The sequence below is a fragment of the Urtica dioica genome, chromosome 6 (genome assembly GCF_054948205.1).
Source record: "Urtica dioica subsp. dioica isolate 48M chromosome 6, U.dioica_male_clone48M_v1_H2, whole genome shotgun sequence".
Taxonomy (NCBI): Eukaryota; Viridiplantae; Streptophyta; class Magnoliopsida; order Rosales; family Urticaceae; genus Urtica; species Urtica dioica.
The window spans coordinates 29836552-29908640 of record NC_142761.1 but is presented as its reverse complement, the minus strand read 5'-3'; the positions used below and the strand labels follow the sequence as shown (position 1 = coordinate 29908640).

At 38.6% G+C, this 72089-nt stretch overlaps 4 protein-coding genes and 2 pseudogenes across 4 annotated transcripts in view; all 6 read right to left on the bottom strand.

The window, feature by feature from the left end:
• Positions 1-3254: 3254 nt before the first annotated feature.
• On the bottom strand, positions 3255-4826 carry LOC149393601 (cytochrome P450 78A5 pseudogene; annotated as a pseudogene).
• A 7136-nt stretch (positions 4827-11962) lies between these two features.
• Positions 11963-13942, bottom strand: LOC149393600 (uncharacterized). Its single transcript, XM_089618088.1, has 3 exons — positions 13803-13942; positions 13013-13264; positions 11963-12004 (listed from the first exon to the last, which is right to left on the bottom strand). Exons 1-3 carry the CDS (start codon positions 13878-13880, stop codon positions 11963-11965), a joined length of 372 nt encoding a protein of 123 aa, XP_089474214.1. The 5' UTR covers positions 13881-13942.
• A 7658-nt stretch (positions 13943-21600) lies between these two features.
• LOC149393599 (cytochrome P450 78A5-like) lies at positions 21601-27173 on the bottom strand (the record flags this gene model as incomplete). Its single annotated transcript, XM_089618087.1, has 2 exons — positions 21601-23101; positions 27136-27173. Coding segments are annotated over 2 exons (1539 nt in total), but the record flags the coding sequence as incomplete, so codon positions are not given.
• Positions 27174-34999: 7826 nt separating this feature from the next.
• LOC149393598 (cytochrome P450 78A5-like) lies at positions 35000-40569 on the bottom strand (the record flags this gene model as incomplete). The annotated part of the gene is made up of 2 exons (XM_089618086.1): positions 35000-36500; positions 40532-40569. Coding segments are annotated over 2 exons (1539 nt in total), but the record flags the coding sequence as incomplete, so codon positions are not given.
• Positions 40570-48425: 7856 nt separating this feature from the next.
• Positions 48426-49997, bottom strand: LOC149393597 (cytochrome P450 78A5 pseudogene; annotated as a pseudogene).
• Positions 49998-69096: 19099 nt separating this feature from the next.
• LOC149393596 (uncharacterized) overlaps positions 69097-72089 on the bottom strand; it is a 4430-nt gene continuing 1437 nt past the window's right edge. Inside the window, exon 2 of the mRNA XM_089618085.1 lies at positions 69097-70074. Coding sequence (XP_089474211.1) covers positions 69097-70074 — 978 coding nt within the window. The remainder of the gene's footprint in view (positions 70075-72089) is intronic.

Here is a 72089-nt window from a genome sequence, read left to right as displayed (position 1 = left end):
TGAAACTTCTGGAAATGGTATTTGTTTTTAGTGAAAAGTAGTATTAGATCAAACTTAATTTAAGTTATATCATTTTTTTATATCGAAATTTTTAATTATCCGGTACATTGTATTGTTGCACAACTTGCAACGACACTTGAAATTATACTCTATAAACTTGGTTGGGCAAGGCATATCCATTTTCCATTGAGAAATTTACTACTAAAAAAATAGGGTTCATTCCTTGTTTGTTTCTTTATTTGAAAACTATTTTTGACTTTTTTTAACTTGAACAGTTTTTTGAAAAAACTGAATTGACTGTTTGTTTGATGATTCTCAGAATACAACTCAAAAAGTTTTCAAACTGTTTTCTGTTTTAATGAAGAAAATCAGAAAATAGTTTTTAGGTGTTTTCTAATTTTTTCACTCAACTTTTTTAACTTTTTTTTTTCTTTTTTTTAATATATCATCTTGACATCTTCTTCTCTCCTCTCAACATCATTTCATTTTCCTCACGTTTGATTATCGAATTTGTTTTCGTTCCCTGTAAAACTTAAGTTTTACAATTATGGCAAACTTTAAACAATCGGAACTCCATTTTACAAACTATTAATTGGTCGTGATCCTCTCGTCGAGCACATGAGTTTTTACTAATTTTAGTCAACATTAGGTATCAAAATTTGATATTTGTTGTATTGACTACAAAGAGAAACGGTGTTTTTCGATGAACTTGTGAACAATCATTATTACTAAAGGTACGACCATTATATTTGCAGCAAAGACTTTCAATTAGTATATATCTCGACGCCTAATTCTTATGTGAATTATTATACTATAATTATAAAAAACTGAAAAAAAAAACTGAAATCATTACCAAACAGTTATTTGGAAACAACTGCAAAAAAATTTTAAACTACAAATATATGAAAACAAAAAAATTTTGAGTGAACTACCAAACATGCCCTAAAAAGGTGTACATAGCGTCCTATTTTGGTCGCTGTCAAAACAAGTGGTATTAAAACTTTTAGATGGCAATTTTAAAAAATCGCAGTCTATTCATATACTAAAATACCTATAGGATCTAAGTCAAAAAAGTCTAGACGGCATTTTTTAGAGAGCTTTGGAATTTAGTTGATGGTTCAGGGTTGAAAAAGGTATACGCAAACGTAGATCTCGGTAATATTCTTGAGAGTGTGAGCGAACTCTCTTTTTTACGACTCGTTATTATGAGATATATTTGAAATACACAAAAAAATTTGAATAATTTATAACTAATAAAAAGTTATATATATATATATATATATATATATATATATATATATTATCGTAGTTCCTAAGCTAATTTTTTACAAATTTAGAAAGGTTGGAGACGTTTTGCAGTGGGAGATGCTTAATTTAAGCATTCTACTTATGTTATTGTGTTGTATGAATGCATACCAAGTTTCCACCCAAACATACTTTGTTAAATAAAAAATTGATGAATATGATTTTCCCAACTTTATTGTGCACCTTCAAATCAGTCAAGGTAAGCAATTCAATCGAAACATACAAACAAAGTTAATAAAAACAAAACAAAAACAATCAAACACAATGAACACAATAATGTTAAGGTGGAAATGCTCAAGAAAAAAAGTGAAATATTACGGGACCATAGAGAACTTAAGACACTTTCCACTTATCAATGAAATACTTAAGCAAAGCTGTAATATCCATTAAAAAGGGGTTAAGAATAATCACCATCAATAAAAAGTGGCATATAAGATGAACAATCTTACCAATTGGTTAAATACACAAATTAGGTATCTAAAGAGAAAATCGGATTATGAAGGAATTCAATCACCTTTATCACCCTTATTAAGGAAGCAACGACACACAAAACAGCCTCTCCAAATTTGAGCGAAAATACCGTTACATTCAAGTTCTATGCTAGATATCGAAAATCTAAATTTTTCCCTATTTCTTTCTCTCAATCCTCAATTCTCTTTGTCTCTGCTTGTAAAATTCTGATTAGTCACAAAGACAAGATGTCGCATACAATGTGTTCGACAACTTGCTTGAACACAGATAATGGATAAACAACAAACAGTGCAATAAAGAAAAGACACACAATATGGTTACCCAGTTCGGTGCAACATCATCTACGTCTGGGAGCATTTTGTCAGTGGAAAGGATTTCACTATATAATAGTCTATAATACAAGCAAGGTCTTATATGATTACAACACAAAATCAAAGCCCTAGAAACTATTACCACTAGTGAATACCTAGACCAGGGACTCCCCCTGAATTTGAGATCCTTCTCAATTCCACTCTTTGAGAAAATACATTCAGTCTTGCCAGAATTACTCGCAAGAATATTGTCAGTGTATCTAAGGTTTCTTTACCCACACTCGCAAGAATATTGCATAATAAAGTCACGAGCAAGGCAATCTGGAAAAACCTAAAACTTGCCAGGATTACAGTCTGCGCACAAGAGGAATGACGTCTCAGCAGAAGCTGGAGCATGAAGACCGACATATTTCCTTACATCTTGCACTAAAAAATAAACCCAACATATAACGTAACAACAATCTCCCCCTTGGCTATTTTTTAGGCAAGCACGTCCAGAGCAGCTCTCAACCAAACGTCATGACCAGAAAAAAAAAATGTCAAAATAAATGACCCTCATGACGCCTCTCCCTCTGATTGCCTCAAAAACATACAAAAGGCAAGGATCAACCAAGACAGAGGGAGGAAACAGCAAACACTCTGATCGTATATGAGAGAACTAAAGCAAACAGCCGATATAACAACAAACAACAAGGTCTGAACTTAGTCTTGAACAAACATACCAGAGATGTAGCAGAGGTTGAATACAAATAATAGTAGGGGTGTTTCAACCGGAACATATAACATCAACAAACAATAAAACACAATAGTTCGAAAGTTATAGACCATAGAGAAAGAAGATTAGTGGGCAGCAGTTGGGAGAAGTCATCATCACTCTCATTATCGAAGCCGTCGGAGCCATTATATGTTTGTGTATTTTGATATATGCATTTTAGAAGTTAGATGATAAAAAAGCAATCAAAATAAGATTAAAAGAAGAAAACAAAAAGCATTTCCATTGATATGCGTATTAAGGGGACATATATAGGCTTATATTAATACCCACGAAGAGGTAATTTGATAGTCCAGAAGCCAAGAAAGCAAGCAAGCAAGCTAAGTAGGTAAAGGACAAGATAAGCCCGTTTAAAATTTAAATAAGAGGAGACGAGAGGAAAAGACAGTAAGTAATTAAGCGGTGGTGGTGGGGATGGCCTTGCAGAGGAGAGGGGTGTTCATCTCCATGGAGAGGTTGAGGACTTCGGTGAGATCGACGGGGTGGGTGTCGGAGGGGAGCCAGTGGAAGTTCTGGAGGAGCTGGGCGAGCCAGAGATGGGCGGAGGCGAGGCCCAATGCCTTGCCGGGGCAGACACGCCTGCCGGCACCGAAGGGAGCGAGCCTGAGGTCGGAGCCGAGGATGGGGACGTCCTCGTCGAGGAAGCGCTCTGGGCGGTACTGCTCGGGCTGGGCCCACACAGCGGGGTCGTGGGTGATGGACCACATGTTGACCATGGCGGTGGTGCCCTTGGGGACGAGGGCGTCGCCGATGTGGACGTCGTGGATGGCGAGGCGGGCCCACGAGAGCAGCGGGCCCGGGGGGTGGACTCTGAGGGTCTCCTTGACGACGGCCTGGAGGTAGGGCATTCTGGGGATGTCGGAGTCGGTGACGGGGCGGTCTCCGGCGACTGACTTGATCTCGGCCTGCACTTTGGATTGGATGTCGGGGTGGAGGACCATCCTGGCCAGGACCCACTCCAGCAGGATGGCCACGGTGTCGGTCCCACGGAAGATCATTTCCCACAGAACTGCTATCATGTCGGACTCGCTGAGCTTGGTGTTGTCGGTCTTCTCGAGATCGAGGAGGACGTCCACGAAGTCCCCGACCCTGTCGTCGCCGACCTGGTTGTCGCGGTGCTCCTTGATGATGTTGCCGACGAAAGAGTTGACTTTGCCGACGAGGGTCTTGCATCGGCGCCTCACTCCCTGGAGGTCGAGGCGCGCGAGGAGTGGGAAGTGGTCGCTCCAGTTGAAGATGCCCAGGAGCTCGTAGCCCTCGGCGACCATGGCCTCGAGCTCGGCAGCCTCGTCGTCTCTCGCGCCCGAGAAGTCGTATGTGCGCCCGAACACGGTCATCATCACGTTGTTAAGGGAGCCGAAGTGGAGGATGTTCTTCACTTGGACATGGCCTTGGTTGAGCATGGACCCCGTGATCTGCTCCGCCATCTTCATCCCCGTTCTCTGCCGGAACCCTCCGAAGTCCGCGATCTTCTTCGGGCTGAAAAGGTGGGTGGCCGAGATCCTCCTCAGGCTGCGCCAGTAGTCTCCGTACGGAGCGAACCCCATGGCTCGGTGGAACAGAAGCTCGTAAGCTGACTCCTTCACAGGCCTGTCCGCGAATGCCGAGCTCCCCAGAATCTCTTTTGCCGTCTCGGGCTGGCTCGATATCACGAACCGGGTCAGACCCACCGAGAACGCCATCAGCGGCTTCGCTCCCAGCCTCTCAGCCAGCGAGGCAAGGGCTCTGTGGGGCGTCGCCTGAGTGAACACCGAGAGCAGCCCCGTCACGGGCCATCCGTGCGGGCCCCGTATCTTGGACTTTGCCTTCAGAAGGGCCCACGCAAGCCCCCCCGGTGCCAGCCACAGGCCCAGAGCAGCCACCGACAGGAACGCCGCGGCCAGCGCCACAAACGACGACGACGACCATGCCGTTTGAACAATGTGAGGGAGGAGAAGAAGGTCGTAGTTGATGTCCGACGTGGACATGGCTCTTGCTGCTGGGTTTTAGGGTTGCGAAGAGATGAGTGAATAAGTCGAGAAGAGTGTGTGTTGAGATCACTCCACTGCGCTCTTTATATACTGCTCGCTCGCTCATGCATGCCTTTCTTTCAACTAACCCTAGACTCAAAAACATGCACGCCCTCTATTGTTACTAATTAACCGTGGTCATATTTCATTTATTGCCTTTATTACTTCACATAAATTATGATCGTTTCGTTTTCTTTACTTTTCTATTTCTTTCTTTGCAGATCTATATAGATGGTAATTACTTTCTCTCGGGAATGATCATAATCTTAATACATTATAGTATGTTGTAAATGGGTGCAAATACGGTTCAATGCTCCGAATTACACCATTAAAGCCTTCTATTATTTCATAATAATACCATGCTTTATAGGAAAACTAGGTGTCACTCCTTCGATTTATGCATACTGACTCGTGTCTCATTTTACTTCTGCAATCAGTGAATGATTGCCAAATTATTGCTTATTCGTTTTCTTTTTTCTTCTTCTTTCTTTGTGAATCCAGTCAACTTACGTCGTTGGCTATTTCTTGTGTTCGTTTCCTCTTGTGATATGGTATTAGTTGATAAATTTCATTAAGTGGGCTTAATAAGCCATTAAATATCAAGATTAGACCTTAATGTTTAAAAATATCTAAATATGGACTTTTGTACCGAAAATGGACAAAAATGCCCCTGTGACTATATCAGCTCTTTTGAACGAGCCTTTCCCTCTCACTCTCACTTTATCACTCGCTCAAACTCTTTCCAATCCACTCAAATCCTCTCTACTTAAGCGGGTTTCAAAAGAATCATGGGTAAGATTACTAACTTAATCATTTTTACAAAGTTTATGATTGTATATGATAGAATGTAGCAAAAAAAAATCGATCAGATCTGAAAACAAAGTCCAAAATCTGGGTTTAACTTGTTTGTACGATGGTATACGATGATATACGATGAAATTTAAATTTTTGTACGATGAAATTTAGAATAAAAATTGCGTTCTGTACGATGGTATACGATGTTGTACGATGTTGTACGATTCTATACGATTCTGTACGATGTTGTACGATACTGTACGATGCCGTACGATGCCTCTCTGTAAGATGATGTACGATGATGTACGATGGTGTACGATGGTATACGATGTTGTACGATGATGTACGATATAAAAGCTTATTTTGCATAGTTTGACTGTTTTTTGCAGTTTTTGTCATGATTAACGGCACTTGGGAGAAGGAAGGACACCAATGGGTTTTCACCAATGCAGAATTTCGTGCATTCGTAATTCCGAAAGAGGTAACGTACACGGAGTTAGTAGATTTCTTATACGAGAAGTTCGAGTTAGACAGATTCGCGTTTGACTTAAAACTCGAAGTCCCATACGAAGTCGGTACAATTCCAGTAGGTCCTGCCGTATTGAAGGACAATGGTGATGTTTCGCATTTTATGAAGCACAAATATCGTAATAGATTTCCACTCTGTGTAAGTTTGGTACCGAAACAGATCGAGGTCATTGCACCTATTGCGTATCGAGAACTATGTAAAGGGAAAGATGTGGAAGTTGGAATGGTGTCTCGCAATGAACCGAAGAAGAAACGGAATACTCTTGTTATCGAGGATCGACAAAAAGATCCTATAATTGAAAACAAAGACGGTGGCTGTGACGATGACTTGTTTAACGAGTACAAGGGTGCCGGAAACAGTGACGAAGTATACAGGCGTGATAGAGATTGTAATCACAACAGTGACGAATATGATGGACACAATGGTGATGAATACGAAGATGGCGAAGGTGATGAAAACGAAGGTGGCGAAGGTGATGAAAACGAAGGTTGCGATGGTGATGAAGAGAATAGTGATGGATATGACGGAGATAACAATGGTAGAGGTGAAGAATTTGAAGAATTTGCCAATCCCGAAGAATATGAAGAATTTGTGGAAACGTTTACGGTACCAACGGGTCATTGTGAACCATCGGGTCAATGTCAGCGTGAGCCTCCGATGATCGGATCACCTATCGTTCCTTATTCATGGAAAGCACCCGAGTTCAGCGCCGATGATGTTGTGAAGGAAAACCCGAGTCATTATCCAAGTCATTCTTCTACAGGTAATTTAAGTGGATTCAAATGAGATTCAAGTATAATATGAAACCACATATTGTTTAACTAACCTTTGAAAGTAACAGGTAGCTCAGAAGAAATATATATTGGGCAGCAATTTGAAAACAAGCATGAACTGAAGAAACATATCCACTTGTACGCGTTGAAACATAATTTCGAATTTAGAGTGAAATCTTCTTCGAAAAAGAGATGGTATGTTCTATGCAAAAACGAGAGATGCACATGGAGGTTGAGGGGTGTCGTGCAGTGGTCTGAGATGTGGGAGATTACGTCGTACGAGGGTAAACACTCATGTGGGCGTGTTGTTCGAACAGAGGGCCATCGAGGAGCGGCACCATGGGTCATCGGTCACGTATTTAAAGACAAGTACTCAATTAACTCTATGGCGGAGTATTCGGCGCATAACGTCAGGGAAGAAGTGAAGACAAGATGGGGTGTGAACGTATCGTATTTGAAAGCTTGGAGATCCAGGGAGAAAGCTATTGGGTACGTGCGGGGTACGCCGGAACAATCGTACCAGAAGTTACCGACATGTTGAAGCAAAAGAATCCTGGGACGTTAACAGACTTTGTGCGAGATGGTGATAAATTCAAGTATGCTTTCTTTTCCATTGGGGCGTGTCGTAGAGGCTTCAAAGCATGTCGGCCGGTCATAGCATTGGACGGTACATTTCTGAAGACAAAATACGGGGGACAGTTGCTTTGCGCAATTGCAATGGATGCGAATTCACAATTATATCCACTTGCATTCGGAGTTGTAGATAGCGAGTGTCATGCTTCTTGGATTTGGTTTTTGAGAAGATTGCGAGAAGCTATCGGTGAAGACGTACCTAATTTGGCGTTCATATCCGATCGCCACGTTAGCATCATACATGGTGTCGAGGTTGTGTTTCCTGGTATCCCTCACGGAGCATGTTACCATCATTTACAACTGAATGTCCAACACAAGTTCAAGACAGACCATTGTCGCTTTGAACTTTACGATGCGGCTTACGCCTTCAGTAAAACAGCATTCGAAGCTAATTTTAGACAGTTGAGACGTAAGGATGTCGAGATGGCAAAGTATCTTGAAGAAGTTGGTGTCGATCGGTGGGCCAGAGCTTTCTTTCCTGGAAAACGGTAAGAGTCTAGAACTTCTTTTGTACTGAATTTTTTATGTCGTTGATTATATAAATCAAGTATGTTTTATATAGGTACGACCTAATGACGAGCAACAACGCAGAAAGCTTCAACAACAAAACAAGGAATGCGAGGACGTTTCCCATTACGACGTTGCTCGAGTTTATTCGATTCACACTCCAAACTTGGTTTTTTGAACGAGAAGAGATAGCGAACAAGTTGAACACAAAATTGACACCAACGTGGCAAAATGATCTCGCATAGCTAAATAATAAGGCACAGTTCGTCAATGCGTACGGACTTGGTCTATATGAATGTCATGTCAAAGACGTAAGAGGTGATTTCGATGTAGACCTTATGGCGAAGACGTGCACTTGCGGACTACCACAACAATTGAATATCCCGTGCGAGCATTCTATCGCAGCAGCCCAACATCGAAGCGTGGACGTGTACTCGTTATGCAGTGACTTTTATTTGAAGGAGACGTGGATTGAGATGTACAAGGAAGCCATATATCCGGTTGGCAATGAAGATCAATGGGATGTCCCGGATGAGATAAAAAACATGAAAGTTTCGGAACCCGTTGAAAAGAAGCAAGCCGGTCGACCGAAGAAAAGTAAACAAGGAAGAAGAAGAATTAATCGATACCCATCTCAAGGCGAAAAGATTGTCGTGCAGCGAAAATGCGGGAAATGTGGTGGTAGGGGACATAACAGAAAAACATGCACTTGGAGGGATTAAAACTTTAGACTTTGTGTGTTATTTATATTTTTAAGTTTAAAACTTTAACGTTTATTTGAGTTACCTTTTTATCTTGTTTAATGGAGTGTCATCCGTCTCATGGACCTTTTTATACGGGACAATTAGGCTAGTAGCTCAATAGACCACTATCCTTTTAAAAATTGGCAAAGTTTCATTTTATTAAAAAAATAGCTCACCAGTTCGAAGTAACTGAATTTAACTATTTTAGTTAATTTAATTTAATTCAGCTTAGTGAGCTATTTTTCTTTTTTAATAAAAGGAAACTTTTGCTAGAATCTAAAAAAAAACTAGAATATTGATTATTTGTAACAAACTATCCTAATCTAGAATGAACAAGTTAGTTACACAATATCCTAATCCTACATGAAGCTATGATGGAAAAGCAAGCTTGTCAGTGGCGTCAAGATGCAACTTTAGTTCTTTATAAATGTCTCGAGTTCTAAACCCTTTGTGAATGTGTGAATTTTTGATGTTTTTTTTTTGTGAATCTCTTTAATTGAATTACATGTTTATAAGGTACAATAAAAAACACAATAGTCAACAAACCATCTCGATAATATGTTTATAAGGTACTATTACATAGAAAACCAAAAAGATAAAAAATAAACATCCGAAAATACAAAATCACGGGATAAGGTAGTTGTAGAATAAGTCCACGCACCATTTCTTCCTGAACGTTCTCATATTCTCACTTTGAAGAGTGTCAAATGATTCGTTCAGTACTACGTGCTCGACATACTTCAATGCGAACATCCCGCAATCACCGCTACAACACAAGAATAAGTAAAAGAAATTGTCACAAATAGTTGAAACATAACTTGAAAAAAAGAACAAACTTCTAAAATAACTTGTCAATTAAAACTTGTAAAAAAAAAAAAAAAACTTCTAAAATAACTTGTCAATAAAAACATGATTGTTTAGAGAAAGTTGTCAAAAAAAAGTTCAAATAACTAGTAAAATAACTTGTCAATTAAAACTTGTAAAAAAAAAAAAAAAACTTCTAAACTAACTTGTCAATAAAAACATGATTGTTTAGAGAAAGTTGTCAAAAAAAAGTTCAAATAACTAGTAAAATAACTTGTCAATTAAAACTTGTAAAAAAAAAAAAAAAAACTTCTAAAATAACTTGTCAATAAAAACATGATTGTTTAGAGAAAGTTGTCAAAAAAAGTTCAAATAACTAGTAAAATAACTTGTCAATTAAAACTTGTAAAAAAAAAAAAAAAACTTCTAAAATAACTTGTCAATAAAAACATGATTGTTTAGAGAAAGTTGTCAAAAAAAAGTTCAAATAACTTGTCAATAAAAAGATAATTGTTTACCTGTAAGCACATTGTGGGACCTTGTCATCGACGATCCACGTCGGCACAGTGAACTTAATTTCACCATGTTCACTTTCCCGGTAAGAGTGGGGATGGTTCTTGAAGAAACCACCTATGGCCACAACCCTAGCAAATGCTCGACTCCAAGTCTGAATAATAAACATTTTAACAATGTTAAGTAACCCTTATAATTTAATTAATTGTTGCTCTAAGGTAATAATTGTGAATAACATAACATTTTACGTACCTCCATCAGCTCAGTGAAGTCCTGTTGATGTCTCGACGACTGCATGAGATCCTTTTGGCAGTCAAAGACGGTAATGGTCCAGGCCTCGATGTCGATCCGAAATGTGAACCAATGAAGGTTCTGGAAGTTCACGACGAACAGGATCTCTCGAGCACCATCCCAAGGCAAAATATCGGCGTCCCTATACCCAGTCATCGGGCTAATAGTTGCCCTCATGTCCCAGTCCACGGGTTCGGGCTTTGCTCCCAGTTCGATGGCCTTGTTGATGTTCGCTTCTTCCGTTCTGAATCGGCCGTACACGTGCTGGACCCACCGACAATCCATGATTCGGACGTCTTGCCGATAACCGTCGAGACCTCGTTGGCGAGCCCGAACCATGTGAATCATAGCATCAATATGCTGAGACATTACAAACATATAGCGTTATTTTAAATTGATTGGAAAAAGTGAAATTATATAATAACGTACCGAATCATGTAGCCATTTGGTTTCTGTCAATATCGTGTTGAAGAAACTCGTGTCTGCGTCGCACGTCTTCAGTCGAACAGACTCCATGAATTTGCCGTCCCACTTTTTTATCCGCAACCACTTAACGAAATTATCAAACTCTTTTTGCTTCGCGTCCTTCAACGGCTTGAACTTGGGGATCGGCTTTTCCAAATACTTGGGCCTCGTCGGATCAGTGAATTCGAACCAACGCGACGTCTTCTGTCGCACTTGCCGATCTGGACGTGCAGGAGTAAGCTGTGCCTTCTGTCTTTTCCTTAGAGGAGTTGTGAGCGGGCGTAGCTTATCCGAAATGTCTTCTCTACGAGGACTCGACGAAGACGTCGACAACCTGGGAGAAGTCACCGGCCTGATCTCCGATCGCTTCGACGACTCGCGATGCGTTGAAGATGGCTTCTTCGACTTCTTCGATGACTCGCGATGCGTAGAAGACGGCTCTGACTTCTTCGATGACTCGCGATGCGTAGAAGACGGCTCTGCCTCATGCGATGGAGACGCCGGCTTTTGACTAGCCGCCGGAGGAGGAGGAGGAGGAGGAGGAGGGGTCCGGCGTTTACGACCATCATCTTGGGTCGTGGGAATTTCACCCCCAGGCAAGCCCGTTGCGTCCTCGAACAAAATGTTCAGCCTCCTCCACATAGAAAGCTGAAAGTCAAAGTAATAAAATATGTCACAAAATTTAAACTTGTCAAAAAAATTTAAACTCAACTCTAAATTTTAAACTTAACTCTAAAACGTTAAATTATATTTAAACTTAACTCTAAAACGTTAAATTATATTTAAACGTAACTCTAAAACGTTAAATTAAATTTAAACTCAACTTTAAAACGTTAAATTAAATTTAAACTCTACTTTAAAACGTTAAATTATATTTAAACTTAACTCTAAAACGTTAAATTAAATTTAAACTCAACTTTAAAACGTTAAATTAAATTTGAACTCTAACCTGTCTAACACTCATGCGCTCAACTCTACGGCCGGTTGTGGCAAGAGAACGTAAGACTATCCCGTGTGACTGAATCATTCGTTTTTGGGATGCTAGCAGTTGTTCTTGAGATGCTCGCAGTTGTTCTTGGGAAGCTCGCATTTCTCCCCACATTTCCCGTGTTATGACAAAGGCCTCGGGAATGTCGGCGCGAGAGGTCGCTGTAGGCCTCGATCCCATTGCGGGAGTGGTCGGACTAGCAAGACGAACACGTGGAGTGTCTGACACGTGTTCGTCGTCGGAGTCTCCGACGATGGCATCTTCTGCAACAGTCGCGACTCGATCTATTTCTTCTTCGATGTCTCGCGGCTCTGTCGCATCTTCGCCCTCGACGTCTATGGGATACAGACATTTGCTCGTCTGTGTCTCGAGGAGAGTGAACATTTCTTTCTCTGGTGCCCTTGGTCTCAGCATTTGAAGAACACCCACCTACAATACATTAATAAACGTTACCAATATTCCAAAATAATGTAAAATACATTAATAAACGATAAATAATAAAAAGTTACCGTTTTTTTATTCAAGACCGCCTCGATGTCTTTGCCCATTATGAGCACATTACTAGACCACGAGTGCATCCGGGGCACACGAATCCCCTGGTTCGACCCGAACCTCATCCCGATCTCTGGGATAGCCTCGTACGCCCAGTAATGAAGGGTATGGAGATTACCCGTCAATGTATACTTGGCCTCTTTCTGTGCCACATCTGGCTTGTCCTTCAACTTCTTTTGCAGCGTTTCGTGATAACGCCGTAGGTTCACCGACAAGCTGGAATACGTCTCTGCCCAACTCAAATTTCCCCAAGGCATCTTGAAGAAGAATGGGAGGTCTTGAACGATGTATAGAAATTTCTGCCACCTTTCTTCGATGGCTTTGTTGGCCGGCTGCCCCAGAAGATACCCGTAGACGAATACGAGCAGCCCGAGCTTGAACGCAGCGTCAGGGCTTCGACATATGGTGAACGCGTTGATCAACGCGCTCAACTTGCTTCCGGCAACGCCGTTCAAGTGATCCGTGATCAATCCATCGTTCTTTCGCTCGTCTTGTTCGGCTTTGGTCGGACCGTCTTCATAAGTCATCCCCGAGAGGCGTCCAAATCGTACCCGTTTGCCTCCGATACCAAAATGTATCTCGCCGCGTACCGTCGCCTCGATCTTCTTCTGAAGGAGAGTATGTACGAGCACCGGTGAGAAACCAAGCTCGCTCTCCGTAAAAAATTGCTCGAACGGAGTCCCGAGGATTCTTTCTTTTATCCCGAGCTCATCGAATCTACTCCGTACAAGCTTCAAGATCCCCGTCCCACCGTACGTGATACGCCCCGGGAATGAGACGTTGTACATGTAGTTCAAATTGTCCTAAAAAAACAACAAAATTAGGTCAGAAATTAAAAACATCGTACAGCATCGTACAGTATCGTATATCATCGTAAAACAAGAAATTAAATTTTTTAAAAACATCATCGTATAGCATCGTATAGCATTGTACAACATCGTAAGACAAAAATTTATTTTTTTTAAAAACCATCGTATAGCATCGTATATCATCGTACAACATCGTAAAACAAAATAATTAATTTTTTTAAAAACCATCGTACATAATCGTACAGAATCGTACAGCATCGTACGACACTTTTTTTTTAAAAACATAAACCCATCGTACACCATCGTATCGCATCGTACAGACCTATGCATTTCATCGTACGACATCGTACAGCATCGTACGACATCGTACGATGCATGAATATCATCGTACACTGCCCCCAATTTTTAACCCTAACTTTCTAAATCCGATCAAAAACAGCTCAAATAACCACAAATCAGATAAATCCTAAGTCCTAATACCTATTCTGACTATTTTTATGAGATTTAACAAGAAATTAGTTGAAAAACTCACCTTTTTCGACGTTTTGAGATGTCGGGATTTCTGAGCATCACCGCCGCCGGATCTCGAAGAATTTCCATCGTACGCCATCGTTATCTATCGTACCGACTCGTACAAGATCGTCTGCCGTCGTACCGACTCGTACACAATCGTAGAGGTTTTTTTTTTTAGTGAGCGAGAGAGAGATGAGTTGTTTTCGGGGGGAATGAGACTGAGTTGAGATTCAAATAGGTTATAAGGGCATTTTTGTCCGATTATGGTACAAAAGTCCATTTTGGGATATTTTTCAATATTATGGTCTAAATGAGATATTTAATGGGTTTTTAAGCCCACTTAATGAAATTTCTCTATTAGTTTGTGCCAAGTACTACCGTATATACTTTCTCTCGGGGAGGATTATAATCTTAATAGTATATCTAGTAAATGAGCATATACTGGTGCAAATGCAATTCAATGCTCCGAATATCACCAGTCAAGGTTTCTTTTATTTCAAAATATATACCATTGCTTTATAAGAAAACTTGGTGTCACCTCTTTTTACACATCATCTTTTTATCATTTTACTCTTGCAATTAATGTAATGATTGCCAATGATTTCTTTTCCGTAATTTTTTTTCCCTTCTTCTACTAATTTAATTTGTTCAGTATACGTTGTGTTCTTTTGTGCTTCTTTCCTTTTTATTGTAACTTATTCTGGAAATGGTATTTGTTTTTAGTGAAAGTAGTAGTAGATCTAAATTAATGTAAGTTATATCATTTTTTTTATATCGAAATTTTTAATTATCCGGTACATTGTATTTTTGCTTAACTTCCAACGACACTTGAAATTATATTCTGTACAAACTTGGTTGGGCAAGGCATATCCATTTTCCATTGAGAAATTAATCGCTACTAAAAAATTGTGGTTTTGACGCTCTAATAAAACGCATTAAAAAAAGTGTATAGCGGTGCGTTTTGATCGCTGTCTATTCATCCGCTAAGATACCTGTAGGATCCACGTAAAAGAAAAAAAGTTTAGACGGCGTTTTTTTAGAGAGGTATATATAGAGTTTAGTTGATGGTTCAGGATTCAAAAAAGTATACGCAACGTAGGATCTCGTTAGGATCCCTGAGAGCATGAGCGAACTATCTTTTTTACCACTCGTGATTATAAGATATATTACAAATACACAAAAATTGAAATGAAAAGAGTTTTATTTTCCATATTGTTGATATTATCTTTTTTTATTTCATTTTCTAGTGTACTATTTGTGTTTGTGTTTAGATTTTTTTTTTCTTTATGAAATTCTTTTTTAGAAGAGGATGATCGCACGCAATGTAGAGTCAATGTGTCTGACAACTTGCTCTAACACAGATAATGAATAATGAAATAAGCAGTGCGTAAAAGTAAAAGCACACAATATGGTTATCCAGTTCGGTGCAACGTCATCTACATCTGGGGGCTCTCAGCCAGGGGAAAGGATTTAACTATCAAGTAGTCAATAGTACAAACAAAGCCTTATATGAACACACTACAAGAAATATGACATTTAGCTACGAAACTATTAGCGACGATTAAGTCTTCGCTAATATATCGTCGTTAATCATGCTTTTAACGACGATAAGATCGTCGCTAAAATAGTATGAAAATTTGGTGCTAAAAATTCCAAAGTTTGGCGGCAAAGACATTTAGCGACGATTATATTGTCGCTAATTATTTTCTGTCGTCGCTAAGTTCGCGGGAAACTATTTAGCGACGATATTATCGTCGCTATATTGTTATCATTTCAATTAGCGATGCTAAGTTCGAGGATTATAATCTTAATAGTATATCTAGTAAATGAGCATATACTTGTGCAAATGCGATTCAATGCTCCGAATCTCACCAGCCATGCGTTTTATAAGAAAAAGGAAACTTGATAAACCAAGCATTGTGTGACACACCATTTGAAAATAAAGCCATGTTTTGGTACTCTTAAGAAAACCAAGCATTTTTAGTGATGAAAAGTCATAAATACCCTGCTGCTTATTATTCCTTCATCAGAGTTAAATGCCAAGGGAAATCAGGTTAACAAATTAGAAATAAAAAGAGGGAGCAAAACCCACAAACCCCACGCACGGCAAACCCTCACGCACTAATGGGCAAGTTTCGATCCCTAATTCGATGATATTTTGTAAGAGATTTGTTTGATTTCCTGAAAAAAAAAATGAGTTTGGGTTCGTCATGTGGGATCCAGCAAAAAGTTCGAATTTGTTGTCTGTAATTTCGAACTTTATAGCTGTTATTTCGATTGCATTTCGAAGCATACGATGCCCACGCCCTAATTCCTTTAAACTCAAATTTGTTGGGCCTTCTATGTAGTTAACCAGTTGAGAGAAGAAAAATGGGTAAGTTTCGATCCCTAATTCGATAATATTTTGTAAGAGAGTTGTTTGATTTCCTGAAAAAAAAAAAAGAGTATGGGTTCGTCATGTTGGGTTCAGGAAAAAGTTCGAATTTGAAGTCTGTAATTTCGAACTTTATAGGTGTTATTTCGATTGCATTTCGAACTTTTTAACTTGTACAGACTTGACTTCTAATGTATACTTTTTAACTTCTTAACAGGTTCAAACGTTAATATATGTTGTTTATTTGATGGTACTTGGGAAGCACTGTGGCAGCCCCCGAGACGGCAACCACCGTGGCAGCCCCTGAGACGGCAACCACCGTGGCAGCCCCCTAGACGGCAACCACCGTGGCAGCCCCCAAAACGGCAAGCACTGTGGCAGCCCCTGACGACGACGACGACGACTTCGTCAACCCTCTGCCGAAAAAGACCCTCCGGCGAAAGAATTTGTCCGCGTGTATGGTAAGTTCATATTGATTTCAAACTGTTTTGCCTATATTTCATGGTTTATTTAAACAATTTTCAAAAGTTGTTTGTGCTTTTTAATTATTCTATGTTGGATTGTGTAGTTTCGAAGAGAAGGAGCAAGCGGCCCATAAAGCATGATGATTACACTCTGTTGAACATAGTCAAACTGAAAAGCCTGAAAAATGGGTGATGAAATTTACTTTGGTAGTGTTGGAGACTAGTTTTTTGGAGGAAAATTGGGTTTGTAATGTTTACTGATAATTACTTTGGTAGTTTTGGAGACTAGTTTTTTGGATGAAATTTGAGTTTGTAATGTTTACTGATTATTACTTTGGTAGTTTTGGAGACTAGTTTTTTGGATGAAATTTGGGTTTGTAATGTTTACTGAAATCTTTGAAATCCATTACAAAAAATAACTTAAAATGTCTGAAATCCATTTAAAAAAATAACTTAAAATGTCTGAAATCCATTTAAAAAAATAACTTAAAATATCTGAAATCCAACACATGAATAACCTGAAATGTCTGAAATTCAACACATGAATAACCTGAAATGTCTGAAATTCAACACATGAATAACCTGAAATGTCTGAAATTCAACACATGAATAACCTGAAATGTCTGAAATCAAACACATAAACTAACTGAAAACTCTGAAATTCATTACAAAAAATAACTGAAATATCTGAAATTCAACACATGAATAACTTGAAATGTCTGAAATCCAACACATGAATAACCTGAAATGTCTAAAATCAAACACATAAACTAACTGAAATGTCTGAAATCAAACACATAAACTAACTAAAATGTTTGAAATCAAACACATAAACTAATTGAAATGTCTTAAATCCATTACAAAAAATAACTGAAATGTCTGAAATCCAACATATGAATAACTGAAAACTCTGAAATCCATTACATAAAATAACTGAAATCTCTGAAATCCATTACATAAAATAACTTAAATGCCTGTTATTCAACACATGAATAACTGAAATGTCTGAAATCCAACACATGAATAACTGAAATGTCTGAAATCCAACACATGAATAACTGAAAACTCTGAAATCCAATACATAAAATAACTGTAAACTCTAAAATCCATTAGCGTCCGATGCCAAAATGAGAAGAGGCATTGATCTTCCAGCCCAAAAATACGCATCTTCAAGTTTCAAATCGTATAACGACTCATCGACACAAAAAACTTCGTACATAGCGATTGATAGCTCCGCCCGAGATATGTCTTTCGCGAGTGCACGCAGTTCGAATCGCGATTCATTAGTATATTCCCATTTTGTACCTTTGTTCACCCAAGTACCATCAAATAAACAACATATATTAACGTTTGAACATGTTAATAAGTTAAAAAGTATACATTATAAGTCAAATCTGTACAAGTTAAAAAGTTCGAAATGCAATTGAAATAACCGCTATAAAGTTCGAAATTACAGATAACAAATTCGAACTTTTTCCTGAACCCAACATGACGAACCCAAACTCCTTTTTTTTTTTTTTTTTTCAGGAAATCAAACAACTCTCTTACAAAATATCATCGAATTAGGGATCGAAACTTACCCATTTTTCTTCTCTCAACTGACTAAATAGAAGGCCCAACAAATTTGAGTTTAAAGGAATTAGGGCGTGGGCATCGTAAGCTTCGAAATACAATCGAAATAACAGCTATAAAGTTCGAAATTACAGACAACAAACTCGAACTTTTTCTTGGATCCCACATGACGAACCCAAACTCCTTTTTTTAGGAAATCAAACAAATCTCTGACAAAATATCATCGAATTAGGGATCGAAACTTACCCATTCGTGCGTGGGGGTTTGCCGTGCGTGGGGTTTTCCGTGCGTGGGGGTTTGCCGTGCGTGGGGTTTGTGGGTTTTGCTCCCTCTTTTTATTTCGAATTTGTTAACCTGATTTCACTTGACATTTAACTCTGATGAAGGAAGAATAAGCAACAGTACTGTATTTATGACTTTTCATCACTAAAAATGCTTGATTTTCCTAAGAGTACCAAAACATAACTTTATTTTCAAATGGTGTGTCACACAATGCTTGGTTTATCAAGTTTTCCTAAGAAAACTTGGTGTCACCTCTTTTTACACCACATCTTTTTTCTCATTTTACTGCTGCAGTTAATGTAATGATTGCCGATGATTTCTTTTCCGTAATTGTTTTTCCCTTCTTCTACTAATTTAATTTGTTCAGTATACGTTGGGTTCTTTTGTGCTTCTTTCCTTTTTATTGAAACTTCTGGAAATGGTATTTGTTTTTAGTCAAAAGTAGTATTAGATCAAACTTAATTTAAAGTTATATCATTTTTTTATATCGAAATTTTTAATTATCCGGTACATTGTATTGTTGCACAACTTGCAACGACACTTGAAATTATACCCTATAAACTTGGTTGGGCAAGGCATATCCATTTTCCATTGAGAAATTCACTACTAAAAAAATAGGGTTCATTCCCTGTTTGTTTCTTCATTTGAAAACTGTTTTTGACTTTTCTAACTTGAACAGTTTTTTGAAAAAACTGAATTGACTATTTGTTTGATGATTTTCAGAATACAACTCAAAAAGTTATCAAACTGTTTTCTGTTTTAATGAAGAAAATCAGAATACAGTTTTTAGGTGTTTTCTAATTTTTTCACCCAACTTTTTTAACTTTTTTTTTCTTTTTTTTAATATATCATCTTGACATTTTCTTCTCTCCTCTCAACATCATTTCATTTTCCTCACTTTTGATTATCGAATTTGGTTTCGTTCCCTGTAAAACTTAAGTTTTACAATTATGGCTAACTTTAAACAATCGGAACTTCATTTTACAAACTATTAATTGTTCGTGATCCTCTCGTCGAGCACATGAGTTTTTACTAATTTTAGTCAACATTATGTATCAAAATTTGATATTTGTTGTATTGACTACAAAGAGAAACGGTGTTTTCGATGAACTTGTGAACAATCATTATTACAAAAAGTACGACCATTATTTTTGCAGCAAAGACTTTCAATTAGTATATATCTCGACGCCTAATTCTTATGTGAATTATTACACTATAATTATAAAAAAAAACTGGAAAAAAAAAACTGAAATCCTTACCAAACAGTTATTTGAAAACAACTGGAAAAAAATTTTAAACTACAAATATATGAAAACAAAAAAAGTTTGAGTGAACTACCAAACAGTCCCTAAAAAAGTGTACATAGCGGCGTATTTTGGTCGCTGTCAAAACAAGTGGTATTAAAACTTTTAGATGGCAATTTTAAAAAATCGCTGTCTATTCATACACTAAAATACCTATAGGATCTTAGTCAAAAAAGTCTAGACGGCATTTTTTAGAGAGCTTTGGAGTTTAGTTGATGGTTCAGGGTTCAAAAAGGTATACGCAAACGTAGATCTCGGTAGGATTCTTGAGAGCGTGAGCGAACTCTCTTTTTTACGACTCGTTATTATGAGATATATTAGAAATACACAAAAAAATTTGAATAATTTATAACTAATAAAAAGCTATATATATATATATATATTATCGTAGTTCCTAAGCTAATTTTTTACAAATTTAGAAGGTTGGAGACGTTTTGCAGTTGGAGATGCTTAATTTAAGCATTCTACTTATGGTATTGTGTTGTATGAATGCATACCAAGTTTCCACCCAAAAATACTTTGTTAAATAAAAAATTGATGAATATGATTTTCCCAACTTTATTGTGCACCTTCAAATCAGTCAAGGTAAGCAATTCAATCGAAACACACAAACAAAGTTAATAAAAACAAAGCAAAAACAATCAAACACAATAATTTTAAGGTGGAAATGCTCAAGAAAAAAGTGAAATATTACGGGACCATTAAGACACTTTCCACTTATCAATGAAATACTTAAGCAAAGCTGTAATCTCCATTAAAAAGGGGTTAAGAATAATACCATCAATAAAAAGTGGCATATAAGATGAACAATCTTACCAATTAGTTAAATACACAAATTAGGTATCTATAGAGAAAATCGGATTATGAAGGAAGCAATCACCTTTATTACCCTTATTAAGGAAGCAACGACACACAAAACAGCCTCTCCAAATTTGAGTGAAAAAAAATACCGTTACATTCAAGTTCTTTGCTAGATATCGAAAATCTAAATTTTTCCCTCTTTCTTCTCTCAATCCTCAATTCTCTTTGTCTCTGCTTGTAAAATTCTGATTATTCACAAAGACAAGATGTCGCACATAATGTGTTCGACAACTTGCTTAAAAACAGATAATGGATAAACAACAAACAGTGCAATAAAGAAAAGACACACAATATGGTTACCCAGTTAGGTGCAATATCATCTACGTCTGGGGGCATTTTGTCAGTGGAAATGATTTCACTATATAGTAGTCTATAATACAAGCAAGGTCTTATATGATTAGAACACAAAATCAAAGCCCTAGAAACTATTACCACTAGTGAATACCTAGACCATGGACTCCCCCTGAATTTGAGATCCTTTTCAATTGAGCAAATACATTCAGTCTTGCCAGAATTACTCGCAAGAATATTGTCAGTGTATCTAGGGTTTCCTTACTCATACTCGCAAGAATATTGCATAATAAAGTCACCAACAAGGCAATCTGGAAAAACCGAAAACTTGCCAGAATTACAATCTGCGCACAAGAGGAATGATGTCTCAGCAGAAGCTGGAGCATGAAGACCATTATATGTTTGTGTATTTTGATATATGCATTTTAGAAGTTAGATGATAAAAAAGCAATCAAAATAAGATTAAAAGAAGAAAACAAAAAGCATTTCCATTGATATGCGGAGGTATTAAGGGGACATATATAGGCTTATATTAATACCCATGAAGAGGCAATTTGATAGTCCAGAAGCCAAGAAAGCAAGCAAGCAAGCAAGCTAAGTAGGTAAAGGACAAGATAAGCCCGTTTAAAATTTAAATAAGGGGAGACGAGAGGAAAAGACAGTAAGTAATTAAGCGGTGGTGGTGGGGATGGCCTTGCAGAGGAGAGGGGTGTTCATCTCCATGGAGAGGTTGAGGACTTCGGTGAGATCGACGGGGTGGGTGTCGGAGGGGAGCCAGTGGAAGTTCTGGAGGAGCTGGGCGAGCCAGAGATGGGCGGAGGCGAGGCCCAATGCCTTGCCGGGGCAGACACGCCTGCCGGCACCGAAGGGAGCGAGCCTGAGGTCGGAGCCGAGGATGGGGACGTCCTCGTCGAGGAAGCGCTCTGGGCGGTACTGCTCGGGCTGGGCCCACACAGCGGGGTCGTGGGTGATGGACCACATGTTGACCATGGCGGTGGTGCCCTTGGGGACGAGGGCGTCGCCGATGTGGACGTCGTGGATGGCGAGGCGGGCCCACGAGAGCAGCGGGCCCGGGGGGTGGACTCTGAGGGTCTCCTTGACGACGGCCTGGAGGTAGGGCATTCTGGGGATGTCGGAGTCGGTGACGGGGCGGTCTCCGGCGACTGACTTGATCTCGGCCTGCACTTTGGATTGGATGTCGGGGTGGAGGACCATCCTGGCCAGGACCCACTCCAGCAGGATGGCCACGGTGTCGGTCCCACGGAAGATCATTTCCCACAGAACTGCTATCATGTCGGACTCGCTGAGCTTGGTGTTGTCGGTCTTCTCGAGATCGAGGAGGACGTCCACGAAGTCCCCGACCCTGTCGTCGCCGACCTGGTTGTCGCGGTGCTCCTTGATGATGTTGCCGACGAAAGAGTTGACTTTGCCGACGAGGGTCTTGCATCGGCGCCTCACTCCCTGGAGGTCGAGGCGCGCGAGGAGTGGGAAGTGGTCGCTCCAGTTGAAGATGCCCAGGAGCTCGTAGCCCTCGGCGACCATGGCCTCGAGCTCGGCAGCCTCGTCGTCTCTCGCGCCCGAGAAGTCGTATGTGCGCCCGAACACGGTCATCATCACGTTGTTAAGGGAGCCGAAGTGGAGGATGTTCTTCACTTGGACATGGCCTTGGTTGAGCATGGACCCCGTGATCTGCTCCGCCATCTTCATCCCCGTTCTCTGCCGGAACCCTCCGAAGTCCGCGATCTTCTTCGGGCTGAAAAGGTGGGTGGCCGAGATCCTCCTCAGGCTGCGCCAGTAGTCTCCGTACGGAGCGAACCCCATGGCTCGGTGGAACAGAAGCTCGTAAGCTGACTCCTTCACAGGCCTGTCCGCGAATGCCGAGCTCCCCAGAATCTCTTTTGCCGTCTCGGGCTGGCTCGATATCACGAACCGGGTCAGACCCACCGAGAACGCCATCAGCGGCTTCGCTCCCAGCCTCTCAGCCAGCGAGGCAAGGGCTCTGTGGGGCGTCGCCTGAGTGAACACCGAGAGCAGCCCCGTCACGGGCCATCCGTGCGGGCCCCGTATCTTGGACTTTGCCTTCAGAAGGGCCCACGCAAGCCCCCCCGGTGCCAGCCACAGGCCCAGAGCAGCCACCGACAGGAACGCCGCGGCCAGCGCCACAAACGACGACGACGACCATGCCGTTTGAACAATGTGAGGGAGGAGAAGAAGGTCGTAGTTGATGTCCGACGTGGACATGGCTCTTGCTGCTGGGTTTTAGGGTTGCGAAGAGATGAGTGAATAAGTCGAGAAGAGAAGAGAAGAGTGTGTGTTTAGATCACTCCACTGCGCTCTTTATATACTGCTCGCTCGCTCATGCATGCCTTTCTTTCAACTAACCCTAGACTCAAAAACATGCACGCCCTCTATTGTTACTAATTAACCGTGGTCATATTTCATTTATTGCCTTTATTACTTCACATAAATTATGATCGTTTCGTTTTCTTTACTTTTCTATTTCTTTCTTTGCAGATCTATATAGATGGTAATTACTTTCTCTCGGGAATGATCATAATCTTAATACATTATAGTATGTTGTAAATGGGTGCAAATACGGTTCAATGCTCCGAATTACACCATTAAAGCCTTCTATTATTTCATAATAATACCATGCTTTATAGGAAAACTAGGTGTCACTCCTTCGATTTATGCATACTGACTTGTGTCTCATTTTACTTCTGCAATCAGTGAATGATTGCCAATTATTGCTTATTCGTTTTCTTTTTTCTTCTTCTTTCTTTGTGAATCCAGTCAACTTACGTCGTTGGCTATTTCTTGTGTTCGTTTCCTCTTGTGATATGGTATTAGTTTGTGCCAAGTACTACCGTATATACTTTCTCTCGGGGAGGATTATAATCTTAATAGTATATCTAGTAAATGAGCATATACTGGTGCAAATGCAATTCAATGCTCCGAATATCACCAGTCAAGGTTTCTTTTATTTCAAAATATATACCATTGCTTTATAAGAAAACTTTGGTGTCACCTCTTTTTACACATCATCTTTTTATCATTTTACTCTTGCAATTAATGTAATGATTGCCAATGATTTCTTTTCCGTAATTTTTTTTTCCCTTCTTCTACTAATTTAATTTGTTCAGTATACGTTGTGTTCTTTTGTGCTTCTTTCCTTTTTATTGTAACTTATTCTGGAAATGGTATTTGTTTTTAGTGAAAGTAGTAGTAGATCTAAATTAATGTAAGTTATATCATTTTTTTATATCGAAATTTTTAATTATCCGGTACATTGTATTTTTGCTTAACTTCCAACGACACTTGAAATTATATTCTGTACAAACTTGGTTGGGCAAGGCATATCCATTTTCGATTGAGAAATTAATCGCTACTAAAAAATTGTGGTTTTGACGCTCTAATAAAACGCATTAAAAAAAGTGTATAGCGGTGCGTTTTGATCGCTGTCTATTCATCCGCTAAGATACCTGTAGGATCCACGTAAAAGAAAAAAAGTTTAGACGGCGTTTTTTTAGAGAGGTATATATAGAGTTTAGTTGATGGTTCAGGATTCAAAAAAGTATACGCAACGTAGGATCTCGTTAGGATCCCTGAGAGCATGAGCGAACTATCTTTTTTACCACTCGTGATTATAAGATATATTACAAATACACAAAAATTGAAATGAAAAGAGTTTTATTTTCCATATTGTTGATATTATCTTTTTTTATTTCATTTTCTAGTGTACTATTTGTGTTTGTGTTTAGATTTTTTTTTCTTTATGAAATTCTTTTTTAGAAGAGGATGATCGCACGCAATGTAGAGTCAATGTGTCTGACAACTTGCTCTAACACAGATAATGAATAATGAAATAAGCAGTGCGTAAAAGTAAAAGCACACAATATGGTTATCCAGTTCGGTGCAACGTCACCTACATCTGGGGGCTCTCAGCCAGGGGAAAGGATTTAACTATCAAGTAGTCAATAGTACAAACAAAGCCTTATATGAACACACTACAAGAAATATGACATTTAGCTACGAAACTATTAGCGACGATTAAGTCTTCGCTAATATATCGTCGTTAATCATGCTTTTAGCGACGATAAGATCGTCGCTAAAATAGTATGAAAATTTGGTGCTAAAAATTCCAAAGTTTGGCGGCAAAGACATTTAGCGACGATTATATTGTCGCTAATTATTTTCTGTCGTCGCTAAGTTCGCGGGAAACTATTTAGCGACGATATTATCGTCGCTATATTGTTATCATTTCAATTAGCGATGCTAAGTTCGAGGATTATAATCTTAATAGTATATCTAGTAAATGAGCATATACTTGTGCAAATGCGATTCAATGCTCCGAATCTCACCAGCCATGCGTTTTATAAGAAAAAGGAAACTTGATAAACCAAGCATTGTGTGACACACCATTTGAAAATAAAGCCATGTTTTGGTACTCTTAAGAAAACCAAGCATTTTTAGTGATGAAAAGTCATAAATACCCTGCTGCTTATTATTCCTTCATCAGAGTTAAATGCCAAGGGAAATCAGGTTAACAAATTAGAAATAAAAAGAGGGAGCAAAACCCACAAACCCCACGCACGGCAAACCCTCACGCACTAATGGGCAAGTTTCGATCCCTAATTCGATGATATTTTGTAAGAGATTTGTTTGATTTCCTGAAAAAAAAAATGAGTTTGGGTTCGTCATGTGGGATCCAGCAAAAAGTTCGAATTTGTTGTCTGTAATTTCGAACTTTATAGCTGTTATTTCGATTGCATTTCGAAGCATACGATGCCCACGCCCTAATTCCTTTAAACTCAAATTTGTTGGGCCTTCTATGTAGTTAACCAGTTGAGAGAAGAAAAATGGGTAAGTTTCGATCCCTAATTCGATGATATTTTGTAAGAGAGTTGTTTGATTTCCTGAAAAAAAAAAGAGTTTGGGTTCGTCATGTTGGGTTCAGGAAAAAGTTCGAATTTGAAGTTTGTAATTTCGAACTTTATAGGTGTTATTTCGATTGCATTTCGAACTTTTTAACTTGTACAGACTTGACTTCTAATGTATACTTTTTAACTTCTTAACAGGTTCAAACGTTAATATATGTTGTTTATTTGATGGTACTTGGGAAGCACTGTGGCAGCCCCCGAGACGGCAACCACCGTGGCAGCCCCTGAGACGGCAACCACCGTGGCAGCCCCCAAAACGGCAAGCACTGTGGCAGCCCCTGATGACGACGACGACGACTTCGTCAACCCTCTGCCGAAAAAGACCCTCCGGCGAAAGAATTTGTCCGCGTGTATGGTAAGTTCATATTGATTTCAAACTGTTTTGCCTATATTTCATGGTTTATTTAAACAATTTTCAAAAGTTGTTTGTGCTTTTTAATTATTCTATGTTGGATTGTGTAGTTTCGAAGAGAAGGAGCAAGCGGCCCATAAAGCATGATGATTACACTCTGTTGAACATAGTCAAACTGAAAAGCCTGGAAAATGGGTGATGAAATTTACTTTGGTAGTGTTGGAGACTAGTTTTTTGGAGGAAAATTGGGTTTGTAATGCTTACTGATAATTACTTTGGTAGTTTTGGAGACTAGTTTTTTGGATGAAATTTGAGTTTGTAATGTTTACTGATTATTACTTTGGTAGTTTTGGAGACTAGTTTTGTGAGACCCGACTTTTGTATACGTCAGCTTCTGTAAAAATTTCCTCTTATCAATAAATAAAGGAAATTTTCTTCTCTCTCCGTGTTGAATGAGTTATAAAATTCACAATCTCTCTCGTTTCAGTTTATTAGAGATGTTCTCTCTATATTTTCTCGTTCCACGTTCTAAGTGAAATTTTTGAATTTCGGAAGAAATTCATAGTAAATTTGGATAAATCAATAAGGAAAAGGATTTTTGAAAAGCACTTGAATGTTGGAATAAATTTAAGTGCTTGAGAACGAATGAAATAATTATTGAGGGTGACGGAATTTCGGAATAAGGATATTCGAGTAAACCGGATATTATTTTCTGAATAAAATTACTCGGAATGTACTCGGAGATTAAAAATCTCAAGAGTAAAAAATAAATTCTGAAATCCCTTAAATATATTCAAGGTAACGAGAATTAATGAGAATTTTCTTGGTTATTTTTCAAGATTATTTTCAATTAATTAAGGACAAGATTGTGAGATTTTATTTTGAAAGGACTTATGTGCAACATTTTGAGGGACGAGATTGAAAGAAAAAAATAGAAAGGGGCTGTCTGGAGAGATACGTGGCCATTAAAGAAGTGGGCTACCTGTGCACATGTGGCTCAAGAGGAACTTGCCACGTGGATTATCTCTTCCTCTCATTTTCGGCCTCTCCTTCTCTCTCTTCTTTCGATCTTCTTCTTCCTCTGCTTCTCTTCTCTCGCGCGAGACCCATCTGCAACACAGAGGAAAAAAAAAGAAGAAAAGAAAACTCTCGGTCATCTCTTTCAAGCTCACCGAGAATCATCATCACCACCGTCTCTCGCCCTTTCCCTTTCTCTCTCTCTCTCTCTCGCCTTCGCGCGTCACGTGGTGCCGAGCCATCGCGCGCGCCTCGACCGAGCGAAGCGATGCCGCCGCGAGCTCGCCGTGACCACCGCCTGAGGAAGAGACGCCGGGAACGAGAGTTACAGCGACGAGGACTCTGGATTCGCAAGAATCTCGGTAAGGAAAAGCTAAACCCGAATTGATTTTTTGAGATTTAGGGTTTTTGAAATTGAAAATTTGGGGGTTTTCGATTTCAATGAGGATTTTCGTGAAATTGATTGGTTTCATACGTTAATTGGACTCGATTGTTGATGATTATAGCTTGAGATTGAGGATTGTTTTCGAATTTCTTGTTTTGGATTCATTTTGGCCGAAAATCCCGTAAGCTAGGGTTTGAAGATCTAAATTTTGGGTTCTTGAATTTTTGAAGGTTGATTAGTGATCCTGAGATGTTTTTTTAGCAAGTTGATGTCCATGAATTGTTTGAGAATCGTTGTTGGAATTGAAATAATTTTTGGACGAATTTTGGTGATTATGTGAACATAGCCGTGTGGTTTGAATCTTGGATTTTATGTTGTTATGAGGCTGTGATGATGTGTATGAGATGCTGAATTTTCCGGTTCGTTGAGAACGGTTTTTGGTTAGTGTGGATTCGACTTGATTTGGTTCGGGTTTGAGTCAATGTGGATTTTGTGACAAGTTATTTGGTTTGTTGACAAGTTTGGGAATTTTGGTACGAGTTTGAAATTGTGAAATTGACTCGTTATCGGATTCGATGACTTGATTACAGATCTAGACGGACGAACGGAAACCGGACGAGGCGAAGGCGACGAAGCCGGTTTTGAAGATTCTAAGAAAGAGTTATCGAAATTAAAGATCGATTAACTCGTGAGTCTTTTAATCGCGTCTTGCGTTTAAATACTCTTGGATTTGATTAATGTGATGTATTTCGCGTATTTAAATAAATAATTTATGTTTATTTATTTAATAACGTTTAAGAGTTTGATTTGATTCGCTTTGGAATTCTCGGTTACTTTTTATTCGGATCAATTTATTTGAGACTCATAAGCATGTTATTGGATTTTATTTCGTATTGTTCTCGATACGAAAATACGTGAGTCTTGAATAAGTTTGACTTCCGAAAAACCGGAGAATAATGAATTAAATTCTCGAATTCCGAACCGACTCGAATCTAATCCCGGCAACGACCATTATCTTTTCAAGTAGTTCGATAACTAACGAAGTTTCAACTTCGGATTCTAATTCTCTCGACGCTCCAGGACGTGCTAAAGGTCTCGGGAAGCGTGTAAAGCAAAGTGTCCTCCGGAATTCATCGAGTTCTCTGACGAACTATTCCGGGTAAGTGGGATTTAAGTTTGAGGCGCCAAAAGGGGAATGGTGCCTAGTAGAGTAATTGTTTATGTTTTTTCGTTTAATCCTAAAACAAAGAGAAACCCTCAGTTAGACAAGACGACCGGATAAGGCTTCGGCCACTAACTAATAAGATAATAAAATGATAGGATTAAACGGTTAGCGGGTTAAGAACCTTGAAGCCTTTAAAACTATGTTGAGCTTCTGTTATAGGTTTTACCCCTTTGTCCTGATGAGAGGACAACAGGAGGAGGAAAGACGGTGTCCTCCGGATTCAATCCCGAGAGGAACTGTTCTAGGAGAAGGTCCAGCCTCACAGCTGTCGACAACTCCTTTTAAAATACTTAAAGAGCCATACAGTGAAATTAATAATGTTAATGACGGGCTTTATCCCGATAAGATCTCCTCCTGTAATAAGATAGACAGGTAGGCTGTAGACAGCTCCTGTAAAACATAACGAACTCTTGTCGGCAATGTAGCGAGTGGCATTCCCGAAGGCCCTTAATGGGAAGTCGATGGGTGGCTTCAGGTAAGTCGATGAGTGGCTTACCTGTCCTGAAGGAAATATGAACCCTGGATCGACCAGGGATTGGTGAGGGTTTGATTCGCTCTACCAAATGCGCGCTAAGGCCCTCCTACATGTGCTAGTGGATCCCAGACGTTTAAAACTTCGGCCTTCTGAGGGCTAGGCTCAAGTCCTCAGAATGGTTTACTCATCTCTCATGAACGGCTGCGGACTGAAGTGTTGATTGGCCAGTCCACTGATGTAAGGCGCCGGTATGAGCGAGATGGATGAGTTTCTAGGAAGACGGTTGTTAGCCGGATTCCTATATGATTATGTGTTTGATTGTTTTAGAACGGGGTTCTAAAACTGAATATGTCTATGTTGATTGAATGAGATTTTTGTTATCCTGATTGTATGATGGAACTTCTTTATTCTTCTGAATCTATCACCTGCTGTCATCTGCATTTTATCATCTGCAACCATGCATCTCATGTAGTGCTAGGTTAGATATCCTGCTTACTGAGTCGGTGTGACTCACCCCTTAAATCCCTCTCCTTGTAGATAAAGGAAAAGCTCAGGCGAAGCAGGAGTGCTAGTCAAGGTAGATCTCATGACGACCTGTGGCATAGGAAATGTCTTTTTGGGAAATGGGTATCAGGTTTTTGAAAACCGAGCTTATATGCTCGTGAAAGTTTTATATAGCTTTTGGAAGAACTTTTATTATATCATAACGTTTAGATAATCGGCCCGAACCTCTTTTTACGTTTTGAAACTCGGTTAGCACAATTATGGGCCTGTGCTTATGGATAGCAAGCTAGGGTAGTCCGCATTTTTGTAACCCTTTTAAAAGCGAAAAATTTTACCAGTTTTTAGCGGACTAGCTCTAGAAACCTTTGTTATTCCTTATATGTAAATTAAATTTATTTCCGCTGTTGTTTAAAAAAAAACGTTTTGTAAATGACGTTTGGAAATGTTTTATGATCATTTCGTTTGAAAATATAAATGGTTATGAAAATGTTACGAGTAAGGTCGCGATCCGAGGGCGACAGGTGTCCTGCGGGTCGTGACAAGTTTTTTGGATGAAATTTGGGTTTGTAATGTTTACTGAAATCTCTGAAATCCATTACAAAAAATAACTTAAAATGTCTGAAATCCATTTAAAAAAATAACTTAAAATGTCTGAAATCCATTTAAAAAAATAACTTAAAATATCTGAAATCCAACACATGAATAACCTGAAATGTCTGAAATTCAACACATGAATAACCTGAAATGTCTGAAATTCAACACATGAATAACCTGAAATGTCTGAAATCTAACATGAATAACCTTAAATGTCTGAAATCAAACACATAAACTAACTGAAAACTCTGAAATTCATTACAAAAAATAACTGAAATGTCTGAAATTCAACACATGAATAACCTGAAATGTCTGAAATCCAACACATGAATAACCTGAAATGTCTGAAATCAAACACATAAACTAACTGAAATGTCTGAAATCAAACACATAAACTAACTAAAATGTTTGAAATCAAACACATAAACTAATTGAAATGTCTTAAATCCATTACAAAAAATAACTGAAATGTCTGAAATCCAACATATGAATAACTGAAAACTCTGAAATCCATTACATAAAATAACTGAAATCTCTGAAATCCATTACATAAAATAACTTAAATGCCTGAAATTCAACACATGAATAACTGAAATGTCTGAAATCCAACACATGAATAACTGAAATGTCTGAAATCCAACACATGAATAACTGAAAACTCTGAAATCCAATACATAAAATAACTGTAAACTCTAAAATCCATTAGCGTCCGATGCCAAAATGAGAAGAGGCATTGATCTTCCAGCCCAAAAATACGCATCTTCAAGTTTCAAATCGTATAACGACTCATCGACACAAAAAACTTCGTACATAGCGATTAATAACTCCGCCCGAGATATGTCTTTCGCGAGTGCACGCAGTTCGAATCGCGATTCATTAGTATATTCCCATTTTGTACCTTTGTTCACCCAAGTACCATCAAATAAACAACATATATTAACGTTTGAACATGTTAATAAGTTAAAAAGTATACATTATAAGTCAAATCTGTACAAGTTAAAAAGTTCGAAATGCAATTGAAATAACCGCTATAAAGTTCGAAATTACAGACAACAAATTCGAACTTTTTCCTGAACCCAACATGACGAACCCAAACTCCTTTTTTTTTTTTTTTTTTTTTTTTTTTCAGGAAATCAAACAACTCTCTTACAAAATATCATCGAATTAGGGATCGAAACTTACCCATTTTTCTTCTCTCAACTGACTAAATAGAATGCCCAACAAATTTGAGTTTAAAGGAATTAGGGCGTGGGCATCGTAAGCTTCGAAATACAATCGAAATAACAGCTATAAAGTTCGAAATTACAGACAACAAACTCGAACTTTTTCTTGGATCCCACATGACGAACCCAAACTCCTTTTTTTAGGAAATCAAACAAATCTCTGACAAAATATCATCGAATTAGGGATCGAAACTTACCCATTCGTGCGTGGGGGTTTGCCGTGCGTGGGGTTTTCCGTGCGTGGGGGTTTGCCGTGCGTGGGATTTGTGGGTTTTGCTCCCTCTTTTTATTTCGAATTTGTTAACCTGATTTCACTTGACATTTAACTCTGATGAAGGAAGAATAAGCAGCAGTACTGTATTTATGACTTTTCATCACTAAAAATGCTTGATTTTCCTAAGAGTATCAAAACATAGCTTTATTTTCAAATGGTGTGTCACACAATGCTTGGTTTATCAAGTTTCCCTAAGAAAACTTGGTGTCACCTCTTTTTACACCACATCTTTTTTCTCATTTTACTGCTGCAGTTAATGTAATGATTGCCGCTGATTTCTTTTCCGTAATTTTTTTCCCTTCTTCTACTAATTTAATTTGTTCAGTATACGTTGGGTTCTTTTGTGCTTCTTTCCTTTTTATTGAAACTTCTGGAAATGGTATTTGTTTTTAGTCTAAAGTAGTATTAGATCAAACTTAATTTAAGTTATATCATTTTTTTATATCGAAATTTTTAATTATCCGGTACATTGTATTGTTGCACAACTTGCAACGACACTTGAAATTATACCCTATAAACTTGGTTGGGCAAGGCATATCCGTTTTCCATCGAGAAATTCACTACTAAAAAAATAGGGTTCATTCCCTGTTTGTTTCTTCATTTGAAAACTGTTTTTGACTTTTCTAACTTGAACAGTTTTTTGAAAAACCGAATTGACTATTTGTTTGATGATTCTCAGAATACAACTCAAAAAGTTATCAAACTGTTTTCTGTTTTAATGAAGAAAATCAGAATACAGTTTTTAGGTGTTTTCTAATTTTTTCACCCAACTTTTTTAACTTTTTTTTTCTTTTTTTTAATATATCATCTTGACATTTTCTTCTCTCCTCTCAACATCATTTCATTTTCCTCACTTTTGATTATTGAATTTGGTTTCGTTCCCTGTAAAACTTAAGTTTTACAATTATGGCTAACTTTAAACAATCGGAACTTCATTTTACAAACTATTAATTGTTCGTGATCCTCTCGTCGAGCACATGAGTTTTTATTAATTTTAGTCAACATTATGTATCAAAATTTGATATTTGTTGTATTGACTACAAAGAGAAACGGTGTTTTTCGATGAACTTGTGAACAATCATTATTACAAAAGGTACGGCCATTATTTTTGCAGCAAAGACTTTCAATTAGTATATATCTCGACGCCTAATTCTTATGTGAATTATTACACTATAATTATAAAACAAACTGGAAAAAAAAAACTGAAATCCTTACCAAACAGTTATTTGAAAACAACTGGAAAAAAATTTTAAACTACAAATATATGAAAACAAAAAAAGTTTGAGTGAACTACCAAACAGTCCCTAAAAAAGTGTACATAGCGGCGTATTTTGGTCGCTGTCAAAACAAATGGTATTAAAACTTTTAGATGGCAATTTTAAAAAATCGCTGTCTATTCATACACTAAAATACCTATAGGATCTTAGTCAAAAAAGTCTAGACAGCATTTTTTAGAGAGCTTTGGAGTTTAGTTGATGGTTCAGGGTTCAAAAAGGTATACGCAAACGTAGATCTCGGTAGGATTCTTGAGAGCGTGAGCGAACTCTCTTTTTTACGACTCGTTATTATGAGATATATTAGAAATACACAAAAAAATTTGAATAATTTATAACTAATAAAAAGCTATATATATATATATATTATCGTAGTTCCTAAGCTAATTTTTTACAAATTTAGAAGGTTGGAGACGTTTTGCAGTTGGAGATGCTTAATTTAAGCATTCTACTTATGGTATTGTGTTGTATGAATGCATACCAAGTTTCCACCCAAAAATACTTTGTTAAATAAAAAATTGATGAATATGATTTTCCCAACTTTATTGTGCACCTTCAAATCAGTCAAGGTAAGCAATTCAATCGAAACACACAAACAAAGTTAATAAAAACAAAGCAAAAACAATCAAACACAATAATTTTAAGGTGGAAATGCTCAAGAAAAAAGTGAAATATTACGGGACCATTAAGACACTTTCCACTTATCAATGAAATACTTAAGCAAAGCTGTAATCTCCATTAAAAAGGGGTTAAGAATAATACCATCAATAAAAAGTGGCATATAAGATGAACAATCTTACCAATTAGTTAAATACACAAATTAGGTATCTATAGAGAAAATCGGATTATGAAGGAAGCAATCACCTTTATTACCCTTATTAAGGAAGCAACGACACACAAAACAGCCTCTCCAAATTTGAGTGAAAAAAAATACCGTTACATTCAAGTTCTTTGCTAGATATCGAAAATCTAAATTTTTCCCTCTTTCTTCTCTCAATCCTCAATTCTCTTTGTCTCTGCTTGTAAAATTCTGATTATTCACAAAGACAAGATGTCGCACATAATGTGTTCGACAACTTGCTTAAAAACAGATAATGGATAAACAACAAACAGTGCAATAAAGAAAAGACACACAATATGGTTACCCAGTTAGGTGCAATATCATCTACGTCTGGGGGCATTCTGTCAGTGGAAATGATTTCACTATATAGTAGTCTATAATACAAGCAAGGTCTTATATGATTAGAACACAAAATCAAAGCCCTAGAAACTATTACCACTAGTGAATACCTAGACCATGGACTCCCCCTGAATTTGAGATCCTTTTCAATTGAGCAAATACATTCAGTCTTGCCAGAATTACTCGCAAGAATATTGTCAGTGTATCTAGGGTTTCCTTACTCATACTCGCAAGAATATTGCATAATAAAGTCACCAACAAGGCAATCTGAAAAAACCGAAAACTTGCCAGAATTACAATCTGCGCACAAGGGGAATGATGTCTCAGCAGAAGCTGGAGCATGAAGACCATTATATGTTTGTGTATTTTGATATATGCATTTTAGAAGTTAGATGATAAAAAAGCAATCAAAATAAGATTAAAAGAAGAAAACAAAAAGCATTTCCATTGATATGCGGAGGTATTAAGGGGACATATATAGGCTTATATTAATACCCATGAAGAGGCAATTTGATAGTCCAGAAGCCAAGAAAGCAAGCAAGCAAGCAAGCTAAGTAGGTAAAGGACAAGATAAGCCCGTTTAAAATTTAAATAAGGGGAGACGAGAGGAAAAGACAGTAAGTAATTAAGCGGTGGTGGTGGGGATGGCCTTGCAGAGGAGAGGGGTGTTCATCTCCATGGAGAGGTTGAGGACTTCGGTGAGATCGACGGGGTGGGTGTCGGAGGGGAGCCAGTGGAAGTTCTGGAGGAGCTGGGCGAGCCAGAGATGGGCGGAGGCGAGGCCCAATGCCTTGCCGGGGCAGACACGCCTGCCGGCACCGAAGGGAGCGAGCCTGAGGTCGGAGCCGAGGATGGGGACGTCCTCGTCGAGGAAGCGCTCTGGGCGGTACTGCTCGGGCTGGGCCCACACAGCGGGGTCGTGGGTGATGGACCACATGTTGACCATGGCGGTGGTGCCCTTGGGGACGAGGGCGTCGCCGATGTGGACGTCGTGGATGGCGAGGCGGGCCCACGAGAGCAGCGGGCCCGGGGGGTGGACTCTGAGGGTCTCCTTGACGACGGCCTGGAGGTAGGGCATTCTGGGGATGTCGGAGTCGGTGACGGGGCGGTCTCCGGCGACTGACTTGATCTCGGCCTGCACTTTGGATTGGATGTCGGGGTGGAGGACCATCCTGGCCAGGACCCACTCCAGCAGGATGGCCACGGTGTCGGTCCCACGGAAGATCATTTCCCACAGAACTGCTATCATGTCGGACTCGCTGAGCTTGGTGTTGTCGGTCTTCTCGAGATCGAGGAGGACGTCCACGAAGTCCCCGACCCTGTCGTCGCCGACCTGGTTGTCGCGGTGCTCCTTGATGATGTTGCCGACGAAAGAGTTGACTTTGCCGACGAGGGTCTTGCATCGGCGCCTCACTCCCTGGAGGTCGAGGCGCGCGAGGAGTGGGAAGTGGTCGCTCCAGTTGAAGATGCCCAGGAGCTCGTAGCCCTCGGCGACCATGGCCTCGAGCTCGGCAGCCTCGTCGTCTCTCGCGCCCGAGAAGTCGTATGTGCGCCCGAACACGGTCATCATCACGTTGTTAAGGGAGCCGAAGTGGAGGATGTTCTTCACTTGGACATGGCCTTGGTTGAGCATGGACCCCGTGATCTGCTCCGCCATCTTCATCCCCGTTCTCTGCCGGAACCCTCCGAAGTCCGCGATCTTCTTCGGGCTGAAAAGGTGGGTGGCCGAGATCCTCCTCAGGCTGCGCCAGTAGTCTCCGTACGGAGCGAACCCCATGGCTCGGTGGAACAGAAGCTCGTAAGCTGACTCCTTCACAGGCCTGTCCGCGAATGCCGAGCTCCCCAGAATCTCTTTTGCCGTCTCGGGCTGGCTCGATATCACGAACCGGGTCAGACCCACCGAGAACGCCATCAGCGGCTTCGCTCCCAGCCTCTCAGCCAGCGAGGCAAGGGCTCTGTGGGGCGTCGCCTGAGTGAACACCGAGAGCAGCCCCGTCACGGGCCATCCGTGCGGGCCCCGTATCTTGGACTTTGCCTTCAGAAGGGCCCACGCAAGCCCCCCCGGTGCCAGCCACAGGCCCAGAGCAGCCACCGACAGGAACGCCGCGGCCAGCGCCACAAACGACGACGACGACCATGCCGTTTGAACAATGTGAGGGAGGAGAAGAAGGTCGTAGTTGATGTCCGACGTGGACATGGCTCTTGCTGCTGGGTTTTAGGGTTGCGAAGAGATGAGTGAATAAGTCGAGAAGAGAAGAGAAGAGTGTGTGTTTAGATCACTCCACTGCGCTCTTTATATACTGCTCGCTCGCTCATGCATGCCTTTCTTTCAACTAACCCTAGACTCAAAAACATGCACGCCCTCTATTGTTACTAATTAACCGTGGTCATATTTCATTTATTGCCTTTATTACTTCACATAAATTATGATCGTTTCGTTTTCTTTACTTTTCTATTTCTTTCTTTGCAGATCTATATAGATGGTAATTACTTTCTCTCGGGAATGATCATAATCTTAATACATTATAGTATGTTGTAAATGGGTGCAAATACGGTTCAATGCTCCGAATTACACCATTAAAGCCTTCTATTATTTCATAATAATACCATGCTTTATAGGAAAACTAGGTGTCACTCCTTCGATTTATGCATACTGACTTGTGTCTCATTTTACTTCTGCAATCAGTGAATGATTGCCAATTATTGCTTATTCGTTTTCTTTTTTCTTCTTCTTTCTTTGAGAATCCAGTCAACTTACGTCGTTGGCTATTTCTTGTGTTCGTTTCCTCTTGTGATATGGTATTAGTTTGTGCCAAGTACTACCGTATATACTTTCTCTCGGGGAGGATTATAATCTTAATAGTATATCTAGTAAATGAGCATATACTGGTGCAAATGCAATTCAATGCTCCGAATATCACCAGTCAAGGTTTCTTTTATTTCAAAATATATACCATTGCTTTATAAGAAAACTTTGGTGTCACCTCTTTTTACACATCATCTTTTTATCATTTTACTCTTGCAATTAATGTAATGATTGCCAATGATTTCTTTTCCGTAATTTTTTTTTCCCTTCTTCTACTAATTTAATTTGTTCAGTATACGTTGTGTTCTTTTGTGCTTCTTTCCTTTTTATTGTAACTTATTCTGGAAATGGTATTTGTTTTTAGTGAAAGTAGTAGTAGATCTAAATTAATGTAAGTTATATCATTTTTTTATATCGAAATTTTTAATTATCCGGTACATTGTATTTTTGCTTAACTTCCAACGACACTTGAAATTATATTCTGTACAAACTTGGTTGGGCAAGGCATATCCATTTTCGATTGAGAAATTAATCGCTACTAAAAAATTGTGGTTTTGACGCTCTAATAAAACGCATTAAAAAAAGTGTATAGCGGTGCGTTTTGATCGCTGTCTATTCATCCGCTAAGATACCTGTAGGATCCACGTAAAAGAAAAAAAGTTTAGACGGCGTTTTTTTAGAGAGGTATATATAGAGTTTAGTTGATGGTTCAGGATTCAAAAAAGTATACGCAACGTAGGATCTCGTTAGGATCCCTGAGAGCATGAGCGAACTATCTTTTTTACCACTCGTGATTATAAGATATATTACAAATACACAAAAATTGAAATGAAAAGAGTTTTATTTTCCATATTGTTGATATTATCTTTTTTTATTTCATTTTCTAGTGTACTATTTGTGTTTGTGTTTAGATTTTTTTTTCTTTATGAAATTCTTTTTTAGAAGAGGATGATCGCACGCAATGTAGAGTCAATGTGTCTGACAACTTGCTCTAACACAGATAATGAATAATGAAATAAGCAGTGCGTAAAAGTAAAAGCACACAATATGGTTATCCAGTTCGGTGCAACGTCACCTACATCTGGGGGCTCTCAGCCAGGGGAAAGGATTTAACTATCAAGTAGTCAATAGTACAAACAAAGCCTTATATGAACACACTACAAGAAATATGACATTTAGCTACGAAACTATTAGCGACGATTAAGTCTTCGCTAATATATCGTCGTTAATCATGCTTTTAGCGACGATAAGATCGTCGCTAAAATAGTATGAAAATTTGGTGCTAAAAATTCCAAAGTTTGGCGGCAAAGACATTTAGCGACGATTATATTGTCGCTAATTATTTTTTATCGTCGCTAAGTTCGCGGGAAACTATTTAGCGACGATATTATCGTCGCTATATTGTTATCATTTCAATTAGCGATGCTAAGTTCGAGGATTATAATCTTAATAGTATATCTAGTAAATGAGCATATACTTGTGCAAATGCGATTCAATGCTCCGAATCTCACCAGCCATGCGTTTTATAAGAAAAAGGAAACTTGATAAACCAAGCATTGTGTGACACACCATTTGAAAATAAAGCCATGTTTTGGTACTCTTAAGAAAACCAAGCATTTTTAGTGATGAAAAGTCATAAATACCCTGCTGCTTATTATTCCTTCATCAGAGTTAAATGCCAAGGGAAATCAGGTTAACAAATTAGAAATAAAAAGAGGGAGCAAAACCCACAAACCCCACGCACGGCAAACCCTCACGCACTAATGGGCAAGTTTCGATCCCTAATTCGATGATATTTTGTAAGAGATTTGTTTGATTTCCTGAAAAAAAATGAGTTTGGGTTCGTCATGTGGGATCCAGCAAAAAGTTCGAATTTGTTGTCTGTAATTTCGAACTTTATAGCTGTTATTTCGATTGCATTTCGAAGCATACGATGCCCACGCCCTAATTCCTTTAAACTCAAATTTGTTGGGCCTTCTATGTAGTTAACCAGTTGAGAGAAGAAAAATGGGTAAGTTTCGATCCCTAATTCGATGATATTTTGTAAGAGAGTTGTTTGATTTCCTGAAAAAAAAAGAGTTTGGGTTCGTCATGTTGGGTTCAGGAAAAAGTTCGAATTTGAAGTTTGTAATTTCGAACTTTATAGGTGTTATTTCGATTGCATTTCGAACTTTTTAACTTGTACAGACTTGACTTCTAATGTATACTTTTTAACTTCTTAACAGGTTCAAACGTTAATATATGTTGTTTATTTGATGGTACTTGGGAAGCACTGTGGCAGCCCCCGAGACGGCAACCACCGTGGCAGCCCCTGAGACGGCAACCACCGTGGCAGCCCCCAAAACGGCAAGCACTGTGGCAGCCCCTGATGACGACGACGACGACTTCGTCAACCCTCTGCCGAAAAAGACCCTCCGGCGAAAGAATTTGTCCGCGTGTATGGTAAGTTCATATTGATTTCAAACTGTTTTGCCTATATTTCATGGTTTATTTAAACAATTTTCAAAAGTTGTTTGTGCTTTTTAATTATTCTATGTTGGATTGTGTAGTTTCGAAGAGAAGGAGCAAGCGGCCCATAAAGCATGATGATTACACTCTGTTGAACATAGTCAAACTGAAAAGCCTGGAAAATGGGTGATGAAATTTACTTTGGTAGTGTTGGAGACTAGTTTTTTGGAGGAAAATTGGGTTTGTAATGCTTACTGATAATTACTTTGGTAGTTTTGGAGACTAGTTTTTTGGATGAAATTTGAGTTTGTAATGTTTACTGATTATTACTTTGGTAGTTTTGGAGACTAGTTTTGTGAGACCCGACTTTTGTATACGTCAGCTTCTGTAAAAATTTCCTCTTATCAATAAATAAAGGAAATTTTCTTCTCTCTCCGTGTTGAATGAGTTATAAAATTCACAATCTCTCTCGTTTCAGTTTATTAGAGATGTTCTCTCTATATTTTCTCGTTCCACGTTCTAAGTGAAATTTTTGAATTTCGGAAGAAATTCATAGTAAATTTGGATAAATCAATAAGGAAAAGGATTTTTGAAAAGCACTTGAATGTTGGAATAAATTTAAGTGCTTGAGAACGAATGAAATAATTATTGAGGGTGACGGAATTTCGGAATAAGGATATTCGAGTAAACCGGATATTATTTTCTGAATAAAATTACTCGGAATGTACTCGGAGATTAAAAATCTCAAGAGTAAAAAATAAATTCTGAAATCCCTTAAATATATTCAAGGTAACGAGAATTAATGAGAATTTTCTTGGTTATTTTTCAAGATTATTTTCAATTAATTAAGGACAAGATTGTGAGATTTTATTTTGAAAGGACTTATGTGCAACATTTTGAGGGACGAGATTGAAAGAAAAAAATAGAAAGGGGCTGTCTGGAGAGATACGTGGCCATTAAAGAAGTGGGCTACCTGTGCACATGTGGCTCAAGAGGAACTTGCCACGTGGATTATCTCTTCCTCTCATTTTCGGCCTCTCCTTCTCTCTCTTCTTTCGATCTTCTTCTTCCTCTGCTTCTCTTCTCTCGCGCGAGACCCATCTGCAACACAGAGGAAAAAAAAAGAAGAAAAGAAAACTCTCGGTCATCTCTTTCAAGCTCACCGAGAATCATCATCACCACCGTCTCTCGCCCTTTCCCTTTCTCTCTCTCTCTCTCTCGCCTTCGCGCGTCACGTGGTGCCGAGCCATCGCGCGCGCCTCGACCGAGCGAAGCGATGCCGCCGCGAGCTCGCCGTGACCACCGCCTGAGGAAGAGACGCCGGGAACGAGAGTTACAGCGACGAGGACTCTGGATTCGCAAGAATCTCGGTAAGGAAAAGCTAAACCCGAATTGATTTTTTGAGATTTAGGGTTTTTGAAATTGAAAATTTGGGGGTTTTCGATTTCAATGAGGATTTTCGTGAAATTGATTGGTTTCATACGTTAATTGGACTCGATTGTTGATGATTATAGCTTGAGATTGAGGATTGTTTTCGAATTTCTTGTTTTGGATTCATTTTGGCCGAAAATCCCGTAAGCTAGGGTTTGAAGATCTAAATTTTGGGTTCTTGAATTTTTGAAGGTTGATTAGTGATCCTGAGATGTTTTTTTAGCAAGTTGATGTCCATGAATTGTTTGAGAATCGTTGTTGGAATTGAAATAATTTTTGGACGAATTTTGGTGATTATGTGAACATAGCCGTGTGGTTTGAATCTTGGATTTTATGTTGTTATGAGGCTGTGATGATGTGTATGAGATGCTGAATTTTCCGGTTCGTTGAGAACGGTTTTTGGTTAGTGTGGATTCGACTTGATTTGGTTCGGGTTTGAGTCAATGTGGATTTTGTGACAAGTTATTTGGTTTGTTGACAAGTTTGGGAATTTTGGTACGAGTTTGAAATTGTGAAATTGACTCGTTATCGGATTCGATGACTTGATTACAGATCTAGACGGACGAACGGAAACCGGACGAGGCGAAGGCGACGAAGCCGGTTTTGAAGATTCTAAGAAAGAGTTATCGAAATTAAAGATCGATTAACTCGTGAGTCTTTTAATCGCGTCTTGCGTTTAAATACTCTTGGATTTGATTAATGTGATGTATTTCGCGTATTTAAATAAATAATTTATGTTTATTTATTTAATAACGTTTAAGAGTTTGATTTGATTCGCTTTGGAATTCTCGGTTACTTTTTATTCGGATCAATTTATTTGAGACTCATAAGCATGTTATTGGATTTTATTTCGTATTGTTCTCGATACGAAAATACGTGAGTCTTGAATAAGTTTGACTTCCGAAAAACCGGAGAATAATGAATTAAATTCTCGAATTCCGAACCGACTCGAATCTAATCCCGGCAACGACCATTATCTTTTCAAGTAGTTCGATAACTAACGAAGTTTCAACTTCGGATTCTAATTCTCTCGACGCTCCAGGACGTGCTAAAGGTCTCGGGAAGCGTGTAAAGCAAAGTGTCCTCCGGAATTCATCGAGTTCTCTGACGAACTATTCCGGGTAAGTGGGATTTAAGTTTGAGGCGCCAAAAGGGGAATGGTGCCTAGTAGAGTAATTGTTTATGTTTTTTCGTTTAATCCTAAAACAAAGAGAAACCCTCAGTTAGACAAGACGACCGGATAAGGCTTCGGCCACTAACTAATAAGATAATAAAATGATAGGATTAAACGGTTAGCGGGTTAAGAACCTTGAAGCCTTTAAAACTATGTTGAGCTTCTGTTATAGGTTTTACCCCTTTGTCCTGATGAGAGGACAACAGGAGGAGGAAAGACGGTGTCCTCCGGATTCAATCCCGAGAGGAACTGTTCTAGGAGAAGGTCCAGCCTCACAGCTGTCGACAACTCCTTTTAAAATACTTAAAGAGCCATACAGTGAAATTAATAATGTTAATGACGGGCTTTATCCCGATAAGATCTCCTCCTGTAATAAGATAGACAGGTAGGCTGTAGACAGCTCCTGTAAAACATAACGAACTCTTGTCGGCAATGTAGCGAGTGGCATTCCCGAAGGCCCTTAATGGGAAGTCGATGGGTGGCTTCAGGTAAGTCGATGAGTGGCTTACCTGTCCTGAAGGAAATATGAACCCTGGATCGACCAGGGATTGGTGAGGGTTTGATTCGCTCTACCAAATGCGCGCTAAGGCCCTCCTACATGTGCTAGTGGATCCCAGACGTTTAAAACTTCGGCCTTCTGAGGGCTAGGCTCAAGTCCTCAGAATGGTTTACTCATCTCTCATGAACGGCTGCGGACTGAAGTGTTGATTGGCCAGTCCACTGATGTAAGGCGCCGGTATGAGCGAGATGGATGAGTTTCTAGGAAGACGGTTGTTAGCCGGATTCCTATATGATTATGTGTTTGATTGTTTTAGAACGGGGTTCTAAAACTGAATATGTCTATGTTGATTGAATGAGATTTTTGTTATCCTGATTGTATGATGGAACTTCTTTATTCTTCTGAATCTATCACCTGCTGTCATCTGCATTTTATCATCTGCAACCATGCATCTCATGTAGTGCTAGGTTAGATATCCTGCTTACTGAGTCGGTGTGACTCACCCCTTAAATCCCTCTCCTTGTAGATAAAGGAAAAGCTCAGGCGAAGCAGGAGTGCTAGTCAAGGTAGATCTCATGACGACCTGTGGCATAGGAAATGTCTTTTTGGGAAATGGGTATCAGGTTTTTGAAAACCGAGCTTATATGCTCGTGAAAGTTTTATATAGCTTTTGGAAGAACTTTTATTATATCATAACGTTTAGATAATCGGCCCGAACCTCTTTTTACGTTTTGAAACTCGGTTAGCACAATTATGGGCCTGTGCTTATGGATAGCAAGCTAGGGTAGTCCGCATTTTTGTAACCCTTTTAAAAGCGAAAAATTTTACCAGTTTTTAGCGGACTAGCTCTAGAAACCTTTGTTATTCCTTATATGTAAATTAAATTTATTTCCGCTGTTGTTTAAAAAAAAAACGTTTTGTAAATGACGTTTGGAAATGTTTTATGATCATTTCGTTTGAAAATATAAATGGTTATGAAAATGTTACGAGTAAGGTCGCGATCCGAGGGCGACAGGTGTCCTGCGGGTCGTGACAAGTTTTTTGGATGAAATTTGGGTTTGTAATGTTTACTGAAATCTCTGAAATCCATTACAAAAAATAACTTAAAATGTCTGAAATCCATTTAAAAAAATAACTTAAAATGTCTGAAATCCATTTAAAAAAATAACTTAAAATATCTGAAATCCAACACATGAATAACCTGAAATGTCTGAAATTCAACACATGAATAACCTGAAATGTCTGAAATTCAACACATGAATAACCTGAAATGTCTGAAATCTAACATGAATAACCTTAAATGTCTGAAATCAAACACATAAACTAACTGAAAACTCTGAAATTCATTACAAAAAATAACTGAAATGTCTGAAATTCAACACATGAATAACCTGAAATGTCTGAAATCCAACACATGAATAACCTGAAATGTCTGAAATCAAACACATAAACTAACTGAAATGTCTGAAATCAAACACATAAACTAACTAAAATGTTTGAAATCAAACACATAAACTAATTGAAATGTCTTAAATCCATTACAAAAAATAACTGAAATGTCTGAAATCCAACATATGAATAACTGAAAACTCTGAAATCCATTACATAAAATAACTGAAATCTCTGAAATCCATTACATAAAATAACTTAAATGCCTGAAATTCAACACATGAATAACTGAAATGTCTGAAATCCAACACATGAATAACTGAAATGTCTGAAATCCAACACATGAATAACTGAAAACTCTGAAATCCAATACATAAAATAACTGTAAACTCTAAAATCCATTAGCGTCCGATGCCAAAATGAGAAGAGGCATTGATCTTCCAGCCCAAAAATACGCATCTTCAAGTTTCAAATCGTATAACGACTCATCGACACAAAAAACTTCGTACATAGCGATTAATAACTCCGCCCGAGATATGTCTTTCGCGAGTGCACGCAGTTCGAATCGCGATTCATTAGTATATTCCCATTTTGTACCTTTGTTCACCCAAGTACCATCAAATAAACAACATATATTAACGTTTGAACATGTTAATAAGTTAAAAAGTATACATTATAAGTCAAATCTGTACAAGTTAAAAAGTTCGAAATGCAATTGAAATAACCGCTATAAAGTTCGAAATTACAGACAACAAATTCGAACTTTTTCCTGAACCCAACATGACGAACCCAAACTCCTTTTTTTTTTTTTTTTTTTTTTTTTCAGGAAATCAAACAACTCTCTTACAAAATATCATTGAATTAGGGATCGAAACTTACCCATTTTTTTCTCTCAACTGACTAAATAGAAGGCCCAACAAATTTGAGTTTAAAGGAATTAGGGCGTGGGCATCGTAAGCTTCGAAATACAATCGAAATAACAGCTATAAAGTTCGAAATTACAGACAACAAACTCGAACTTTTTCTTGGATCCCACATGATGAACCCAAACTCCTTTTTTTAGGAAATCAAACAAATCTCTGACAAAATATCATCGAATTAGGGATCGAAACTTACCCATTCGTGCGTGGGGGTTTGCCGTGCGTGGGGTTTTCCGTGCGTGGGGGTTTGCCGTGCGTGGGGTTTGTGGGTTTTGCTCCCTCTTTTTATTTCGAATTTGTTAACCTGATTTCACTTGACATTTAACTCTGATGAAGGAAGAATAAGCAGCAGTACTGTATTTATGACTTTTCATCACTAAAAATGCTTGATTTTCCTAAGAGTATCAAAACATAGCTTTATTTTCAAATGGTGTGTCACACAATGCTTGGTTTATCAAGTTTCCCTAAGAAAACTTGGTGTCACCTCTTTTTACACCACATCTTTTTTCTCATTTTACTGCTGCAGTTAATGTAATGATTGCCGCTGATTTCTTTTCCGTAATTTTTTTTCCCTTCTTCTACTAATTTAATTTGTTCAGTATACGTTGGATTCTTTTGTGCTTCTTTCCTTTTTATTGAAACTTCTGGAAATGGTATTTGTTTTTAGTCTAAAGTAGTATTAGATCAAACTTAATTTAAGTTATATCATTTTTTTATATCGAAATTTTTAATTATCCGGTACATTGTATTGTTGCACAACTTGCAACGACACTTGAAATTATACCCTATAAACTTGGTTGGGCAAGGCATATCCGTTTTCCATCGAGAAATTCACTACTAAAAAAATAGGGTTCATTCCCTGTTTGTTTCTTCATTTGAAAACTGTTTTTGACTTTTCTAACTTGAACAGTTTTTTGAAAAACCGAATTGACTATTTGTTTGATGATTCTCAGAATACAACTCAAAAAGTTATCAAACTGTTTTCTGTTTTAATGAAGAAAATCAGAATACAGTTTTTAGGTGTTTTCTAATTTTTTCACCCAACTTTTTAACTTTTTTTTTTCTTTTTTTTAATATATCATCTTGACATTTTCTTCTCTCCTCTCAACATCATTTCATTTTCCTCACTTTTGATTATTGAATTTGGTTTCGTTCCCTGTAAAACTTAAGTTTTACAATTATGGCTAACTTTAAACAATCGGAACTTCATTTTACAAACTATTAATTGTTCGTGATCCTCTCGTCGAGCACATGAGTTTTTATTAATTTTAGTCAACATTATGTATCAAAATTTGATATTTGTTGTATTGACTACAAAGAGAAACGGTGTTTTTCGATGAACTTGTGAACAATCATTATTACAAAAGGTACGACCATTATTTTTGCAGCAAAGACTTTCAATTAGTATATATCTCGACGCCTAATTCTTATGTGAATTATTACACTATAATTATAAAAAAAACTGGAAAAAAAAAAACTGAAATCCTTACCAAACAGTTATTTGAAAACAACTGGAAAAAATTTTTAAACTACAAATATATGAAAACAAAAAAAGTTTGAGTGAACTACCAAACAGTCCCTAAAAAAGTGTACATAGCGGCGTATTTTGGTCGCTGTCAAAACAAGTGGTATTAAAACTTTTAGATGGCAATTTTAAAAAATCGCTGTCTATTCATACACTAAAATACCTATAGGATCTTAGTCAAAAAAAGTCTAGACGGCATTTTTTAGAGAGCTTTGGAGTTTAGTTGATGGTTCAAGGTTCAAAAAGGTATACGCAAACGTAGATCTCGGTAGGATTCTTGAGAGCGTGAGCGAACTCTCTTTTTTACGACTCGTTATTATGAGATATATTAGAAATACACAAAAAAATTTGAATAATTTATAACTAATAAAAAGCTATATATATATATATATATATATATATATATATATATATATATATATTATCGTAGTTCCTAAGCTAATTTTTTACAAATTTAGAAGGTTGGAGACGTTTTGCAGTTGGAGATGCTTAATTTAAGCATTCTACTTATGGTATTGTGTTGTATGAATGCATACCAAGTTTCCACCCAAAAATACTTTGTTAAATAAAAAATTGATGAATATGATTTTCCCAACTTTATTGTGCACCTTCAAATCAGTCAAGGTAAGCAATTCAATCGAAACACACAAACAAAGTTAATAAAAACAAAGCAAAAACAATCAAACACAATAATTTTAAGGTGGAAATGCTCAAGAAAAAAGTGAAATATTACGGGACCATTAAGACACTTTCCACTTATCAATGAAATACTTAAGCAAAGCTGTAATCTCCATTAAAAAGGGGTTAAGAATAATACCATCAATAAAAAGTGGCATATAAGATGAACAATCTTACCAATTAGTTAAATACACAAATTAGGTATCTATAGAGAAAATCGGATTATGAAGGAAGCAATCACCTTTATTACCCTTATTAAGGAAGCAACGACACACAAAACAGCCTCTCCAAATTTGAGTGAAAAAATACCGTTACATTCAAGTTCTTTGCTAGATATCGAAAATCTAAATTTTTCCCTCTTTCTTCTCTCAATCCTCAATTCTCTTTGTCTCTGCTTGTAAAATTCTGATTATTCACAAAGAAAAGATGTCGCACACAGTGTGTTCGACAACTTGCTTAAAAACAGATAATGGATAAACAACAAACAGTGCAATAAAGAAAAGACACACAATATGGTTACCCAGTTAGGTGCAATATCATCTACGTCTGGGGGCATTCTGTCAGTGGAAATGATTTCACTATATAGTAGTCTATAATACAAGCAAGGTCTTATATGATTAGAACACAAAATCAAAGCCCTAGAAACTATTACCACTAGTGAATACCTAGACCAGGGACTCCCCCTGAATTTGAGATCCTTTTCAATTGAGCAAATACATTCAGTCTTGCCAGAATTACTCGCAAGAATATTGTCAGTGTATCTAGGGTTTCCTTACTCATACTCGCAAGAATATTGCATAATAAAGTCACCAACAAGGCAATCTGGAAAAATCGAAAACTTGCCAGAATTACAATCTGCGCACAAGAGGAATGATGTCTCAGCAGAAGCTGGAGCATCAAGACCATTATATGTTTGTGTATTTTGATATATGCATTTTAGAAGTTAGATGATAAAAAAGCAATTTTCCATAAGATTAAAAGAAGAAAACAAAAAGCATTTCCATTGATATGCGGAGGTATTAAGGGGACATATATAGGCTTATATTAATACCCATGAAGAGGCAATTTGATAGTCCAGAAGCCAAGAAAGCAAGCAAGCAAGCAAGCTAAGTAGGTAAAGGACAAGATAAGCCCGTTTAAAATTTAAATAAGGGGAGACGAGAGGAAAAGACAGTAAGTAATTAAGCGGTGGTGGTGGGGATGGCCTTGCAGAGGAGAGGGGTGTTCATCTCCATGGAGAGGTTGAGGACTTCGGTGAGATCGACGGGGTGGGTGTCGGAGGGGAGCCAGTGGAAGTTCTGGAGGAGCTGGGCGAGCCAGAGATGGGCGGAGGCGAGGCCCAATGCCTTGCCGGGGCAGACACGCCTGCCGGCACCGAAGGGAGCGAGCCTGAGGTCGGAGCCGAGGATGGGGACGTCCTCGTCGAGGAAGCGCTCTGGGCGGTACTGCTCGGGCTGGGCCCACACAGCGGGGTCGTGGGTGATGGACCACATGTTGACCATGGCGGTGGTGCCCTTGGGGACGAGGGCGTCGCCGATGTGGACGTCGTGGATGGCGAGGCGGGCCCACGAGAGCAGCGGGCCCGGGGGGTGGACTCTGAGGGTCTCCTTGACGACGGCCTGGAGGTAGGGCATTCTGGGGATGTCGGAGTCGGTGACGGGGCGGTCTCCGGCGACTGACTTGATCTCGGCCTGCACTTTGGATTGGATGTCGGGGTGGAGGACCATCCTGGCCAGGACCCACTCCAGCAGGATGGCCACGGTGTCGGTCCCACGGAAGATCATTTCCCACAGAACTGCTATCATGTCGGACTCGCTGAGCTTGGTGTTGTCGGTCTTCTCGAGATCGAGGAGGACGTCCACGAAGTCCCCGACCCTGTCGTCGCCGACCTGGTTGTCGCGGTGCTCCTTGATGATGTTGCCGACGAAAGAGTTGACTTTGCCGACGAGGGTCTTGCATCGGCGCCTCACTCCCTGGAGGTCGAGGCGCGCGAGGAGTGGGAAGTGGTCGCTCCAGTTGAAGATGCCCAGGAGCTCGTAGCCCTCGGCGACCATGGCCTCGAGCTCGGCAGCCTCGTCGTCTCTCGCGCCCGAGAAGTCGTATGTGCGCCCGAACACGGTCATCATCACGTTGTTAAGGGAGCCGAAGTGGAGGATGTTCTTCACTTGGACATGGCCTTGGTTGAGCATGGACCCCGTGATCTGCTCCGCCATCTTCATCCCCGTTCTCTGCCGGAACCCTCCGAAGTCCGCGATCTTCTTCGGGCTGAAAAGGTGGGTGGCCGAGATCCTCCTCAGGCTGCGCCAGTAGTCTCCGTACGGAGCGAACCCCATGGCTCGGTGGAACAGAAGCTCGTAAGCTGACTCCTTCACAGGCCTGTCCGCGAATGCCGAGCTCCCCAGAATCTCTTTTGCCGTCTCGGGCTGGCTCGATATCACGAACCGGGTCAGACCCACCGAGAACGCCATCAGCGGCTTCGCTCCCAGCCTCTCAGCCAGCGAGGCAAGGGCTCTGTGGGGCGTCGCCTGAGTGAACACCGAGAGCAGCCCCGTCACGGGCCATCCGTGCGGGCCCCGTATCTTGGACTTTGCCTTCAGAAGGGCCCACGCAAGCCCCCCCGGTGCCAGCCACAGGCCCAGAGCAGCCACCGACAGGAACGCCGCGGCCAGCGCCACAAACGACGACGACGACCATGCCGTTTGAACAATGTGAGGGAGGAGAAGAAGGTCGTAGTTGATGTCCGACGTGGACATGGCTCTTGCTGCTGGGTTTTAGGGTTGCGAAGAGATGAGTGAATAAGTCGAGAAGAGAAGAGAAGAGTGTGTGTTTAGATCACTCCACTGCGCTCTTTATATACTGCTCGCTCGCTCATGCATGCCTTTCTTTCAACTAACCCTAGACTCAAAAACATGCACGCCCTCTATTGTTACTAATTAACCGTGGTCATATTTCATTTATTGCCTTTATTACTTCACATAAATTATGATCGTTTCGTTTTCTTTACTTTTCTATTTCTTTCTTTGCAGATCTATATAGATGGTAATTACTTTCTCTCGGGAATGATCATAATCTTAATACATTATAGTATGTTGTAAATGGGTGCAAATACGGTTCAATGCTCCGAATTACACCATTAAAGCCTTCTATTATTTCATAATAATACCATGCTTTATAGGAAAACTAGGTGTCACTCCTTCGATTTATGCATACTGACTTGTGTCTCATTTTACTTCTTCATCAATTATTGCTTATTCGTTTTCTTTTTTCTTCTTCTTTCTTTGTGAATCCAGTCAACTTACGTCGTTGGCTATTTCTTGCGTTTCCTCTTGTGATATGGTATTAGTTTGTGCCAAGTACTACCGTATATACTTTTTCTCGGGGAGGATTATAATCTTAATAATATATCTAGTAAATGAGCATATACTGGTGCAAATGCGATTCAATGCTCCGAATCTCACCAGTCATGCGTATTATAAGAAAACTTGGTGTCACCTCTTTTTACACAACATCTTTTTCTCATTTTACTCTTGCAATTAATGTAATGATTGCCAATGATTTCTTTTCCGTATTTTTTTTTTCCCTTCTTGTACTAATTTAATTTGTTCCGTATACGTTGGGTTCTTTTGTGCTTCTTTCCTTTTTATTGAAGCTTCTGGAAATGGCATTTGTTTTTAGTTAAAACGAGTAGTCTAGACTCTAGATCAAACTTAATTTAAGCTATATCATTTTTTTATATCGAAATTTCTGGTTATGTCCGGTACATTATAATCCTAATAGTATCTAGACTCTAGTAAATGAGCATATACTGGTGGAAATGCGATTCAATGCTCCGAATCACACCATTCAATATTTATATTATTTCTAAAATTAGCCGGTACTGTTTATAGTAGTCTAGATCAAATTTAATTGAAGCTATCATTTTCTATATCCAAATTTCTGATTATCCGGTACTGTTGTTGCACAAATTATAAGGACACTTGAAATTCTTCTCTATTAACTTGGTTGCGGGCAAGGCATAGGAACTAGTTTACGCTGGAATCAAACTCTCCCCTCACTATTTCATTCTCATATATCCACTCTCTATTGGGAAATTCACACTACTACAAAACTGAGATCCTACAACGCTTAAAAACAGTTGTAGAATGATTCTACAACGCTTATTAAGCGTTGTAGAATCCAATGTTGTAGAAGCTTCTACAACGCTTAGATATCCGTTGTAGAAGCTTGGCTTCTACAACGCTTATGCATCCGTTGTAGAAGCTTCTACAACGATAGAGTTCCATTGTCCAATCTTCAAAAATTACAAAATTTCTCGCCGTGGCGATGTATATTTCTCGCCGCGGCGAGGTATTCTACAACGGATAAGACATCCGTTGTAGAACTATCTCGCCGCGGCGAAAAATATACACCGCCGCGGCGAGAAATATCTGGGTTCTTTCTACCCAAATTCTCGTCGTGGCGATGTACATTTTGAGGTTGTCTTCTAGTTTTTCTTTTATCGCTAGCGCTAGAACTAGTAGTAGTTGACGACATGAAATCTAAGAAACACAATCCAACTAAATATCAAATGAAAACTCAATTCCAACGAAATATCATACAAATATGGTGTTTCAACCTAAATTATACATAATTCTCAATTCCATAAACTAACCCGGAGTGTAGATGAGGAGCATGGAGGCGTGGAAGAAAGAGAGACTCGGAGTTGTCGCCGGAGATGCCTAGGCTTGTGTGAGTTTGACGTGGTGGTGGAGTTTGTGGGTTTGTGGTTGTGGCTTTTGGTTGGTTTGAGTTTGGGTTTGTGGGGACGGAGAAGAATAGTGAGGGCGAAGAGAGAGTGATGGAAGAGAAGAAGAGAGCGAGGGCGGAGAGAGAGAAGTGATGGCGGAGAGAGAAGGAGAAGTGAAGGCGGAGAGAGGGTGAGGGCGGAGAAGAGGAGTGAGGGTGGAGAGAGAGAGAGGGTGGAGAATAAGAATGAAGAATGAAGAAGAAGAAAAATAATGAAGAATGAAGAAGAAAAATTGACTAAGTCTGAAATTCGGGCGGACTTTTTGAAAAAATTTAAATTTTTAGGTTTTAAAACGCTTCTACAACGCTTAGAGTAAGCGTTGTAGAACTCTCGCCGCGGTGAAGAGTATTTCTCGCCGCGGCGAGACTGCTGAAAAGTAAACCCAGAATTGTCTCGCCGCGGCGAGAGATAGCCTTCGCCGCGGCACAAATATCTTCTCCAAAAAAAGGTCTCTGGAACTCTTCTCGCCGCGGCGAGAATCCTTCTTCGCCGCGGCGAGAACCTTCTACAACGGATATCTATCCATTGTAGAAGGTTCTCGCCGCGGCGAAGAAGGATTCTTGCCGCTGCGAGGTTCATTAAATTTCACTAATCCTACAACGCTTAGATTATCCGTTGTAGAAAGTTCTCGCCGCGGCGAGAGAAACACGTCGCCGCGGCGAAGCTTATACAACGGATAGTCTAAGCGTTGTGGGAGATCTTAAATATGGTGAGATTTTACAACACTTATAATAAAGTATATAACAGTGCTTTTTGAACGCCGTCAGTACAAGTGATGTTATAACAGTGCCTTCTTTTTAATTTCATTTTCCAGTGGACTTGTGTTATTTTCTTCTATTTGAAGCAATATTTAAGAAGTACTTGACATTGTTACTAATTTTATGATCACCAATTTTTTGTAGTATACCTTCTTTTTTTTCTTTTTTTTTTTTTTTTTTTTGGTGTTTAGCTATAGTTTTTTCTTTCTTTTATTTATTTTCGTGGGTTGCTCGAGGTAAAGCAATGGCTGATCATTTCCTCGCCATTTAGCGGGTAAAAACGAGAAACGACAAGTCGCATTTGTTTCCATACCCGACATTTCGTGAGAGTTTGTTTTCTAGTTCTAGTATGAGCTACAGACTTGATTAGTCGCGTTGCAACTTATCGTGTCGGTTTACGTTTAGAACCAGACAACACTCAAGTCTGAAATATTGTCATTTTGGGCAACATACGAGACATTGTGGCCATTAGACGCATCTTTTGTCGCGTCTTAAACCTCTTTTTCCTAGTGTAGAATGTGATCATCAAATCCAATCCTAGTAAATTTTATGAAAAATCACACGAACCAAATCCACTTGAAACGTTGGAGTTACAATGTAGGCAATGTTTCAAGTGTGTTTAAAATGTAGCCAAAATTGATGACCTTAGCTTAATTATGCATTTATCAATTTTCAGACTTGCCGATTGTTAAAAAAAAGGGAAAATTGCCAAAAGTAAGACTAAATTAAGGTCAATTTCCATTTTCCTACTTTTTTAAAAAATTTACCAAACTAGGACCGGTAAAAAAAAGTTAAATGAGAGATACACAAAATTCTACCTATTATACCATCATATTAATTACCAACCTACAATCTTCCCCAATAAAATCTCTTATTTTTTCTCTTTCTTTCTATTTTCCCGCTCAGCCCATCGAGAAAAAGAATTTTTTTTTTTTACTAGTCTTAGTTTGGTAAATTTTTGAGAAAAGTAGGAAAATGGAAATGTCCATTAATTTAGTCCTAATTCGAGTTATTCTCATTTATTAGAAAAAAATTATTTCCTAAATTGTAGCCAAATTATTTGATGTGGGCGTTAATTGCAATATGACGTTGACCAGTTAAGTCACTTAAATTCATAGTATTAATGATTTATTATATAAATGTCCTTGATTAGGGATTATTTATTTTTTTTCAAAAAACATTTCGTAGACGGTTATAGTAGGCAATAGGGCGGCGCAAAAAAACCGTAAAAACCGTAAACTGGACTGGACCGGTGATTTTTAGACCGCCGGTCCGGTTTAAAACGATTTTTTTCCCCGGTCCGGTCTACTCACTTCAAACGGTCCGGTCCGGTTTTTTTTTAAAAAAAAAACCATTAAACCAGACCGGACCGGTTAATTTTAAAAAAAATAAATTAATGTCCAATTAGCCAAATTAGGCATTGGTGCATGTATTTCCCTCCCATACATGACTATATGTTTTTGTTTTGGTGGAAAATTAATGGTTTTTTTTTTATTTTACTTATGTAAAACGGTCCAAACGGTCCAAAACGGTCCGGTCCGGTCTGGTCTAAACGGTTCAAAACGGTCCGGTTTGGATTTTTTTGGACCGTTTTGAACGGTCCGGTCCGATTTTTTGGCCGGTTTTGGACCGGACCGGACCGTGCACAGGCCTAGTAGGCAACTTACGAATTTAGTTGTTAGGTTTATATTGTATACGTTAAATTTTCATATGTATATAATTCAAAATTTTGAACAATTGTTTGAGCGGTTTCTTCTCTGAGCAACGTCTCTCTAAACCGTCAACTAGCAAAAAATCTTTTTGCTGAGATTTGATGCATAATGGCTTATTTTGTTTATAAATAAAAATTAATCCAATATATGAAAGCAACAAAACTAGCGGGATATTAGATCTTCAATTGGAGCATGAGCTTCTTTAAAACTCGAGCTTGAATCCGGCATTGTTTAGCAAGCTCCTCGACTCAATCGAGCTCCATCAAATTTGCTCTGCACACAAAAGATGAATGTTCATGATTAATTATCCTAAAATAATTTAGGATATTTTTAATTATGAATTTTAAGGTATCATACCAGCATTCTTCGTATTGTTCTCAGGCTCGGTCAAGTACAAAAGACAATGCATCTTCCAATGACCTTCAGTGTTGCAGTGGTGACATTTAGCAACGCTATCACGCTTCTTTTCTTTCCCTTTTCCAATCCTCTTGAATTTTCTCTTTTCCTTCATGGTATGAGCTTTCTCCTTTGAAGTATTAGGATGTGCTTTAGATGACTCAGTACTGACCATATCTTCTTGGTTTTAGGAGAAAAATCTTTGTCAGCATAGTGAGTCAACCCTTTGTTCTTTCCATGTTGAGAAATAGGTTCGTAAGTCTGTAATTGGGCATACAAGCTAACACGTGGAATCGCTTAGACACTCGAACCAAGAAGCGCAATCGCTTAGTCGCGTAGGACAAGAAGCATCATCGCGGGATGATAGTTGCTATTGATTCAGGCGTGTATCAGTCATCGACCATGTTTTAGCTCACCGCCCTAACTCAGGTGCCCAACACGTGACTCAGTTTAATACGGAGGATACGGATGATAATTGATATTGATTCTGATATTTAGAGCTCAACCCACTATTCATATGATGCTACTAGTAAACCAATATTTTATTTAGTAATCATTTATGATTTATTCATTATATCTCGTAAGCAAGAATTCCTAACAGTGGAGGCGTAGGAGGACCTCTGGACACACTTCTAGGAGCGTGTAGTGAAATTTGGTGAGCGCGGTGAGCAGGAAGGAGCCCGCTCGCGCCTTCTACGTATGACGAGCCGCACCATTCATGGGGCGCGGCGCGAGGGGAAAGGTGGGGCTTCTAGGAACGTGCTCCCTGCACATGACCGTGCGGCGTACGAGGTGTGTCGCACGGGGCGCGTAACCTACGTCGTGGGTGGCTGCTGCACGAGCGAGTGTGGGCTCGTCTTGGGCCCGTTTTGTTAGGGATTTGTGGGCCTCTTTTGAATGGGCCTTGACCTTCGTGGGCCTTGATGTGCATTATTTGATCCTTGACGTGGAATTCTTCGTAAGTCACATGGAATTTAATAATTTTTACAAACCACTGACAATAATTATCATATGTATTGTGGCTGATATCCATTATCTGTAAAATCTAGTGTTTTGGTGAAAAAGAAGTGCTTCTTTATTCTCTGGCTTGCACCCCATTTGATGATGCAATTGCCATTGAGGTCAAAAATTTATTTTTCAGAAGCTTCTTGTTGGGTAGGAATTCAGGGTTATGTCTATTTCGTTTACTCCAAAAGATGCAAGATTTTCATTCCCAGAAATTAAAATCACTCGAGGCACACGTGATTATTATCCGTAGCTGAAAAATTGGTCTGTTCTAAAGGTATTTGATTAGAATTTCATCTATTACGATTTTACAATATCGTACAATTTATCTACAGAAATTTTGGATGATAAGAAGAAACATGTAAATAATGTTCAACTTCTGAAGAAAAAACTGCAGCACAACGACTACTAAAACAAAATCCGCTTTATCATGGCACAAAAGATTGAATGATGCATTATAATCACTTTCGGTGTCTTAAACTATTTTTCCTTTGTTGTTGGATCAAACTCTAACTCTCTCCAAACTCTAGTATGGCCATTGAATGTCTTTTACTGGTCTCTTACAAGTTTGGTTCATCAAAGTTCTATATATATGTATAATATATATATATATATATATATATATATATATATATATATAGATAAAGAGAGAGAGAGAGAGAGAGAGAGAGAGAGAGAGAGAGAGAGAGAGAGCGAAATGGGTAGAAAGAGCTGTGATTAACATATGTATATCTCTTTCTCTATCTCAGAGCTGTGATTAGTTAGCCTCGTTCTGTCTCTGCGGTTGGCCTTTTTTCTATCTCAGTCTTGGTAAAATCTTACCTCAATGTGGAGTGGTCTAAGTTGTTTCTTTTTATGTTGTGGTTAAAGTTATACTTTGGTGTTGTTGCGGTACTAATCTCTCTCTCTCTCTCTCTCTCTCTCTGTTAGGCTAATGTTGGGTTTTGTCTTCAAGCTTGAGCAATGTCGGCAAAAGAATTTGAAACGAAACTATACATAGATACTTTACAAATTTTGATTTTACACAATATGAGTAATACTTTCTTTTTTATTCATTTACAGCTTCATGGGTACTATTGTGAATGTGACCTCACCGTCACTAGTTAGACGAGGAAGGCTAAAAGACGGTGGAAGAGAGAGGCTAGAACCAACTTAAAACGTGGATGAGGAGCAAGGTCGTTAGTCACATTGATTTATTTTGTACTCTTAATTTAGTTTTATATTTTACAAACCAATCTAAAGTTTTGCAAACCATACATGTACTATTGTTATTAGGTGCTTTTTTGGGATATTAACCTATTATAAATGTGTTTTTTTAAATTTATTTAAATATCTATTTTTATAAAAAAAGGTTGTGTTCACATGAATTTTTTACAGATGTAGTCTATATTAGTTAAATATACGTAGTCATATAGTATATATTAATTAAACAACAAAAAACTACCTTGTAACACTGTAGTTTTTATACATTAGATTTGCATATACTACATGTAAATATCCTAGTAATATAGTTTAACTATGATTTTATAAGTTAAAAAAAATTATGGAAAAAAATGAAGTCAAATGTTAAGTGAAAAGAATCTAGTGCAATAGATGGCAGAAAAAAATCGTAGTCCTAGTTTTAAAACTACGTCCAAATGCTATAGTTGATAAAAATTTTTGTGGTAGTGGTGTTTATGTTTGTGGTGTGTCCCGTCAAGCCATTGTCCCGCCAAGACACTGTCCCGTCAAGTCGCTGTCCCGCCAAGCCGTTGTCCCGCCAAGCCGCTGTCCGGCCACACCGTTCTCCAGCCACGTCACTGTCCCTAAATTAGGTATTTTTTTAAAGAAAAAATATACGGGCTAAGCCACTTGAAACATTGATATTGCAATATAGTCAATGTTTCATTAAAGTTTCAAATGTAGCAAGAAATGATGACTTGGCTTTATTAGTCATTTAACAAATTACTGCATTAACCTTTAATAAAATCGGCTAAACATAAACATGTAGCATACGTTTTTACCGAAGCCATATAATGCAGCTTTAATACACGTTAAATTGATATATTTCATAATTTTTTTTCTTTTTTGTAGTCCAATTAGTTATGATCAAAACATAGTCCAATAAGTTAATTTCTATTTTTCTTGAGTTAATTTCCATTTATTTTACACGCGACAAGATTTGGCTGCCTGAAAAGTTGACTGGTAGTTGGTTTATATGATTAATGTTACATAAGGATATTTTCGATATTTTCTAACTGTTTATTTCCATAATGACTAGATTAAAAAATTTACCAATCCTTGATTACATCATTAAAACCATGTTTGAAATTGACTATGTTGCTAGATTATCATTTTTTAAATTTGTTTCAATTGGATAGTGAATTGTATGTTTAAAATATATTTTTCAAAAATAAGCTTCAAATTAATATGTTAGCAATTTTACAAATTGAAACTTATATGAAACTTGTTAGAATTGTATAAACTTAAACTTGTTAGAATTATTAGGATTTAAACTTGTAACAAACTGAAAATGTGTTTAGTCTTTGTATAACCTGAAAATTCTTAGACTTCTTAGGATTTAAACTTGTTACAAATTGAAATTGTGTTTAGTAATTAAACTGAAAATTGTTAGAATTCTGAAGATTTAAACTCGTTACAAATTGAAATTGTGATTTAAATTCTTTGGTGGATAATTTTTAGGATTGCTTTTGGTGGTTAAATATTTGAATTTTTTGTATTTTGGGGTTATTGACATTATATAGGAAATGCTGCCAAAATTGATGTAGATTTTTCTCATAGTATGTCGAATCGAAACAAAAAATGGATATCTATTGACGATCAAATGAGTTTGGAGTTTAAGGTTGGTGTTGCTGAGTTTATGGTTCTTGCTCGTACCCAAGTTAATAGTCAAGGGAAAGTCAAGTATCCATTCAAGCAGTGCAACACGGAGATCTGATCGATGCAAAGAGACTCAATGTCGCATCTGCTCATCGTCAGCACCACTATCAGTATCACGCTAGCCCGATCAGATGACGTGGGTGCTAATTGGGGCGGTCGATACTCTCATGACAGCATTCAAAACGATGAATCTAGGTGCTCCTCTTTTGATTCATCGAGATTTTTAGACTTTTGTATGTTGTTTTTTGTTAGTCCCGCTGGTAGGACTCATACGCTACCTACTCAAGCGTCCCAACCTGCTCAGGCATATCTGTCAACACACTGACAGGGATTTCCGCTGCATTAACTTTCTCTAAGATCCGTAGGAACAATTGTCACGACCCGCGAGCCTTAGCTCGCCCGCGAGCCGCGGCAGAGATCTGCGTATCTTACTTAACATAAAATAAAATTCATAAAAACTTTGGTGGAAGCGCTTCCGGAAAACATTTTCTAGAAAAACTTTTAAAATATTTACTTAAACGTCTAAAAAATATGGGCGAATTTTTTCGTTTTTCTTAAAACATACTATTTAAAACTTCACAAACAAAAGACTCGTCTTTTAAAAACAAAACAGACTTATTCGCCCTTGACTTTGCCACAGGTCGGCAACCGTACATACACACGCCTACTTACTTACCGGCTTTTGCTGATGCTCTGCTTAATCTTCTTTAGCTTTGCCTTTATCTACAATATCAAGATAATAACTGTGAGTCGAAAGACTCAGTAAGCGGATATCTATATAACTAATGCATCGTGCACATAACACATAAGCAATACATAACATGCAATTCATATCTTATCATAACTTGCGGAAATATCGGCTTAGGTCCCGATAAATCCACATTTCTTAAGAATCAATTGGTTTAGGTCCCGATAGATTCATCTTACTTAGGAATCACTCAGCTTAGGTCCCAAGAGATTCCTCTTACTTAAGAATTCACCAGCTTAGGTCCCGGTGATTCACATCATAGCATACTTTCATCATAATCTATGGAATTACCAGCTTAGGTCCCGGTAACTCCTCTTACTTGAGAATATGCCAGCTTAGATCCCGGCAATTCCCATCATACAATACATTTTCTGCTCAGGATCCCTTAATGATATCCGCACGACACATGTCTTATTGGCGTCAGACAGGAGGGTGCACAATCTCCTGCCTAATCCCCGTCTATGGGGTATATGTCGGAGGCGGTACCATTCTATGTTTTCTCTTTAATTAACCTAACATGAGAGACTGCTTAATTCGGGTTTAATCCCGATCTTAACATATATTCTTTTCGCTTATTAACTCGTGACTTATAAGATCTTGAGATGCGACTCCCAAAGATCCTATCATAATATTCTCGCTTTTGATTACGAGCTTTAACTTCAGTCTCTCATAATCCAGTTCACTAAGACTGGATCTCTGGAGGGTGGCTAACTAAACACATAGCAAAGGCTCGGGTTCCTAGTTACCTCTAGCCATTTTTGTTAGCCGGACTAATTCCGTTTTCCAATTCGTTAGTGGCTTAAAGCCCTTAATCTTGATAGTGACTTATCTTTTGGCTTATCTTAATCTTGCTTACTAGAAGCACATAAAAATAAATAATGCACGTACAATATATGTATATATATAGAGATATATATAATATTTCTTGATATTGTAGGTGCCTAAAAATCCACTTACCTGGATAACGATTCTCACGAATCCTGAAATCTTCTCTTCCAAACAAAAGGGTTCTTCTTAACTTCACGTAACCCAGTCCACGTAAGCTTTCTGCTCGTTGCTAATCCTTATAGCAATCTGGACTTATCTATGGAAGAGAAAGATCGAACGTCGAGCGTACTTAGTATCTCATCCCTCGATACACTAATGTACATACTTCTACTGGAAAGAAAGCTCACAAGGAACGTATTCAAAACGTCCTCCTATTCACGCTACTCAGAGTGTCTCAAACACGAGAAACAGAGAATACACGAAGACAAAACAGAGATACAGAAAAGAATCGACGCCTAAAAATAAGGCCTTGACATCGCTTTTCTAATCTAAGCTAAGGAACGTTCTACACTATTCGACCACCTATTCTTCTGACTGGGCAAAACCCACTGTTTAGAATAGGTTCCCGACGGTCGAACTCAAAGAGAAAAGAACGTATATAGAAATTATTACTAACAATCTATAGCATATGTAAGTTTTATGAAAATAACTCAAAACGTTACTTTTCGAATATGTTCTAGAAAATATTTTTGACTTGTCTCTTTTATTGACAAGTTATAACCATTTGAGAAATGAAATACATAACGTAAAAAAAACCTTTCATTTAAAATAAACCAAGTCGTTTATTTTAAATGTCTAACCATATTGCAAATAATTTTGGGTTCGATTTAATAAAACATTTACGAAATAACCGAACCCCCGGTTCGTAGTCGAACCTTTATTTTATTTTTTTATTTCTGTATGCAAATAAAACATTTCTCGTCGATATTGTTTTCCGACTTAAAAGAGTCGAGCTTATAGTCGAACTCGATATTTTAATACATATCTTAAATAAGGATATTAAGTAGTTACTTAAATAATCAACGAGTTTATAACGATAACATAATAATTTATTTTTCTTTACTAATTATATTGAAACGAACTTTACCATAAACATAATAACATATTAATTAAAGATTCGTAACTAGCACGAGTCGAGACTCGGGACAAACCCCGACTCGCCTTAACTAATCGGAGACGTCTCAAGTCCCCGGGCCGAGGCCCGAACCTTCCAAGTCCGCGCCGCCTCGCCGTCTAGAGCTGCTGCCCCGAGCCCTGTTCAGCCCACTTAAAACCGAGCCTAACTCTCGACAACAACTCGCACACAAACTTCACCAAAGCCAAACAATTTCACACGGCCAACAGTTCACACGGCCAATCCAAACTTACAATGACAACAACAACAGTCGGCACAAACAAGGCAAAACATCACCGAGAATCCACAACAAAACATCATAAACATCACAGCATAACAACAACGCATCATCGGTCATATAACAGAGAACGAGCAACAAAATATTGATCGGGACAAGCACATGAACGAGAAGCCATTTTTGAAACCGAGCTCAGCTCTAAATTTAAGAGAATCATCACCGAATCCACGAGAGGATAATCCAAACAAAAACCCCCAAATCTCCAAACCCTAGATATATAATTCCTTCTCAAATCCGAGCAGTAGAGGAAGATAAGTTCAAAATCGAGCTTACCTTCTCCGTCGCCGTCCCTCTCTCCTTCTTCTCCGGCGAGTTTCTCTGCTCCGGCGTCCTCGGCTTGCTCGCGGCGGCGCTGGTCCCTTCTCGGCCGCGCGTGGGTGGCGCTCGAGCTTGGTGTCTGTCGGCCGAGCGTCCCCTTCACGAGCTCACCCTCGTCTCGCTCTCTCGCTCTCTTCCTCTCTCTCACTCTCTCGGCTCTCTCTCTCTCTCCCGTGCTCTCTTATTCTTCTTTCTCTTTTCTTTCTCTTCTTCTTTTTTTTTTCTCGCGTGGGCTGGTACATTTTGGCCGTCCAAGTGATATAAATAACTTGTAAAAAGATTCCAAATCCTTAGTGACGTGGCACTCAAACTTATCCTCTTATTCTCAAACCAATATGTTATCCTTGTTTCCTTTCTCTCGTGTTGGTGAAAACAAAGAGGCCAAATGGGTTTTGCTTTACACGTCCAAGTGATATACATCACTTAAGATATATTCCACTCATTAATGACGTGGAGAGGATAGGAACAAGTGTGAGAAATTTCCAAAATTCTCACTTGGCCTTCTTTTCCCACTTTTTATTTCAAATGGGTCCATAAAAGTTCATTACAACCAAGTCCTCTTCATATAATTATTTAATTAAATCCATAACCAAACGGATTATAATTATATGATTCGAATCGAGAATTTTCTCGTTCGTTCTCGATTAATTAAAATATATTTAAGGTTTCTCGGAAATTAATTCTCGTTCTTGAGAATTTATTTCTTAAATTAATTTCCGGAATATTTCCTCGGAAATAATTTATTAATCGAGATAAACTCGATAATTCTTATATTTATTCCGAGATTCCTCATAACCTTAATATATTTAAAATTAATTCGATAAATCCATTGGACCATAATTCACTCAAGAATTTAGTTGTAACAACAGAAACTCGTTAATAAATTCCAAATCTCCAAATACGAGTGACGCAAAAGCTCGTCCTTACAACAATTCAATTGGTTTTTTCTCCCTTATCTATCTGCTCAATTCTTGAATCGTGCACCTCTTCTTTCTCCCGTTTTACTGCCTATGTACTCAATGATACTTCATTTCTCTAGAAATTGACTAAAGAAAAAAGAGAAAACAAAACCATAAGAAACGAAACGAAGAGATTTCACCCGTTTTAATCTGGTATGTCAGTTCTTGGCTTTCCGCAACACAATTGAAGATTAGAATGATTGATTCATTGAAACACTAGTCCTATCGACCGCTGTTTAATGATGGGTCTATCTATTAATAAGAGTCTATAATAAGAGTCTGATAAGAAGTGGATCATGGACTCAGCAGTCTCAGGCACCCGCTCCTGAACAGACGATCCCGCCCTCGGTTACACGTCCACTCCGAGCTGAAGGAGGATCTAGCTCTAGGAGTACGCCTATTGTAGCACGGAAGAGATATAAGAAGAAAACTGGTCGGTCTGCTTTGGGAACTCAGTAAGAGTAGTGGTTTACATTAGTTTGATAGTGAGTTATATTGTGGTTTATTAGTGTGAGACGTTATTTATTTTAGTTTGTTAGTACATTGTATTTTGATTTATTTGTACGAGATATTTTATTAGTATGATCATGAATTCATCATATAAATTATATATATATTATATTAGTTTAATAAGATTTTATATTTGTATTAACTTTTCCATTTATATTAAAAATGTGGCGGAAAAATTAATAGAGAGAAAAAATGGCGGAAAAACATTGGCGGGATAAAATAGAGAGAAAAAAAGCTTCTCGGGTAAAATAATGTGACCATAATCAGCCGCGACAACAGCCACGACAAGTCGCGGCTAGTTACAGCCACGGCTTTCCTGGCAACAGCCACGACTGTTGCCAATATTTGTTATATAAGTTCCGCACATTCGATGTTACAAGTGATCCGTAAACCGCGCCATTTGACTAACATTATTGGAATCTCGTGCCGCGTGGTAGAAAATTATCACAAGGATAAACCGAATGAAAAATTGGATCCCGTGCAGTATTTGAATAGCAAAATACGATCCTATTTATAAATATTATTTTTTTATTGTGAGAAATAAATAGTATATTAATGATGTTATTGATTGAGTATATCATTAAAATATTTCATATTAATCAATTACCCGATTAATATATTCTAAAGCGAGACGTAATTTAATATAAGATATGAACTAGATATCTTATATATTAAAGTATCTTGAAGATATTTAATTTGTTCTATTCATAGAATAAATATCTCACATTAATTAGAATAACATAAAAAGATATCAAGTAAGTGTCTATTCTATTTTGGGTAGGCTAGAAAGCTATAAATATGGGTTTGGGGAATTGAAAAAATCGCCCAAACAGAATGCAAAATACTCTAGAATTTTCGCCCAACAGCCTATTCCACTCTTGGAATTTCAGCAACCCTTTCCCTTTAGTCTTGGACGTTTTATTCCTCTCTCCTAGAGTTGGTAATTTCGTTCATACCATCTCCCAAAGAAAAAAAATAATTATTCCAACACATTGTTTGAGTAATTAGTGAGAAAAGAGTTGACACATACCTTGATCTATTTCCTTTCGGAGATTACATCTTAGAGGATTATGGTATCGATCAACGGACGAGCAACCGAGGAATCCGAGGCTTGGGATCCTACCGAGATCGTACATTGCGTATACTTTTTTGAACCCTGAACCATCAACTAAACTATAAACCTCTCTAAAACAAATGCCGTCTAAACTTTTTTTACTCGGATCCTATAGGTATCTTAGCATATGAATAGGCGGCGATTTTTTAAAAGTGCCATCTAATTTTTTTAACACCACTTGTTCTGATGGCGATCAAAATGCGCCGCTCTACACCCTTTGAAAGCTATTTTTTAGCTCGTTAAAAGCCTATTTTTATAGTAGTGAATTTCTCAATGAAGAATGGATATGCTTTGCCCACACCCAAGTTAATAGAGAATATTATTTCAAATGTCTTTGCAAGTTATGCAACAATAAAATGTACGGGATATAATCAGAAATTTCGATATAAAAAAAATTGATATAGCTTAAATTAACGTTTATCTAGATTACTACTTTAACAAATACCGTTTTCAGAAGTTTCTATAAAAAGGAAAGGAACACAAAAGAACCCAACGTATACTGGCAAAATTAAATTACTAGAAGAAGGAAAATAAATCACGGAAAAGAAATCATTGGCAATCATTACATTAATTGGAGAAGTAAAATGCTAAAAAGATGTTGTGTAAAAAGAGGTGACACCAAGTTTTCTTATAAAGCAATGGTATATATTTTTGAAATAGTAGAAACCTTGACCGGTGTGATTCGGAGCATTGAATCGCATTTGCACCAGTATATGCTCATTTACTAGATATACTATTAAGATTATAATCCTCCCAAAGAGAAAGTATATATGGTAGTACTTGGCACAAACTATGAAACTAATACCATATCACAAGAGGAAACAAAACAAGAAATAGCCAACGACATAAGTTGACTGGATTCACAAAGAAAGAAGAAGAAAAAAGAAAACGAATAAGCAATAATTGGCAATCATTCATTGATTATTGCAGAAGTAAAATGAGTCACAAGTCAGTATGTGTAAAACGAAGGAGTGACACCTAGTTTTCCTATTAAGCATGGTATTATTATGAAATATTAGAAAGCTTTAATGGTGTAATTCGGAGCGTATTTGCATCCATTTACAACGTACTAGTACAAAAATGGGCTTCTAAGTCGTCCATATAACGTCATTGGCACAATTGAGCGACGTTTTACTTCTTTTTGCGTTAAAAATTGACATGGCATCTTTATGAATGTGTCACGTATACTAATCTCGGCGTCACTTTATATACAATCGACGCCACATTTTATTATCCCGCCAAAATTGGATTTAGCGTCGCTCTTATAATTTTTAATGCTATAAGATTGATGAGAATGATTCTAGTGACTATATGTGGCGGGGCATCATTCAATTTATAAGTGATGCTATTTTGATCTATACAATCGGTCCACGTGTCGTTATTCCATTGGAGTAAGAGATATGGCATTACCTATTTTATGAGTGACGCTATTGAGATCTCTTGATTTGCGGGACTAATTAGAAAATATCTCAGAATTGAATCAAATAAAGAATTAATATAATTAGTAACTGCTGTAAATATCTTTTCTTCTCTAAACCTGCACGCGGCCGGCCTCTCCGTCGCTCACGCCTCAAAAAATTTCTTCTCTTGGTTGGATGTACGATCTGTCAAATTAATCAAAAGGGACTCGACAGCGTTCACGAAGAAAGAACAACAAAACCTCAGCCAATTCAGAGGCAATGCTTTGTAGTATCGACTGAACAAGTATGATGAACGACACACTAATTGGTACTATATACCCTAGTTTAGCACAGGCAAGCAAGGTAGAGATTCTTGGGCCATTAATTTTTCCTGCACAAACATTTTTACAGTCTCATTACCCTCATCAAAGAGATTGTTGAAGGAAAAAAAAAACTCGAACACAGTCTGAGTTTTCTTGAAGCTTCAGCCAGCCTTTGGTATTCCGACCCACACCGCCATTTTTTATCTTCTCTGACTTTCAGACGGCTGCTCATCAAACCCACGCCGCCGAGTGTTTATTCTTCAAAGAATATTCTTCTTCTATTTTTCTCTCCGTCGTCATCACACTCACACCGCCGTATTTAATTTCTTCTTTTCGGTCGGGAAGCATCTGTTAGACCCCATTAATATTTTGACTTTCTATATTATTTTAAGCGATTGTTTTATCCAAATTTGAAATTTTGATTTTTTTTTAGTTTTCGACATAATTCTATTCTTTGGTCACGCGCGTCTTTCTTGGAATTGACGATGAACCATCTTTCATCTTCCTTCTTCTTTCTCATTGTTTCTTATTATTGGTTCCTTTCTTTCTTGTATACGTTGTATTAAGCCTAGTCTGAGGTTTAATTTTTTTTTCCATCCCTGCAGCCACTTCGACCCAGCCAACTAGTACTACTCCAGCCACTTTGATTCAGCCACTTCGACCGCAGCCAAGCTTCTAATCTAGAATTATTTTTTTAATGTTCTTGTGGACATCATTTGATAATTGAGTGATTGTATATGTATATAAAAAAAATTGTTTTCAATCATTTTTGTTGCGTTTGTGATTTTGGTGTCATTTTATTTTTTTTATTGATTGCTTTAGTGGTAGATGGTAATTGGTTAATGTTAAAATTGATCGGTAGAGTAGGAATGTCTAGTTTTTATTGACTGCTATAGATATTGTTGTTTTTATCCTTTACTGATAAATATCTATTGGTTTATGCTGAATTAGAAGTATGATAGGGTATAGATATTATTTTAATGTTGGAATATAGTCTGTATAGGACATTAGTTGTTGAGTGTTGTTTTGAAGTCATTTCACTACTACAAATGTTAGATTTCACAACAGATATTCCACAACGGAACGCTGTCCCATTGTGGAATCATGATGTTTCCACAACGGATCAGTAGTCCCGTTGTGGAATCCTGATGATTCCACAACAGGTCTATTGTCCCGTTGTAGAATCATCATGTTTCCACAACGGGATAGTTGTCCCGTTGTGGAATCGTGGAATTCTGATGATTCCACAACAGGTCAATTGTCCCGTTGTGGAATTCAAAGAAAATTTAAGATTTAAACAATGGGATTGTGACCCGTTGTTTAATCTCGCCACAGCCAAGACAATCATCTTATTGCGGCAAAACTTTTCCGGTGTGACTCACCCCATAAATCCCTCTCCTTGTAGATAAAGGAAAAGCCCAGGCGAAGCAGGAGTGCTAGTCAAGGAAGATCTCATGACGACCTGTGGCATAGGAAATGTCCTTTTGGGAAAGGGGTATCAGGTTTTTGAAAACCGAGCTTGTATTCTCGTGAAAGTTTTATATAGCTTTTGAAAGAACTTTTATAATGTAATAACGTTTAGATAATCGGCCCGAAACTCTTTTTATGTTTTAACCTCGATAAGCACGATTATGGGCTCGTGCTTACGAATAGCAAGCATTTTTTTGTAACTCTTTTAAAAGCGAAAAATTTTACCAGTTTTTAGCGGACTAGCTCTAGGAACCCTTGTTATTCCTTATATGTAAATTAATTTTATTTCCGCTGTTGTTTAATAAACGTTTTGTAAATGACATTTGAAAGTGTTTTATTTTTCCTTTCGGTTGAAAATATAAATGGTTTATGAGAATATTATGAGAAAGGTCGCGATCCGAGGGCGACGGGTGTCCTGCGGGTCGTGACAGAGTTTTTACAACGGTACAATAATCCAAATCTGATGGTTCCACCGACAACTGAATTGAAGACGAAGATTGACCAAGAATGAGGTCAATATCAAGATGATCCCACACATTTTGATGATGACACTCTTCGACGATTCGCCAATCAGGACCATTCAAGTTATCTTCCAAGTAGAAAACTTGTTTTGCCTGAGTTGCCAAAATAAATGGCTCGTCTTTGTACCATTCTTTTGCCACATACACGCTTGTCAAGTTGTTGTTGTTGTGTGTCCTTTTCCTCGGATCTTGGTCACCGAACCAACGACATTGAAATAAGACGACATGACAATCGTTCTGATAAGTCAAGACAATGACGTTTTCTACTTGACCGTAGAAGTCGTGACCTCCTTCACTTGGTACACATACCCCGCTATTCTGAGTCGTTCTTTTGCTATCACGTTGATGGGAGATAAATTTAACTCCATTCACTACACAACACGGGTACGCCTATGTTACGAAATGTGGTCCCAATGCCAATGCGTATAATTCGGAGGATATGGGTAATCCGTCTTGGCTCATGCGAAACACCTACATATAACCATTAACGAGTCGGTTAGTGTCGAATACCTACATACGGATTTTAATCATATTCTTTAAGTCAGTCGATACCTTTTCCCAAAACCATTTTGGGAACTCAAGTCGATGCGCTTCTTCAACATCCGGTCGACCTTCTAATTCCATGAGATCTATGTGTTCACTGAAATAAAATTCATGTTCATTTAATACATCATTTTTTTATAAATAATTGAAGTTCATTTATTTCACTCATTTACCTCATGAAATCGTCGATTTCGGGACAATTTCTTAAAATGTACCACTCAGCGAGAAATCGTAGATTCTCATCTAAGTATATCGTGGTCATCTTCCCGTAAGGCCGAAAACTTGATGACTGAAACACCGATAACTCCCGTTCGACACCTTCGAAGTTAGAGGCGACGTCTGTTCGTTGGGGCATGTTGAAACGATTCTCAACGCCTTCTAGATACCTTGAGCAGAATGTCAATGCTTCGTCTACAACATAAGCTTCCGCAATTGAATCCTCTGGTCTAGCTCGATTACGCACAAAGTTCTTGAGCGTTCCAAGGTATCTCTCAAATGGATACATTAACCGCATATGAACCGGACCTCCGTTCATTGCCTCCTCCGATTGATGTATTACCAAATGAACCATGATTGTGAAGAAATCAGGCGGGAAAATTCGTTCCAACTTACACAATATCAGCTTCACATCCTCCTGCGCCTTTTCGATGTCTGAAATTACCAGCGTTCTTGAGCAAATAAGTCTGAAGAAGTTGCAAAGCTCTATTATGGCATCTCGAATGGTTCGATCCATAAAAGGACCAATAGCAGGAGCCAATAGTCGCTGCATAATCACGTGACAATCGTGAGACTTCAAACCCGTCAACCTCCCGTCCGCGGTAACATTCTTCTTCAAATTCCCCGCAAAACCATCAGGAAATCTGACAGATCTCAAGAACTCAGTAAACTGCTTCCGTTCTGAAGGTGTCAGAGTGTATGACAAAGGCGGTTTCATCCATCTATCTCCATCTTGGTACAAATGAAGCTCGTGCCTTATGTTCCAATCCGCCAGAGTCAACCGTGCCTTATCTGTGTCTTTCGTCTTCCCCTCGATGTTCAGCAATGTACACAGAAGATTATCGCATACATTCTTTTCTATATGCATTACATCCAGGTTATGCTTCAACGTAAGACTCGACCAATACGGCAACTCGTAGAAAATACTTTTCTTTGTCCAATTCAGCTCACTCGCATCGCGCTTTCGTTTCTTCCCGCCGAAGTCAGGGTGCTTCCTCGGCGTTGCATCTCCCACTAATCGCAATTGTCGAAGTATGTCGCTCGCCGATTTTCTCACTGGTGGTGGTCGTTTCTCATTTCGTACCTTGTACAGTTTGCTCTTTCTCATCGGGTGTAACAACGGCAAGAATCGATGATGGTCGCAGTAAACAATCTTGTTTCGAGCCTTGAAAGACGGTGTGTTGTTGTTACACGTTGGACAAGCAAGGTACCCTTGACCACTCCATCCCGACAAACTGCTTCTCGCTAGAAAATCATTCACCGTCCATAGCAGTACGGAAAACAACCTGAATAGCTCACCAGTCGAACCATCTCTCAACACAACACCGGTTTCCCACAATTCCTTCATCTCATCAATAAGCGGTTGTAAAAAAACGTCCATGTCTTTTCCCGATGCACTACGACCTGGTATAAGCAATGTTAACATCAAGTACGATGTTTTCATGCACAACCACGACGGTAAGTTGTACGCAGTCAAGACTACCGGCCACATACTGTACGATAAACTCATGTCACCAAATGGGTTGAAACCATCGGCGGCAAGTCCAAGCCGGACGTTCCTCGGTTCTGCCTCATACATGAGATATTTTTGGTCGATCTCCTTCCAAGTTGCTTCGTCAGCAGGATGTCGCAGTACACCATCCTCCTTAATGCGTTCATTCTCGTGCCACTGCATCTCTAGAGTTATGTGTCGACTCGCGTACAATCGCTTAAGCCGATCTTTCAGTGAAAAGTAACGCAGTACCTTATGCGCTACTTTTTTTTCACCGTCTTTCTTCAGCCACCGGCTCTCATTACAAACTGGACACTCATCTAGATTGGTGTTGTCCATCGAAAACAACGTGCAATCGTGTTTGCAGACGTGAATCGACTCGTAACCCATACCAAATCGATGCAATTTCGCCTTTGCTTCATAGTGTGACTCTGGAATCGTGTTGCCGATCGGATGAGACTTTTTCAGTACTTTTAGAAGCTGATCAAACGACTTATTCGTCCACTTGTTCATCACTTTCAAATGCATCAACGTGACAACAAAGGAGAGTGACAAATACTCCGTACAACCCAGCCATAATTCTATGTCCAGGTCGCTGGAAAGGTCATCGAACTGTCCACTCTGGTATTCTGCATTCGGGTTAATACTGTCATCGTCACCGTCTACGTCGTTGCGATCTAAGATATCGTGTACAACATCAAACATCCCACCTCCTCTTCTATAATCCGTCTGATACTGCATTACGTCATCTTCTTCCTCCCCGTGAAAGATCCACCTTGTGTGATTCCTCTTAAATCCTCTGATAAAGAGATGATTCTCTATATCAGGAATTTTTTGCATCAACACGTTGTTTCAGCTCTTGCATGGACACTCAACTCGTCCTTCGATGTTTACGTGTTGTCGGGCCATTGCCATGAACTCTGTCATGCCAGCCGCAAACTCAACGCTTAGACGTTGGTCCTCGATCATCTAATTCCTATTTGGATAACTCATTTTACCTAAAGATTCAACATTTAAAAATTTAGTAGTTTTCAGATTTTATTTTATAATTTCACGATCCTATCGAAATTTCGGCAGAACCTCCCCTATAAACTTAACAACTCGGCATCAAGCCTTTAACTTTAAAAACCTGCATAGAAACATCCTAAAACTAACAATAAATCGAACCTCAGTGGTTCGATTACAAAAATACATAATCTATAACCAACTTTAACAAAATTAATTACAATTTCGTCGCTAAATGAACTTACCTCTTACCAGGCATTTAGCGACGATATTCTCGTCGCTAATTGGTTTCATAAATATTTAGCGACAAAAATATCGTCGCTGATTCTTTTCGATTTAATACAATTGGAAGGATTTTTCCCTCTTCAACTTTCGTCAAAATTCAAAAATAATTAGCGACGATATTTTCGTCGCTAATTGGTTTCATAAATCTGTAGCGATGATAATAT

Excerpts from the sequence above, each read along its gene's own strand:
- LOC149393600 (XM_089618088.1), bottom strand. The coding sequence starts at position 13,880 with ATGGCGTACGATGGAAATTCTTCGAGATCCGGCGGCGGTGATGCTCAG. Across the intron at positions 13,265-13,802 it reads ATCTCAAAACGTCGAAAAAG|GACAATTTGAACTACATGTA; the intron begins GTGAGTTTTTCA and ends TTGTTTTTTTAG. Across the intron at positions 12,005-13,012 it reads TTGGTATCGGAGGCAAACGG|CTTCCCAAGAACAACTGCGA; the intron begins GTACGATTTGGA and ends GAGAAATGCGAG.